General features: G+C 46.2%; 1 protein-coding gene across 2 annotated transcripts; it reads left to right on the top strand.

The window, feature by feature from the left end:
- Positions 1-27,343: 27,343 nt before the first annotated feature.
- LOC147881309 (RNA-binding (RRM/RBD/RNP motifs) family protein) lies at positions 27,344-60,559 on the top strand. 2 transcript variants are annotated; one of them, XM_087369855.1, is made up of 7 exons: positions 27,344-27,849; positions 27,958-28,021; positions 32,903-32,970; positions 59,720-59,809; positions 59,885-60,015; positions 60,212-60,370; positions 60,467-60,559. In XM_087369855.1, the coding sequence occupies exons 1-7, from the start codon at positions 27,555-27,557 to the stop codon at positions 60,488-60,490; spliced, it is 831 nt and encodes a 276-aa protein (XP_087225981.1). In that variant the 5' UTR covers positions 27,344-27,554; the 3' UTR covers positions 60,491-60,559. The 2 variants fall into 2 exon arrangements, with proteins under 2 accessions (XP_087225981.1, XP_087225982.1); XM_087369856.1 differs by having other exon boundaries at positions 27,732-27,854.
- Positions 60,560-72,089: the final 11,530 nt, after the last annotated feature.

The following is a 72,089-nucleotide window of genomic DNA, read 5'->3' as shown; positions in this document are numbered from 1 at the left end:
TCTAATCAATGGATGCAACAGATTTTGGGCAGAGGTGGAGAAGGGGCAGTTGTATGTGAGAATGGGTGTAGACTACAAGTTGATAAGCTGAAAGAACAAGTTCAGCTACTATCCACTGAGGTGTCAATGTTCAAAGTTGGTCTAAATAGGCTAACTGCTTTGATGACTAGGATGAGCCGTAAACTAGAGCAGGTCGCAATCCGTGACAATTAAGAGACTCCTTAGACTTTTATGTCACTTTTTGTACTGGAACCCCAAATGCTTCTATGGGATTCATGTACTTGGATTGCCCTTATGTTATTTGGCAACACAAGTTTTTTGCAAATGATAATATTTATTTTCATTTGATGTATATATGGCAATGGAAGCTAATTTAATTCAATATTTCAATTGTCTATTGTTCCTTCCCATTTTCGTTTTATTTAAGATATACTCAAATATTTGTAATTTTTTGCATCATGTATTCACATAAATGCTGATGCAATGCTTATATTTTTTATTTGAAAATATTCATTCATATACACATCGTTTCTTGAGATGGTCAACTTTGAGTTTTTAGATATGTTAGCTTTGGTTTTTATGTTTCAAATTATGGTTGCACATATGGTATTGTATTTTGCCCATATGTTGAAAAAATATGAGCATTACTCTTACCAAAGATAGTGACACACTTAAACTTGGTCATGGGACACTATGAGTTCAATGCATAGATGGTCTGCTCTCAATTTTAGATAGATGGGAAAAGGTTGGCTTTGCTAATTAACCTTGCTTCTTACTTTTCTAAATTATTTTCTTCCTTAGGACACATTGGTTGAGATTCATCAATTTTGTCATGGTTAGGGATGATGCATACGTTATTTGATTAAGCTATTTTTCCCTTTGAGGAATAGATATTTATGTAGCTAGTTGAATGGACACAGAAGATGGCAAGACAAATAGAAGAGAGGCTACATTCAATACGTTCTCATAGGAGAAGATTGTTGGATTCAACGCGGGCGGCCCATCGCACTTATGCTATACAAAGAACAAGGTTTAAAGCACAAGGTGCTAGAAGCATGAGGGTGGCTGTGGAATCTATGGGTGTAGAAGTAGGACTTTGCAGTCAACATAATCAGATACATGGATGCAGTAATGTGGCGTGCATTGTGGCTGAAAATACAATGGACCTCAATACTTCAGTAACAGCAGGTAGAGTGCATCAACATGCTTCAGTGATAGGTACACCTACTCAAATGGATTCAACGCGGGCGGCCCATCGTAGTTATGCTATACAAAGAACAAGGTCGAAAACACAAGGAGTTAGAAGCGTGAGGGTGGCTGTGGAATCTATGGATGTAGAAGACGACCTTCGCAGACAATAGAATCAAATGCATGGGCACAGTAATGTAGCATGCATTGCTGAAAATACAATGGACATCAATACTTTACCAACTGTAGATAATGAGCATGAACATGCTCCAGTAATAGGTACAACTACTCAAATGGATTCAACGTGGGCGGCCCATTGCGTTTATGCTATACAAAGAACAAGGTCGAGAAGACAAGTTACTAGAAGCATGAGGGTGGCAGTGGAATCTATGGATGTAGAAGTTGGCCTATGCAGACAACATCAAATGCATGGGCACAGTAATGTAGCGTGCATTGCTGAAAATACAATGGACCTCCATACTTCACCAATAGTAGGTAATGAGCATGAACCTGCTCCAGTAGTACGTACAACTACTCAAATGGATGCAACCAGGGATGCTACTCATTTAAGAGCCCGAAGGCGTGTTGTTCACAACAAGGCTATCATTTTGGGTGCAGGGGGGAGCCTCTCTATCTTGCATACTTTTCCGTTAAGGGAAAATGTAGAGCATCCATCTTTGTATCCACTGGTCTTCAATGCTCCTTCTCTTCATGCACTCGGATCCATGGATCATACATGCAGTTTTTGCCAAGCTCAACTATGGAAACAAGAGACACGAATACATATGCATCAAGTTGTGGGCTCGTTGTGGGCAAGCACTGTTGCAAAGTTGGTCGTGTGTCATTGTTGCCATTAGAAGAACTACCAAAGATTTTGAGAGTTCTACTGCACTAACATGATACTAGAAGCAGACTGTTTAAGAAAAATATTAGGGCTTATAATAGTGCCATGGCATTTGTTTCATTGGGAGCCCATGTTGATCAAATGTTCCGTGGGAATGGGGGTATACAAAACTTTCGGGTCCATGGTAGTGTGTATCATCGGGTTGGAAATTTGTTGCCCGATGAGGCTAGGCAAGAGATGCCACGTTTTGCATAGTTGTACATGTATGACACTAATCATGAACTAGAACACCGTTTGCATGGGATGCCTTATTTGGATCCAGGAATTTTGGAGTTGTTGCAGAGGATGATGCACGAGTGCAATCCATATGCCAGTTCATTGATGGCTATCGAGCAAGTGCTAAGAACAAATCCACATACAAACCTGAGGATGGTTATTTGTGAGAGCCGCTCCACCTCAAGGAAGTACTTGGCTCCTATGGCTAGCGAGGTTGTTGCAATCATGCCAGGACAAGGGGATGACTTTGATATTGGAAATCGAGACATTTAGATTTTTAGCCGCAATGGGTTTGTGCATAGAATATCTCATTTGCACCGATCATGCATGCCTCTCATGTATGTTCTTTTGTTCCCTCGAGGGGAAGATGGTTGGCATCCATATATCCCATATAGTGATGTTCCTAATCACACACCATTGCACGAGATACGTGGACAGAGTTGTGTCACCCAGAGACAATACTACGCATATCGTTTGCAAGTGAGATGTGATACAAATGCATGTCTTTTGCATGGGGGTAGATTGCTGCAGTAATACATGGTTGATGCATATAGTAGCATGGAAGAGTCCAGGTTGGTGTGGATACGAAACAACCAAGCTTCCCTACGCGCTGAAGTCTATCAAGGGTTGATGGACATGGTGAATACAGCTGATGGGACACGTACTATGCTTGGCAATGCTGCAGGGCGTAGGGTGGTGTTGCCTTCTTCTTTTACGGGAGGGCCTCGGTATATGTGCCAGCTATACCAAGATGCTATGGCAACTGTCAAGAAAAGGGGCAAACCTGATTTATTCATAACATTCACCTGTAATCCCAAATGGCCTAAAATATCTATAGCATTGTTGCCGAGGCAAACTACGCAAGACCGTCCAGATTTGACAGCCCGTGTGTTTTTCCAAAAGCATATGGACATGATGTAGTCAATTACAAAACATAATTTGTTTGGGAAGGTGGCTAGATATGTGAGTGTGATAGAGTTTCAAAAGAGAGGTCTGCCACACTCACACATATTGTTGATATTAGAAGGTGGTTTCAAACCTGTGGAGATCGATCACTATGATCGATTAGTGTGTGCAGAGTTGCCAGATAAGGTAATGTTCCTAGAGTTGCATGATATTATTGGGCAATGTAATGTCCATGGTCCGTGTAGTGCACTAAATCCATCTGCACCTTGCATGGTTGATGGAAAATGCATTCGTCATCATCCACGTGGATTCTCGCAAACTACTATTGTTGGCAACGATGGCTATCTAGTTTACATGCATCGTGATGATGGTAGAAAGATACAAGTGAAAGGGGGTGTGATTGATAATCGTTGGATTGTGCCATTTAATCCTTTCCTCTCCGTGAAGTACAAGGCACACATAAATGTTGAAATATGCTCCACAATCATTGCAGTTAAGTATTTGTATAAATATGTGTACAAAGGTCATGATAGAGCCATTATCAGGATGCAGCTAAATAATGCAGGAGAGCAAGGGCATTTGCACAACACAGTTGATGGTGGCATTGATGAGATTAGTAGTTACTTAGATGCACGTTACGTGTCAGCATCAGAAGCATGTTGGCGGATTTACGAGTATGCCATGCATGATGAAAAACCCGATGTGCAAAGATTGCAGGTTCATCTTCCGATGCACAATAACGTCATCTTTCGAGATGATGATGATTTGCAAAATGTTGTAGGCAGGGAACAAAATCAAAAGACCACCCTCATAGAATGGTTCACTTACAATCAGTTGCAATATGATGCAAGCAACTTGCTGTATGGTGACTTGCCAGCAGAAAAGTTCGTTTGGAACAAAACCAGTAAGCGATGGACTAGAAGACAAAAGGGGAATACCATCGGTCAGATGTACAATATTTCCCCCTCAGTTGGTGAGCTCTACTTCATGCGTATGCTTCTTAATGTGTGCACGGGATGTAAGTCCTTTGATGACCTACGTACTTTTGACAATCAAGTGTACCCTACTTTCAAGGCAACATGCATAGCACGGGGATTGTTGGAGAGTGATGATGAATGGTTTGTGTGTATGCAAGAGGCTGTGTTTTATCAAAATAGTGCACAACTAAGACACCTATTTGTCACAATATTGGTTTTCTGTGAGCCAACGTCTCCTCGACTTTTGTGGGAAAAATTTTCCACTGAGCTTTTGGATGATTTTTTATATACATTGGAATCAAGTATGGGGAATTTAATTGGTCATCATGAACTAGCGATAAAGAAGGCTGTATTGCACTTGGAGCACATTCTTCAACAACATGGGCGAAGGTTGGCTGAGTTTGATGGAATGCCTATTGTAGATAGAACATCTTTGTCAGAAGCTGGAAATGGCTTATTGCAAGAAGAAAGAATGTTTGATTGAGTGAAAGAAGCACAGACTGCCCAACAAATGGAAATGTCCTTGAATCACTGTCAACGTGCTGCATTTGATCGGATTTCGACAAGGGTCTATGGAGATGGTGGTGAGGTCTTTTTTCTCGATGGTATAGGAGGGTCTAGAAAGACCTTTCTCTATAATTGCTTGCTCTCTCAATTGCATGGGGAGGGGCTCATCCCTTTGGCATGTGCATCTTCTAGGATTGCTGCATTGCTACTAGCCAATGGACGCACGGCACACTCACAATTCAAGATACCATTGGAGCTAGATGGTACTAGCAGTTGCAATATTAAGGTTAATAGCCAACTCGCAAATGTTTTGAAGATGGCTAGGTTGATAATATGGGATGAGGCACCCATGACTCACCGGTTTGCTTTCGAGGCACTAGACAGAACATTGCGAGATATCATGTCCAATGAGGAACTTTTTGGTGGGAAGGTGGTATTGTTGGGGTGGTATTGTTGGGAGGGGATTTTAGACAAGTCTTGCCAGTTCTTCCAAACGTAGGACGAGAGGACATTATCAATGCTACCTTATGCCACTCAAGGATTTGGGGTCGCACTATAGTATTGAAGTTGACGGAGGATGTGCAGGTCCTTCGGAATGGTGATAATTGTGCTGAGCAAGAGTTCATGCAATGGGTTCTGGACATTGGCAATGGGATAAATAGATGTACAAAAGAAGATGCTATTGTGATTCCATCGCAGATGCTTCTAGAGACAAAGTCCATGGAAGGCCTCATTGGATGGGTGTATCAAGGGCTTGCAACTGTTTTGGACTATGCACCATACTTTCAAGAGCGCGCTATTCTTGCACCTCGAAACATTGAGGTTGATGCAATTAATGCTACGGCATTGAAGGCAATGCCCAGTGAGGAAAGGGAGTACCTAAGTGCAGACTCAGTGGACAACTTAGGGGGAGATTCCTTTTTGTTTACAGTCGAGTATTTGAATAGTCTTAATCTTGGTGGTGGATATCCCCCACATCGGTTGGTTTTGAAAAGGAATGCTCCTATAATTTTATTGCGCAATTTGAATCCTCGCCAGGGTTTGTGCAATGGGACACAGTTGATATGCAAAGAGATTCACACGAAAGTGTTAGAAGCTGAAATCATTACTGGTACCAATGCTGGTGATAGAACATTTATTCCAAGGATAACATTCATTCCAACCAACCTTAAACTTCCATTCGACATGAGGAGATGGCAATTTCCTATCCGATTGGCATTTGGCATGACAATCAATAAGTCACAGGGCCAAACATTGTCTATTTTGGGGCTGTACTTGGTGACACCGGTATTCAGTCATGGCGAACTATACGTGGCATTTTCACATATCCGAGCATCAAATGTTGTTAAGGTTTTCATTTCACAGAGTGCGTCTGATGCTAGGGGCGAGGAGATGGATAACACTTCTACCACAAATGTTGTGTACAAGGAAGTTTTGCAATTGGCAACAACAAGAGCCTAGGAGTATGACATTGCTCTTTCAAGCCCTCCTTAGACTTTCTTGGGTGGCAAATCTTCATTTCGGTAATCTTTGTATAGCTTTTTTTAAGTTCTTTCAATATTCCAACTCTCATAGGTCTTCGGGAATGTTGGCTATTTATACAAATATGAAGTGAGATGTGTCCTTGATAATGTTTGGATTTCATTTTTCATTTGAGTCATGGGTTTGCAATACACTACAGGCTATTTTCTCTTCAAAGCCTATTGTTTTTTCTAGTATATGTAGATTGACACGTGCATTCTTTTTTGCAAAATGCGATAGGATGTCTAGGCAGTTCACGTTTGTCACCGAAACAGGAGCACAGGTGCAAGGTACATAGTTGCTTGACAACCACATTTTATGTTGACATGTGCAATAGTATAGTCACTCACTTTTAGAAAATTGCAGATCCTGCGGGCTGGGGATCTCTGGAGAGCACGCAACTGCTTTTGGATTTGCTTGAACTAGAGAGCTACCTTGGGTAAGAACCGTGTACATTGTTTGTTGCTTTATTTTTGTTAAAACAAAAAGTTTTTTTGGATTATATGTGAGTGGGAAAACATGCTATTGTTTGTCTTTTAGGACTGTTCCTGATTCAAGGTTTCTAATGAATCTCCACGTCCATAATCCTTTGGATGGATGAGTCCATTTGGGATATTATGCTGTCCTGGCTTGCCGGCTTCATAGGGATGATGGACCACAAACCACCATCACTGTTCAAAGGCTGGGATACTATGAATGTGTGCGGACATGAATTTTCTATCGAGGACAAAATGGGGACTACACGTACACCTTTGTGAGCATTGTTGACAGCCCTTTGCATCTGAGTAAGTACTCTAAAGAATGAGTTGGGTTTTACCAACATACATGTATAAAAGTTTTATGGCTCAATAATTATAGTTCCTAAATTATCTTTCTATGTGATGCTGGTCTAGATGCGATTGTTGGTACTCTATTGTATGTTTGTAGCCGCGGTAGACACGGCGGACGTGGTGGACATGGTGTAAATGGCCGTCGCAGGCTTTTCCCTATAGTACATGGCCGCAGACTTTTCCCTTAGGGATGTTTGTGTGTCTATTGTAGATTTTGTATGTTCAGTTATGACTTTATTTGCAGCTATGTATTTGGATATATTAATCAGTTCTTTAATGTAGCTATTGCATGTTCAGACATGTGACTGCACTTTTGGATGTGATATTTTGAAGTACTCTGTCATGGAGAAATTTTTTTGGACGTGGCAGATGTGGAGTACATGGTCGACGCAGGCTTTTCCCTATAGTACATGGCCGCAGACTTTTCCCTTTAGGGATGTTTGTGTGTCTATTGTAGATTTTGTATGTTCAGTTATGACTGTTTGTGGATGTGTATTTGCAAAGAGTTTCACACAAAAGTGTTAAAAGCTAAAATCATTACTGGTACCAATGCTAGTGATAGAACGTTTATTCCAAGGATAACATTCATTCCGACCAACCTTAAACTTCCATTCGACATGAGGAGACAGCAATTTCCTATCCAATTGGCATTTGGTATGACAATCAATAAGTCACAGGCCAAACATTGTCTATTTTGGGGCTGTACTTGGCGACACCGATATTCAGTCATGGCCAACTATACGTGGCATTTTCATGTATCCAAGCATCAAACGCTGTTAAGGTTTTCATTTCACAGAGTGCGTCTGATGCCAGGGGCGAGGAGATGGATAACACTACTACCACAAATGTTGTGTACAAGGAAGTTTTGCAATTGGCAACAGCAAGAGCCTAGGAGTATGACATTGCTCTTTCAAGCCCTCCTCAGACTTTCTTGGGTGGCAAATCTTCATTTCGGCAATCTTTGTATAGCCCTTTTTAAGTTCTTTCAATATTCCAACTCTCATAGGTCTTCAGGAATGTTGGCTATCTATACAAATATGAAGTGAGACATAATATGGATGTGATATTTTAAAGTACTCCATCATAGAGAAATTTTTTTGGACGTGGCGAATGTGGAGTACATGGCCGGCGCAGGCTTTTCCCTATAGTACATGGCCGCAGACTTTTCCCTTTAGGGATGTTTGTGTGTCTATTGTAGATTTTGTACGTTCAGTTATGACTGTTTGCAGATGTGTATTCGGAAAGAGTTTCACACGAAAGTGTTAAGCTGAAATCATTACTGGTACCAATGCTGGTGATAGAACGTTTATTCGAATTTTCTATCGAGGGCAAAATGGGGACTACACGTACACCTTTGTGAGCATTGTTGACAGCCCTTTGCATCTAAGTAAGTACTCTAAAGAATGAGTTGGGTTTTACCAACATACATGTATAAAAGTTTTATGGCTCAATAATTATAGTTCCTAAATTATCTTTCTATGTGATGTTGGTCCAGATACGATTATTGGTACTCCGTTGTATGTTTGTAGCCACGATGGATGCGGCGGACGTGGTGGACGTGGAGTGAATGGCCGTCGTAAGCTTTTCCCTGTAGTACATGGCTACAGACTTTTCCCTTTGGGATGTTTGTGTGTCTATTGTAGATTTTGTATGTTCACTTATGACTTTATTTGCGGCTGTGTATTTGGATATATCAATCAGTTCTTTGATGTAGCTATTGCATGTTTAGACATGTGACTGCACTTTTGGATGTGATATTTTGAAGTACTCTATCATAGAGAATTTTTTTTGGACATGGCGGATGTGGAATACATGGCTGGCGCAGGCTTTTCCCTATAGTACATGGCCGCAGACTTTTCCCTTTAGGGATGTTTGTGTGTCTATTGCATTTTGTATGTATTTGGACATATCAATGAGTTCTCTGGCTTCACTTTCGGATGTAATATTTTGAAGTACTATGTCATAGAGAACTTTTTTGGTTAGAGTATGTTGCTTGCATTTAAATGTTTCTTTTGTTATATTGTTGATTTCAAACTTTTTAGCATCTTGAGACCCGGCGGAGCGGGTCGCTAGCCCATCGTAGACGGGTCAGGTTACTCGTGATTCTTAAGCAAGCACCCTGAAAATGAAACAGCCATCGTGCATTGAAGCTTGTATTTCCAGTACATGAAAGTGCATTCAAACATATTTGTATTTGTCCAGTAGACACGATTCTTTACTTCGTCGGCTCTGTAAATAGACATACAGTTCCCTCCCAGCCTGAAGATCCTCAGCGCTCACATTCTTGCACACAAATTGAAAGTGAGGTAGCCTGAAACCTTTTAGGCAATATCCTAACATTCCATGAAACATGTGGAGATTCTTCTGCTTCAACGCTTTGCACATTATGACACTGCCGACCGGTCTTCTCTTGTCCCAGCCAATATATTTCTGAATCGTTTTGTTCAACACTGTACTTTCGTTGCTAGAATCCGGCACACCATTTGAAGGTGCAAATGATATAGCGCCCCTCCTCTCAATAGAGCATAACCCTGACACACAGGCTTCCTGGAGAAATTGATGTACTTTTGATCGTACTAACTTTGTATCCCCACTCCGATCATAACACTCACCTCCAAGATACACATTGAACACTACTTCTCCTTTCGTGGTTGGCCTTTGCCTCACTTCACCACCTTGGACTTGGAACATTACACAAACAACAATGTTAGAATTCCAAATAGAAAACATCTATCCTCTTCGCTTCACCTATCTAGCTTATGCAAACTTTCTTCATGCCTCTGCCCCACGACCTCCACATGCGTATCCAACCCCTCCACATGCGTATCCAGCCTCTCCACCTGCATTGGCAAGTTGTGTTCCCCATCCGCAACCTTGCATCACCTCCTCTCCCATTGCAAGCCACCATCAGCAAAAGGCAACCACCTCCATGCCCATCGTGATCTGTATCATCATGTCCACCCTATCTTCCCTCAACTCCAACATCACGGCTACCTTCATGAGCTTCGTCACCCTCGCACGCCTCACACCAACATGTCTCAAAACTCTCCACTTCCTCGCTAATTCCTTGCCTTTCATCCTTGCTACTACATGGCGGTGATCGCATGCCGCATGTTGGTTGGAGACTAACTATGGCCTTAAGCCACCATCAAACGTCTCATTTACACTTCTCATTTACCCCCCCCTCCCCCGGGCAAACTTCTCACCTCAAAATTTTTCACTTTTCCTTTGCTCCCCGGGTTGGTCCCCTATTGGGATCCAAAGATCAGCTTGACTTAGTTTTGCAACTGCCTTGCTGAGGGGATAGTTCACCTCACTGAATGTCCTTCACCTTCACAAAGGTTCCTTGATCATCTGATGCTCAGAAGAATGGTCAAGAACTCCTTCCACGAGCTACTTGTTAAGAAGAAGCTCTCCTTCACATAAGGCTTGTCGGAGTGCCGTGTACCAAAAGGAATGCCTTCCTGCCTTCTCAAGAGACTCAAGACATGCAGCGAAACACGCTCATGAAATCAGAATCTGAAACCCCCAAATCTAGCTAGTTATGACTAAGATGGCTAATCGTCGGGGTCAAACTGGCAGAATGGCCAAAAAAAGAGATGGTGGTGCCTCCAAAGATAGCAGTCTATGCCAAAAGAAAACGCCCATCACGATGAGGATTGGTTCAAACATGAACGACCAAACTCTGGGCTAGCCAAGGGCTCTAGTCTTGATTAATGTAACCAAGATGAGCCACTTTGTTATATGGTGTTCCCACCCGAGCGCAGGCACTCTAAAAGACCCTCTGCGCACTACTGCACCGGATTGAGCTCAGCACCTCTTCGTTCGCACGCTTGCCAACCGCTGGGCTAGTCTTGATTAGTATAACAAAGACGCACCACTAAGTTATAACTTGTATTAGTTGGAGAAGCAAAAGGGAGTCGGCCCCCTCGTTGACTCGCGCCCTATCTCCTCTCCTGGTGATCGAACCCCTGACCTCTGCATAGGTAGATGAAATACCTCACGGCTCAGCTAACCACCAGGGCCATGGCCTTGCTTGAGACTCCATGTGCACCACAAGCTTATATGCCAGTTATGGGACTTAGAGCTTCTACGACCTCCCCGTCTCCATGCACACATCGATGAGGGGCTCCCGTGCATCGCAACGCTCCTGTGGGTGGAAGGAAACTCGTAGAAGAAGTTTGGCATGCAATGGTACACTCAAACGTCCAGTATGAAGCCCCTCGACTTTTTCGTCGATTTTTGTCTACGGGTTCCGTCAACTTCCACGAACTCCGTCGATGCCGTGTGCTTGATCTACTACAAAGCTATGATCACAGGCTCGACCGGTGATCGTGATAGTGAGGCAACCCTCTAATCCAAAGGACTTGAAGGTTAGAGCTTAAGAGCTCCTTTACCAAGGCTTGCAAGCTATGGCGTGACGGAACTGCAGGTTCCGTCCGTTTTTGTCCATCGACAACGCGGTCTCAAGTGGGTTGTTCTTCTTCGTCTGCGCGAAGTGTGCTCTGTGCCTTTGTAGAGGGGCTTCTCATAGGGGCCTTTAGACATCCACCAAGTCTTGGGATGAACGGTTCAGTGACCGGGGCTCACTACTCTCTGGATTGATGAACGAGCTTTCTGAGCCAGTGCTTCAATGCTCGAAGCTTCTCCCACCTTGGACCAAGCGAGCTGCCAATCGAGGGGCTCTTTCCTCAGACCTAGAGGGTCCTCTGGCTCCAAGGGAAACTCCCTGAAGTACCTGCACAGCCAGAACATGATGAAGGGGAGGGGAGCATTGCTCTAAGGCCTAGCTACCTTAACACTCAGAAAGTCCACAGGCCAAAGAGAGAGAGACAGCATGACTGAAGCCGCTTGTATATTAATCAAAAGGAAAGGGACCCTATGGGCAAAATGCCACAAGGTGAAGATTACAAGAGAAGCATCTCTCCGATGCTGTGAAAAATTGTCACCAACACTCAGGGCTCTTTTCTAGGGAGCTCTCAGCTCTCTCTCGACCTCCTTTCCCAAGCTACCCTCAGGCAGTAGTCGATTGGATCTGAATCCCTGTGTGTGTGAAGTGTTGATGATTTTGGAGGGACTTAGTCCCCTTGCTTCAAACGATCAGCCACCTTCTTTAAAGTAGCCTTTCCTCCTTTGGTCCTTTGCCTCCAACAGCCACTTGTAAGGGCCAATAGATTCAAACTTGCCCGTTTGAATTGAGCCCCTCAAGAGCCATGGTTGGGGATCCATACATACCATGGGATGCTCCCCTTGGATGGATCACATGGTCATGTCAAAGGGCTGCTCCCCCTTGACCAAAATGGACGGCAAGGATTTCTCCTTGCGGTCGGTGTCAAAGCCGGTCCTCATAGAGCTGCTCCCCTAGAGCTCTAAGAGCCTCAGCCCTTAGTCGATGCCGAGGATGGTGAATGAGGAGGGGTTGATTGAGACCTTCAGTCCCTTGTCAACGGGCCACCCGTTACATTCCCCCCCTTTTACTCTTACTCCCTCGCTTCTTTGGAAAGGGGTGTGAATCATTGTAGCCGCGCAGGATGTCCACGAACTGCCATAGAGAAGGTTCCGCCATCCTCCATGAGTCTTCACTTGACGACTGCTCCCTCCAGTGACAATGGTACAGCTTGTTAGGCCCAAATTGATTCAGTCTATCACGGTGTGCCATGATACACTCAAGGTCTTCACCTTCTCCACGATCCATTACGACAGCTGGACGTCTATTCCACTACTCACAGGCTAGATTAGCATCTTCATGAGCACCCTTCAACATTGAAACATGAAAGGTGGGATGAACGTTTAGATGGGGAGGAAGTTGCAGACGATAGGCCAGCTTGCCTACTCTCTCAAGGATCTCATAAGGCCCGTTGTACCTACGTGCAAGACGCTTCCTTAAACTGCCATAAATATCGAGAACAGACCTCGTGTTAGCAAAGCCAACACGAGTACGATCCGTGAGCTCCTTGGGCATGCTGAACTGCTCAGGGTTGAGTTTGAGATAGACCTTCTCACCAACCTCATACTCCACATGCCTCCTCTTCCTATCTACAAATTTCTTCATCCTGTCTTGAGCTCTACCCAGTTGCTCCCTGACAGATTTGAGCCTTGTCACCCACTCTTCGTGGAAGGCACCACCTGCTAGAGCTACTCCCCCTGCAGTAGGTAACACTGATGCTTCCCTCGGAGCCAAAGGTTGGTATCCATAGGCCAACTCGAAGGGGGAAAACCCAGTGGATGAATGCTGCCAACTGTTGTAGCAGAATTTTGCTGCATCTAGATGAACATACCAATCAGTTTGATCTCCTTGGACATAGTGCCTAAGAAAGTCCTCTACGAACTGATTTGTCTTCTCAGTTTGTCCGTCAGACTGAGGGTGATATGAGCTGCTAAATGCAAGTTTAGTCCCGCATATTGCAAACAGAGTGCTCCAGAAAGTGCCAATAAATCTCCCATCTCTATAAGACACAATCTCCTTCAGTAGCCCATGGTGTTTAACCACAAACTTGAAGAAGAGCCTTACTGTTGCTTGGGCATCCAAAGTACCCTTGTATGGAATGAAGTGTGCATACTTTGTGAATCTACAAACCACCACAAATATGCCTGTGTATCCCTCACTGTTCAGTAGACAGGTTATGAAGTCCATGGAGACACTTTCCCATGGTTTGGATGGAATGTCTAGGGGTTGAAGTAGCCCTACTGGTTTCATCCTTTCTGCCTTGTCTTGCCCACAAATGTGACAAGTCCTTACATAGGCATCCACATTCCTCTCCATTAGAGGCCACCAAAAGTTTCTTAAGAGCAACCCATGAGTCTTTTCCTGTCTTGGATGACCTGCCCACTATGGATCATGGTGTTCCTTGATCATTCTCTTTCTCAAGCCTCCCACACATGGTACATAAACTCTACATTTCTTGAAATAGATGACCCCATCATGTACCTCAATGTGTGCCCGCTTTGCTTCAGTCCCAAGTATCTTCTTGGCAAATTCATCCTCCCCATACCCTGTTTTGATCTCTTCCAAAACTATTGACCCATGCAGAATTTGGACTGTAGCCAAGTAGGGGATTCGAGAGAGGGCATCTGCCACTACATTCTCCTTTCTGGGTTTGTACTTGATCTCAAAGTCAAAGTTGGCTAGAAAATCCTACCACCTTGCTTGCTTGGGAGACAACTTGGGATGTGTCACAAAGTAGGAAGTAGTGACATTATCTGTAAAAACAGAGAAGGCCCAAGAGGTAATGCTTCCATGTCCTCAAGCAATGCACCACCGCGGTCATCTCCTTGTCATGAGTAGGGTAATGGGTCTCCCTCTCAATCAGCTTCCGACTCTCGAAGGCTATAGGATGCCCCTCTTGTAAGAGAACACCTCCTATGGCAAAATCTGATGCATCTGTCTGCACTTCAAAGGGCTTCTCAAAATTTGGGAGTGCTAGGACTGGCTGGCTGCTCATAGCCTCCTTCAACTTGTGAAAAGCACCCTCATGCTTAGGGCCCCACTTCCACGGTGTATCTTTTTGTGTAAGATTGGTGAGAGGAGCTATGATTTCACTATACATGTCAATGAAGGCTAACCCGTTGAATGCTCACACATCATGAACACTCCTTGGGGTAGGCCACTCCATATAGCTTTCACGTTACTCTCATCCATCATGAACTTTCCTTGGCTCACCTTGAAACCTAGAAAATGGAATGTTTCCTTTGCAAAATCACACTTGCTTTCCTTCAAGAACAGTCGATTTGTTCTCAGCCTGTCAAACACCTACCTCAAGTGCTTGATATGCTCCTTTATAGTCTTTGAATAGATGAGGATATCATCTAAATAAATGACTACACACTCATCTAGTAGGTCACGAAAAATGCCATTCATGAGTGTTGAAAAGGTTGCCAGGGCATTGGTTAACCCAAAAGTCAATAGCTTCCAATCATATGAGCCATACTTGGTCCTCATAGTTGTCTTTTCCACATCAGCCTTGGAAATTTTGATTTGATGATACCCGGACCTTAGATCTATCTTCATGAAGTACCGAGCATGCACTAGAGAATCAAACAACTCTCTCATGTTGGGAAGGGGATACCGATTCTTAAGAGTAACCTTGTTGAGTGCCCGGTAGTCCACACAAAGACGCAAGTCTCCTTCCTTCTTTTTGATAAAGAGAACGGGAGCTTCGTGTGGAGACTTTGAGGGTTAAATAAATCATGGCTCAAGCAACTCTTGCAACTGAACCTTCAGCTCCTTGTTCTCTTCTTGAGATAAACAGTAGGGTGCCTTGGCTAGAGGATCTGAACCGAGGTATACCTCTATCTTATGATCGATCTCCTGCTTTGGAGGAAGCTCCCTTGGAAGCTTCTCGGGTAGGATATCAGCATACTCTGTCAGCAAGGCCTGAACCTCATGTGGTACATGTCTTTTGACTGCAACTGAGTCATCCTCATGCTCCTTGATTACCACTAGGTAGGCTTGATTTCCCTTCCTTACTGCTTTCTTTAATTGCATGGCTGAGAGAAGTTGGGGTAAAGGGCCTCCCTTTTTGCCCCACTATTCACCATAGCCCGTACTAGGTGTCCATTTACTGTTGCAGTAACAAATAGCAAATCTGAGGCTACCTTGTCCTCACTCATTGCTCCTAGAAGTTGGAGGGGTGTCATAGTTTGTCTGGGTTGCTCATTCTCTGTTTCCTGAATGGTCTGCAGTGATTGTCTCATAGGGCAATCCCTAGCAAAGTGTGCCCCCATGCAAATATAGCATCCGCTTCCTTTTGGGGATGATTGACTTGATGAAGCCTTCACCGATCCCACACTGCTCTTGGGTTGAGTAGTGTTCACTTTGCCTTTGCCTTTCTGAGCTGTAGTAAACTTGGGTTTGGCCTGCTCAACTGAAACCTCCCCCACCGGTCAGTATTTCTTCTTGTTCTTGGAGCCAAACCTCTTGAATTTCTTCTTCTTGTATGGAGGGATCCCTTGTCCACTTGGCTTGGTCTTGGCTTGAGCTTGTCTCTCACCACCGTGATTCTTCTCTTGCCAATCGGGAAGGCGGTCAACCACCTCGTAGGCTTCAGCCACTATTTTGACATGCTCCCTCATGAGCTCATCATGTGCCCAAGACCTCAGCCTTTTGATGAAATAGTATAACCGATCAGCCTCACTCATCTCCTTGATCTGTAGCATAAGGGAGGAGTGAGCCTTGATGAACTCCCTCAAGGTTTCGGTGTGTTTGAGACTATTCAAGGCATCCCGAGCCTTCCATTCAATGTCAGAGGGCAGAAACTACAGCCTCAACCTTTGGGAGAGCTCCTTCCATGTCGAAATGGTGTAGGTGTTATGGTTGGTCCTCTCATCCTCCTTGTAATTCTGCCACCAGAGCTTTGCATTGTCCACCAAGTAAGTTGAGGCATGAAGTACTTACTCTTGGGGCTCGACTATCTTGGCAAGGGCAAGGTATTGTTGCATGTTGTAGATGAAGTTCTCCAATACCTTTACCTCTCGTGCGCCCTTGTAGGGTTCAGGCTCCTTAAACTTGACCCGATGCCTTCCCGATGGTCCGGTCCCATCATCTTTGATTAGCTTGCTCATCACATGAGCAAGCTTGATCTTTGCTTCTGAAAGTTGCTGCTATAACAGCCCCTAGCTGGCCTATAACTCACTGAGAGCAAGTTCGATGGCCTCAAGCCTTGCATCATGTTCTCGGAACTTGATCTTGGTCCGACTCCTGGTATTGCTTGGCTCAGCACCATTGACCTCATTTGAGTCACCCATGACTGAGAAGATGGTCTCCAAACTGGCTGGATTATCTGTCTGAGGAAACACAAATTGTGGGAAAAAACTGTCAACTTACTTGACTCCCCAAAAACTGATCAAGCTAAAACTTTGGGTGAACTAACTCTGCCCAGTTCTTTTAGCTCTGATACCACTGTCACAAGGGCAAAGTTCTTACCTCAAAATTTTTCACTTTTCCTTCGCTCCTTGGGTTGGTCCCCTACAAGGATCCAAAGATCGGCTTGACTTAGTTTTGCAACTGCCTTGTTGAGGGGATAGTTCACCTCACTGAATGTCCTTCACCTTCACAAAGGTTCCCTGATCATCTGATGCTCAGAAGAATTGTCAAGAACTCCTTTCACGAGCTACTTGTTATGAAGAAGCTCTCCATCACATAAGGTTTGCCGGAGTGCCGTGTACCAAAAGGAATGCCTTCCTGCCTTCTCAAGAGACTCAAGACATGCGTGGAAACATGCTCATGAAATCAGAATCTGAAACCCCCAAATCTAGCTAGTTATGACTAAGATGGCTAACCGGGGTCAAACTGGCAGAATGGCAAAAAAAATAGATGGCAATGCCTCCAAAGATAGCGGTCTGTGCCAAAAGAAAGCGCCCATTGCGACGAAGAACTCAGAACCTCCTGGTTCAAACACGAACGACTAAACTCTGGGCTAGCCAAGGGCTCTAGTCTTGATTAATGTAACCAAGACAAGCCACTTTGTTATATGGTGTTCCCACCCAAACGCAAGCGCTCTAAAAGACCCTCTGGACATCGCTGCACTGGATCGAACTTAGGACCTCTTTGTTCGCATGCGAGGCGCCAACCGTTGGGCTAGTCTTGGTTAGTATAACAAAGATGCACCACTAAGTTATAACTTGTATTAGTTGGAGAAGCAAAAGGGGGTCGGCCCCCTCGTTGACTCGTGCCCTGTCTCCTCTCTTGGTGATCGGACCCCTGACCTCTGCGCAGGTAGATGAAATACCTCACGGCTCGACTAACCACCGGGGCCATGGCCTTGCTTGAGACTCCATGTGCACCACAAGCTTATATGCCAACTATGGGACTTATAGCTTCTACGACCTCCCCGCCCCCATGCACACATCGACGAGGGGCTCCCGCGCATCGCAACGCTCCTGTGGGTGGAAGGGAACTCGTAGGAGAAGTTTGGTAGGCAATGGTACACTCAAACGTCCGATATGAAGCCCCTTGACTTTTTTGTCGATTTTCATTTGCAGGTTTCGTCAACTTCCACAAACATCGTCGATCCCGTGTGCTTGATCTACTGCAAAGCTATGATCACGGGCTTGGCCCAATGATCGTGATGGCGGGGCGACCCTTTGATCCAAAGGACTTGAAGGTTAGAGCTTAAGAGCTCCTTTTCCAAGGCTTGCAAGCTATGGCATGACGGAATTGCAGGTTCCATTCGTTTTCATCTGTCGATGATGCGGTCTCAGGCAGGTTGTTCTTCCGTCCACGCGAAGTGTGCTCTGCGCCTTTGTAGAGGGGCTTGTCAGAGGGGCCTTTAGACACCCACCAAGTCCTGGGACGAACGGTTCAGTGACCGGAGCTCACTGCTCTCTGGATCAACGAACGGGCTTTCTGAGCCAGCGCTTCAATGCTCAAAGCTTCTCCCACCTTGGACGAAGCGAGCTGCCAATCAAGGGGCTCTTTCCTTAGACCTCGAGGGTCCTCTGGCTCCAAGGGAAACTCCCTGAAGTACCTGCACAGCCAGAACGTGATGAAGGGGAGGGGAGCGTTGCTCTAAGGCCTAACTACCTGAACACTCAGAAAGTCCACAAGCTAAAGAGAGAGATAGCATGACTGAAGCCGCTTGTATATTAATCAAAAGGAAAGGGACCCTATGGGCAAAATGCCACAAGGTGAAGATTACAAGAGAAGCATCTGTCCGATGCTGTGAAAAATCGTCACCAACACTCAGGGCTCTTTTCTAGGGAGCTCTCAGCTCTCTCTCGACCTCCTTTCCCAAGCTACCCTCAGGCAGTAGTCGATTGGATCTGAATCCCTGTGTGTGTGAAGTGTTGATGATTTTGGAGGGACTTAGTCCCCTTGCTTCAAACGATCAGCCGCCTTCTTTAAAGCAGCCTTTCCTCCTTTGGTCCTTTGCCTCCAACAGCCACTTGTAAGGGCCAATAGATTCAAACTTGCCCGTTTGAATTGAGCCCCTCAAGAGCCATGGTTGGGGATCCATACATACCATGGGTTGCTCCCCCTGGATGGATCACATGGTCATGTCAAAGGGTTGCTCCCCCTTGACCGAAATGGAGGGCAAGGATTTCTCCTTGCAGTCGGTGTCAAAGCCGGTCCTCATAGAGCTGCTCCCCTAGAGGTCTAAGAGCCTCAACCCTTAGTCGATGCCGAGGATGGTGAATGAGGAGGGGTGGACTGAGACCTTCAGTACCTTGTCAATGGGCCACCCGTTACACCCCCCTTCCCCCAGAACCACCCCTCCCCTCCCCCATGCAAATTTAACCCCATGCTGATTTTTCATCTCATAGGGGACCTATAAGCATTAGGGCATGGAAGGGAAATACGTAAGAAATAGCTATTTTGTTATGCTGTGCAAATGTACCATGGGAAAATAGAAGGGAAATAGGTGGGAAATGGGGTAGGACCATGGGAAATAGCACTCCATGCTCTAGACCTCAAGGTGCTATTTCCCACACTCTTGAGAACCATTGATGTGACATTTCCTTTATAGCATCTCATTTTCCCTTGGATCATTATGTCATGCATCATAGGAAAAACATCCGAATTAGGCTCTTCCAAGGGAAAAGCATCCAAAATAGCCATCATTATTTCCCCCCTTTTTCCCCTCCATGACATAAGCTTGTTAGAAAGTGGTTTGCACACAAATCCTGTGAGACATATTTTTGGCTACTCGGCCACTTTGTTTTGAGTGTTGGTATTTTTGTAGTGGCACTCCACCCACTAGATTAATCGTGGAGAACTCTTTCCTCCCACCTTATTTATTCGGCGCCACCTCAAGTGTGAACTTTCCAGTTAAGCAAGGGGGAAAAAAAGCATGACATTCAACGAAGGGGAGGGATCAACATGAATCTCTCAATGACTACTCAATTCTAGGCTTGCGAACTCAAACCTCTAGATTCCCCTTCTAACAACACATCAACTCGCAATTCAATTAATCCTTCCCAAGTAGGATCACCAAATGTTGATGCTTTGGTTTGCTAACTCCCAACAAGTTCACTCAAAGACACTCAGTGCTCATAACAACCCAACATTGTGCAGTGCTGGGATGAAGATGCTCCCTCTTGCAATCAGATAAGTAGTATGTGCATGCTTAGGGTGACAAAACGATTGTCAATAAGAAAAACTCAGATGTAGGGGTTGCTATTGAAAGAGAAACTATATTGCTATTGTAGGGGTTGCTATTGGAAGAACAGAGTTAGTAATAGTTAGAAAATCAACACCACACCGAGTATACACACCATGAAAAATTAGAGAAAAGGAAACCACACTTGTATATATTGAATGAATTTATACAAACAAGCCACCTTGGCTTGCAATGCACACTCAGTGATGATGAGCTTCCTAACCTAGCAAGCTAGGTGGGAGGGAGAGTGTGAACTCACAATGTCACTCTCTCTTCCATTCTCCCTATTACAATGCTTTTCTAAACTACTACAAAAATTCCTTCTAAAGGTGGTGTGCTCAGCTCGCTACATCGTTGCTCGCCTTTGGTCGACCCCTCTTAGTCATCTGCTTCACCGCTTTCTGCTTTTGAGTAGTTTTGGCCGCCTGGTCAACTTTAATGGATTTGCAAGTCTATTTTTGTTATTACTTATGCTTCATTAAAAATTGGAAAAATTCAATGATAGCAATGGTCACTAGAGATGCATCATTATCCTTTGAGATTATGTCAAATATGCTTATGTAAGAACAAATAAGAAGAGCTTCAAGCACTAATTTCATAGAGGAAAAGGCAAAAATTATAGCACATTCAATAATCAAGATAGAGAAATGTTTCACACCACCCTAAAGACATTCCCATAGCTATCAACCTTCATAATCTTTATTAAGTTATCATAATTAGCATCAAAAAGCGAGATATGGAATTCCAAAGGTAGAGGAAACCCTAGAACAGGAAATAATCAAGGCAATACTCTTAAGAACACAAGAGCTGTCATTACTAGTAGAAAAACCTAGATATGTTCCTTGAAATGAAAATAGAATTCATTTAACTCCATAGGAAAATGGAGTAGTTAAAAGGAAAAAAATGTCATTATAGAATCAACATGGTGCATGCACGATGATAAGAAAATTCAAAGGCTATATTAGGCAGAAGCCTGTGAAATAGTAGTCTACTTGATGAATAGAAGTACCACTTCTTATTGCAATACTTGACACTAAAAGAGACATTCACATGAATTAAGACCTCAAATAATCATTTGAGAGTATTTAGGTCCCTAGCATATGTATAAAAAACAAACTTCATGCTATGCAAACAAAATGTGTCTTCATAGGATATTCAAAAGAAATCCAAGGCATACAAATTATATGATCCCATCAAAAGAAGATCAAACATGGTCTCAATCCGTCCTCACCAAGGAGCTTCTGCAAAGGGAGGTCCTTGAGGACCTCAAAAAGTTGCTCATCAATGAATGGGGCCTCCACCTGCCTACTCATGCTTAGAAAGCCACTTATGGAGTGTGTCTAGACTAACCCCTGAGCTGCAAGAACCTAGAGGAATGACTCCTTAGAGAAACAACTATCAATATAATGCATTGCTCATCTCTAGAAGCTCTATTATGACTTATGTATATCTCCAACTAGCTTTTGGGACAAGAGGTAGATATTTGGAATCAATGTCTTAGAGAGAGAAAACATTTTGTGAGAGAGAGAGAGAGAGAGAAAGAGAGAGAGAGGGAGAGAGAGCAAAGCACTCCAACTCTTTGGGTAGTGTGTTCATTCCACTCTTTTGTTCTACGACTACTCAAGTGCATCATGCCTTGTTTGCCAATATTGCAAAAGTTAGAGATATGACTTTATGCTCTCTATAGCAATAACACAAGGGCATGCATAAACAATCTCTTTAGCTTTTAGATTTGCTTCCATTTGAGACATTTTACTTATTGGCTACATTTTTTCCTCTTAGTCAAGCTCATGGGTGGAATCTCCTTCCTTCTCATTTGTCGTTGTTGACCTTCACCTTGCAACTTAGTTTTTATGACATGTCCTAGCTACAAAGAGAAATAGTGAGATTCACAAAAATGTTTCAATGACACTTCACTACTTCCGGTGTTTTGAATCATCCTTATCACATATTTGAAGTGTCCATACAAGAAGCATTCTTTAACCATGGGTTGTGTTGCACATGATTACTAGGGACACACGTTGTTGTCCAGCAAGGCTCTTGAATGTGGATGTTCTTCATCAACTATTATAATGTGTCATGTGACTTAGGCATCCCCATTACCAAAATTTCTTATAGCTAGGTTGTGTCATCCCACTAACATCCTAGCAAGGGTTCATCATGGCACATGCTTGAGCGCATTCCAAATCCTGAAGATCTTGACAATACACCACTCGTATTGAAGAGTAAGAAAGTGTCAGTCATTCAATTTGAATCCCTTTGAGCGCTTCGGTAATTTTGAGGTAGTGAATTTTGTGTGGGTCTAAGATGAGCTTGAATATGATTGGATTAACTAGATGAAACACTAGATGACTTCATTAGGCTTCAAGAAATTTTTATTGTACATAAATTAATATGGCACCCCACATGTTGACAACACTTACTAAGCTCGATAATTAATGAAAGATGTTTCCCCCATGTGTGCCATTTCTCTCAAATCAACATTTTCAACCTTGGCTACGTCTGCATAGTATAATCATTCTACGATTGAAATTTTAATTTCAATAGAGAATTGTTAGCATATTGGCAATTGAACTTTGGCAAAACCTCACCTTTTCATCTTTCTTATTATTGTATGTATCTAGGTATTATTCAACACATCACACATACTCTCAATAGTGAGGTAGTTAATTCATTTGCAAAGGATGTAAACAAAAGGGGTCCAAGAATTGACTTCCATATGAAGAAGAATCGCAATGATACTCATGGTCTATTATAGAGCCTATGATGACTAGGAATATGTGTGTCTTACATACTTGCAATGCTAGCATCACCTACGTCAAATAATTAGTTATGATGAGTACAGGTAGAGACGAGTACCATACAAAATGCCTCAAAAAAGAAATGATTTAAAAAAAATATATCAACTATACATTAACATTAAGAAATTTCATTCAAATAATATAAATATGTCACTTATACTCTATTAATTAGAACACATCTCCACACTTTCCACATCAAGTTTACGTTAACAAAATTTAGCACCTTTTCTTATATATTTTTACAAGGCTCACTATGTTGTCTCTTTTCCTTATGTTCTCTCAAACCTCACTATGTTGTCTCTTTTCCATATGTTCTCTCTTTTACAAACCTCACTATGTTCTCTCTTTGCCCTATGTATCTCTTACCACAGGAACTTCACAACAAAACTCAGGCATACAACTTGATAACTTAGCCATACATGTAGTTCATATGCCAAGATTGATTGCACCAACTTAATTTATATTTTTATTACATACTCTCATAAATGAAATTACATATTTTCATTTTACAAGTACATAGCTATCAAATCTCTTTTCTCTTTTACCTATTGGGCCACGAGGACAAGAGCTTAGGAAATGTCACCACTGTTGGAAAGCTGAAAGGAAAGCAAAGAGTGGACACAAACTCAGAATACTTGCATTACTTGGTTGTAGAATGAAGAGTGAGGTCCTTAAGTAGGCTCCTCATACATGCTCATTGACATCACTGATGACCTCAGAGCTCCACAATCATCTCCTCAATCTGCTCCTAGATTCTCTCAATCATCCTATGTGGCTCTCCACCACCTAACTGTGCTTGTGGGCACCTAACTGTGCCTCTAGCACTCACACATAGTAACATAAGGTGTGCCTGAGGCATACACCTTGAGATATCCCAACAAACCCCCCCTCAAGGGAATGCCTCAGGCTATGTCAAGGATACATCTAGTCTCATAGTTTCTCATGCCATCTCATGGTGGTCAAGGATTAATCTATGGCTAGGTTCTCATGCTAGCAAGGGTTCCCTTGGGTGTAAGGTAAACAAAAGGGATACAAAAAGACCTTCCAATGGTTATCTCCCCTGCATGTACATGCACACAATGTCTGCAGGAGGTACCATGGAACAAAACATACACATGGCCTACATCATAAGGTGACCAGAGGTGTTTACAAAACACACAAAACACAATAGTTTATTTCATTCATTTTGGAGGACTATCCAGGCTGAGTACCTTGACATAAAAAGAGAGATCTAGAGCATACATAGAGATGATTTAAAATGCATAATCTTCAAAGGATGCCTCATCTTGTGGAGGCTCATTAACTGTAAGTAGATTTGCATTTTCTGTCTTTGCTTTGGCTCTGCAAAACTTCTCATTATGGTTGTTCTTGCCACAGTGCTTGCATGGATTAACTTTGAAGTAGTCCTTTGAAAGGTGATTTGTCTTTCCACAGTGATTGCAAGGAGTATACTTGCCCTTCTGGAATTTCATAACATAAGCAGTGTCATTGCCTTTCCTTAGCTCCATATGCCTTTCTTCTTCTTGGAGAGCAGAGATAATGCCTTCAAGGTTAGGATTGGGAAGATTCTTCAAAGTGCTAACAATGTGATCAAATCCTTCAGGCATACTCTTAAGTAACACTGCCATAGCATCATCAGGAGTGATAGGAGAGTTGATAGAAGCTAATTGAGTCATAAGACTCCGCATATAGTTGACATGAGCTGCTAAAGTAGTACCACTTGCCATCTTTAATTCAAAGAAAGAGATTTTAAGTGATAGTTTAGAGATGTGAGAGCTTGCACCAAAAATCATGTCTAGCTTCTGCCAAGCTTCCGAAGGAGACTCTAAGTCAGAGATATGGTGTATATAATCATCACCCAAAGCAAGAGCAATGATACCATATGCCTTTTCTTCTCTTGCTGGATCCCTTGCCGGTCGTGTCGGTGTTGAGGATTCTCCAGCATTGGAGGCTGTAGAAGAAGCGGTAGGAGTAGGTTTGACAAGTCCCCATAAGTTCTCCCTCATTAATGCAAATTTCACCTTCATTTGCCATGTATGGAAGCCCTTTCCATTGAACTTCTCAAGATTAAATATGGTAGCCATGAGAGGGTCTAACCCAGATATTGGGCAGTGTCTATCTCTCTTACAAGGCAAAAATAACTGAAAGACTTCCAAAATATGAGCACTTGATGTAGCAAAGAGTAGTGACTAGATTTCAAACAATGATGCTTCTTCTTACAAGGCAAAAATAACTGAAAGACTTCCAAAATATGAGCACTTGATGTAGCAAAGAGTAGTGACTAGATTTCAAACAATGATGCTTCTTCTTACATGCTTCATAGAAGTGGGTGAAATAAACACTTTCCAATCAAAACTAGGTCTAGCAAGTCAAAACAAAACTGAAGCAACACTTGTACTGAAGTTATTGAAAACTTCAAAAGACCAGAAATGCTAGAGTAGCATTTTATGTAGCATCATCTTCAAAAGCTTGTCAAAACTGTCAAAACTAGAGAGCTGAACTTGGAGGGCTCATAGCTCACTCTTCAAAGCAAAAGAAAGGGGGCTTTCTGAGGCAAAAGAAAGCTGGTATACCATAGTAGATCCTCTGGGAAGAAGAGGCGAAAAAACGCGTCAGGTCGCCTTCTCTTCCTTCAACAAAGTCGACTGGTTTTTCTCTGTTTTCTCCTTCAATATGCAGCCATTGCTGCTCAAATTTCAGCACAAGGTAGCCCAAGCTATGGAGAAGCTTGCCCTGAAAGGAATTAGAGAAAGAAGGAGCAGGCGCAGAGAAAACGTAGCAAGAAAAATCGGCGAAAATCGTACAATGGCGACCAGCAGAGGTGGAAATACGTCAATTCCTTGCAGCCAGAAATTCGCCCCAACAAGATGGATCTCCAGCTGGAAGGGCGTGGGAAATGGGTGAGAACCGGAGGAGAACAGCAGGCTCAAGCAAATTTTGGGAAGAAGAGGGAGAGATGGTGAAGAAGAAGAAGAGGAAGAAGATGATGATGTGGCAGAAATGGGCTCAAGGAGGATCAAATGGCTCTGATACCATGTTGGAAAGCTGAAAGGAAAGCAAAGAGTGGACACAAACTCAGAATACTTGCATTACTTGGTTGTAGAATGAAGAAGAGTGAGGTCCTTAAGTAGGCTTCTCATACATGCTCATTGACATCACTGATGACCTCAGAGCTCCACAATCATCTCCTCAATCTGCTCCTAGATTCTCTCAATCATCCTATGTGGCTCTCCACCACCTAACTGTGCTTGTGGGCACCTAACTGTGCCTCTAGCACTCACACATAGAAACATAAGGTGTGCCTGAGGCATACACCTTGAGATATCCCAACAACCACTGCCACCCTTGGATTATCACTCCCTCTTATATTACCATTCTTGGACTCTTGGACTTTTATCGATTCATGAACTACTACTCACTATCCCTTGGATTACCATTTTGGACTCTTGGACTCTCACAGACTCTTGAACACCACAATCTCTTGTAGACTACCAGGAGCTCTTGGACTACACCCTTGGACTCTTAGACTATGTTGCATGCCACCCTTGGACTCTTGGACTATCACTACCTCTTGGATTAGGGTAAAGGGGCTAGTACTATGCACCCTAGTGTAAGGGGTTGTGCCTATTGATTTTGTCAACTTTTTTTAAATGTAAACGCATCGTATGGATAACCATAGAGGGGCATTATATTTTTTTCAAGAAAAACGGGAAAAAAATTAACTTGGTGAAAAAAATATCCAATACCAAAGGCATTGGTGGGCGAGTACTATGCCACATGTTGACCTTTTATAAGAGCTTGACAAGTAAGAATTTCTCCCTTTTTCATGCCTCTTTACTGGGTCTTCCCATGGACAAAAAAGGAGAATTTGTAAGGCACCCACCACTTTACTAGCCCCTTTACCCTACCACCCTTGGACTCATGAACTACCCACAAGCTCTTGGACTACACACACATACGCATATGCATAAGTGTACTTAACACACATACACCATGTATACATGTACACAATAACACACTTTTTTGGTCTTGCAAGGGTCCTAAGGGATGAACTTGAATAGTTTATGCTAATCAGGTCCATCCCAAAGTTTGCAATGTATTTGGTCAAGTTGTCTAGTAAATTTAGTGCTTAATGTTAGGATTAGTGATACTTTAGGCCATTGTAATGAGTTTTAGGTTCAATTTTTGTCTCCTTCTGGAGATCCTAAATGACTTTGTCACTTTGTGTGGATCAAGTTTTTGGCCTTACACGAGGGGTAGTGAATTATTTCATCATTAAACTTGTATGACACCATCTTTATTAAAACCATGTGGTAGTTTTACCAAAATGGCCAAGTCCCCACTCTTCATCCCCTCTTTTATCTATTTTCTCTCCTCTCTTTTCACTCATCTACCTTTCCCCATATTGGAGGGGCAAGATTGCCCGTCCATTGCGCGCCCACTGTGCAGATACATTCAATGAAAGTTGGGGGGCTTGGGTGCCCATAGTGTGTAAACACCCTAAGTTCTAACCACAATTTGCATGTCTTCTTAAGAGCTTGTACCACAACTTAACTTTGTACGTTGCTTTCCCATGTCTTAGTTCAACACAGACTTCCTGCTCAAGGATGCAGAGGTCTCCCATAAACAACAAATCAGAGCTTGAGGAGGTGGATGAGGAGGGGGAAGAAGACGAAGGAGAAGAAGGGCTCGAACAGGAGCTTGAAAAGGACGATGAAGAGCACCTGCGAACTGAGAGGAAACGGAAAAAGCGACGTCAGAAGCTCCTTCAGGAAATCGCCACGGCACAGAAGCGAGGTGTTTGTTACCTTAGTCGAATACCTCCTCATTTAAAGCCGTTGAAACTTCGCCACCTTCTCTCCCAGCACGGAGATGTGCTTCGCATTTATCTTGCCCCAGAAGGTCAGGTTTGTATTTTTCACCTTCCGTGTCCATCCCTTCTCATCTGCGATTTATTGTATACTTCCCATTGTTACCCTAAAGTCGAGCACCCCCTTTCCCTTGCCACAGATCCTGCTGTAAGGCTTCGTAGGAAGATGGCGGGAAAGAGCAAAGGGAAAAATTTCACAGAAGGGTAAGTTGCGTCAGCCGAGTCTTTTTGCATGATTGAATCACATTCATTGTTTTCATTTAGCCCCTTTGATTCCCGACCGTGGATGACTATGGGCTTTTTGGCTCTGCTAAGAGACTTTGAAAAGGAGGAGGTTTTTTTGGGTGGTCAAGGACTACAATGAAAGTTGAATCTGTGAAGCGTTTTGTTGAAGTGGTAATGGAGGGGCTAGCCAGTGATTACTTAATGGTTTTAGGCTAGATTTAGGGTTTTGAAGTCTCCGCCATTTCCTCCTGCTCCTCTTGTCCCTCCCTTGAGTTAACTTTTCGTCTCTTGTCATCCTCCTCCAGTAATTAATGGAGTTTTTACTTGGGGGATTATAACTCCTTAGGTCTAGCAATGCTTATAGGACCCTGGTAATGGCTGAAAAGTAATTTTATGTGCCATCTGGCCATAATTGTTGATTTAAAAAAAGAAGAAGATAGAAAGGTGTAATTCAACAAACCAGATCCGCCTTGGGATCCTTGAGCAGCAGGTGGTCAAGACCTTGACCCAGCTCGAGGATCGGGTGAATGCACTTGTGCTCCTCAAGTTATCAATCAAGCACACAACGCTGGCCAACGGGATATGAGAGCACCTGGCGACTCACTACAGCCGAGTCTCTCTGAAGCCTTTAACAACTGCAACAAACTCAAGCTACGTGCAGGAAACTCAAGATTTTAGAGACCTTGCAAAGTGATAGCCCACGTAGCTTTCAAGAATTGGTCGATTCCAGGAACAATTCATCAGGTGAACCAATTTCCTGGTTTTTTGATTTCTTTTGTTAATTCATCCGAGCTTATGCCAAGATTGCAACCCTCTTTAAATAATCTTCAAAACAGGGTGAAAAGAAAGAGAAGGGCAGGTCAAGTCCTCCAATCCCGTAGAACAAGGAGTTATGAAAATTTACCTACCACTGCACCTATGTTAGTATTTATTGATATGAATAAACCATTTCTGGTACAAGTGAATGCTAGTGACTACATTATGGGCATGTAATTCTAGGATCATAGTTGAAAGCAAGAAGCTTTTCGATACCTTGGCGATTATGTTGTTGTTCATATTGAAAGTTTGAAGGTTCTATTTATATGGTATATTTGCATCCCTTCGGTTGGTTGATGGGTTGAATTCATCAAGAGTTTGACTTTAGAATTTGTTATTGGAAGTGACCTAGGGTTATAGATGCTCTTAGCAGGATTTTGGGAATAAATGCAATTGTGTAGATATCCTCTCTCTCTCTCTCTCTCTAAAAAGGGCTCAGCCAAATGATCATTATTTCAGAAAGATTTTGTAGAAGGTGTATGCTGGTCATCCACTTGAAACTTTGGGAGGCCAACCTGCTTAGGGCTTTAGACCACCTTGGGGAAAGGCCCAAGGTTCCTTCGATTACAATGCCAAGTCGAAATGGGAATTGTGTGAAGGGAACCAAATGGATTTTGTTTTCGTCAATGTTTCAAACTTACTAGGGCCTGGTAAACAGCCCCCAAACTAAGCTAGTAAACTACTCCTTTCCAGGTTGGGCACACCCACATAGAAGCCCTCACTCTCCACACATGAGATGCAAGTTTCTCACCACCCTGACCTAACAAAGCCATGGAAGAGGAGCTCAAGAAACTGTGGCTTTCGCTAGACCAAACAATTCTTTGTACGTAGCACCCATCCTCTTGTCAAGAAAAGCACAACCTGGTCATGTGGCTCAACAAGCTTATCAATTCTACATGCCCTGAATTGTTTCCAACATAGGTCTGAAAAGTGGATAGCATCATATCTCCATACACGTGGTTGATATTCACAAAGCCAGATTTTTGCGCAAGAAAGCTTAGTTTGAGTTTGTTGTCATGTTTTGGATGAACATAATAGCGTAACACTCTTGTGTCGAAGAGCTGTTGGAGATATCATAGCCAAAGAGTGTGTTAGTGTGAAGTGTTGGTGTGTAGTACTAGGTGATCTAGTACTAGTCTGTGCGGGAGTCATGTGTTAGTGCCACGTGTCATCATGGGACTTATCCCATATGCACTAGGTGCTAGTGTGTGAGTGAGTAGCCTATGTAAGGCTTGTACTTCACTTATCTTGATATACTTGATGAATGAATGAAAGCCTTCTTCATGTCTTCATTTGAGCGTCATTTCCTCACACCCTAACCTTCTCTCTCTCTCTCTCTCTCTCTCCACCATGTTTCTAACATGGTATCAGAGCCACCTTCCATAGCTGCCACATCACCCTTGCCCTAACCCTAATTCGTCACCCTTGCCCCAACCCTAATTCTCAGCTCTTCTTTCTGCAGCATGCAGCCGCCTCTCAGCTAGCTCATTCCATCTTCATTCTGCCTCCCCTTTGCAGCTATTTGCTTCAGTTTCTGCCTCCATAGCCAGCCGCCTTGATTCGAGACCTTTTGAAGTTCTAGGCACCCTTGCTGGTCAGATCCTTGCACCTGCACGTGTGGGCCTTCAAGTCTGTTTCAGAGTTTTTTGTCGCCACAATCTGCATCCCGTGTGCCAGATAATCTCCCAGCAGCTCTAGTGCCATAGCCGCCACCCCTGAGCATTTTCCACGCTTCCAAGTGCTGCCTACAGGTCTGTGTGCATTTCGGAGCACACCAGGCCTCTGAATTTCTGCTGCAGACATCTACAGCACATCTATTACAGAAGTTCGAGGTCATTGAGGCATCCCTGAGCTGTTTTGAGACCGCTGCATCTTAACCGCCTACACCAGAGTCAATTTCGAGCTGTTTTGAGGCCTCTAGGACATCTATATCAGCCGTTTTCTGCATCAGAGACCTGCTACAGCATTCGGAGCTGTTCTGGGGAGCCGACTTCCACTTCAGAGATCTACTGTTGTGTTTTGGTACAACCACACATCTGCTGAAACACGTCGGTGTGCTTTTTTGCTATTCAGCTGAGCTGCTTTACAAATTTCGAGGCATATCTTTGCTCCTCTGAGATTCGGGTTCATATTTGGAGCATCTCTAGGCATTTATATCTGTTCTTTTGCACACAAGGAGATTGCTGGTCCTTCATCTTAGCTTGCTGCCCGCCTTCACGAAGTCCTCTTCAATCATGACTTCCTTGTCTTCAAGTTCTATCCTTGTGGAGAAGTTTAAGAGGGAAGGTTTTCCGACGTGGCAAACCAAGATGCAATTGCTGCTTATGCGTGAAGGAGTTTGGGAGGATGTTGAGGATGACCAGGTTGAGTTACTTGATCAACAACACCAAAAGATTTGGAAGCAGTAGAATGCTAAGGCCATTGCCCTCATTGGTCTTTGCTTAGTTGACTCTCTCATACATCATGTGGATTTCAAGTCAACAGCTAAGCAGATTTGGAGTCGCCTTGAGACCTTCGTTGCTAATAAAATCACCAACTCTAAAGTATTTTTGAAGCTCAAATTTTATGATCTGAAAATGGAAGAGAGTGATGAGTTGAGTGATCATCTAGCCCGGTTTCAATCTCTTGTTCAACAACTCTCAAGTTTGAAGAGTGTCCCTGATGATGAAGATAAGATGGCCATCCTTATGAAGAGTATGCATGGCATTTCTCGCTTTGAGCACACTCTTGAGATCCTTCATCTTGCCACTACCATGTTTGATGATATGGGGGCCCTCATTGAGAAGAATTGTCGCAATAAGGAAGCTGCTCTTGCCTCTCCTATTGATCATTCATTTTCTTCCACAAGCAAATGGCAGACCAACAAGAACATTATTTGCAGGTTTTGCAAGAGGAAAGGACACATTGAAGCCCATTGCTTCAAGAAGAAAGCATAGGAACATGAGAAGCATCATGCCAATCTTTTGGCTGAAGACAAAGTTGAACCTGATGAGCCCCTGGAGGAGATACATGCAGCTACAGTAGAGGTTCATGGCCTCTCTGTTGACGACGAGGATCCATTTGACCAGGGTTGGGCTGTCTAGGCCCCTATGCTATGTGTGTTTGTGTTGAGTCAAATAAAGGTTCTTAGCCTTGAGTTGTCCCTCTAAACTGAATGTATTTGGAGTCAATAAGAGGTACTCTGCCCTAGGTTGTCCCCCAAAAATGAATGTATTGGCTTTTACTTTGGTTGATGGTATTGACCACCTAGTTCAGAGTAAGGGGGGATGACGAGTGATGGTTTGCCCTTGCCGATCGCAAGTTGACTGAGAAGTCACTATCACACGGGAGGCGTTGGATAGTTGGACTTGCTCTTTGCAGTATTGCGGTGGAGGGGGGATCGGTCTACTCTTTCAGTGTTGGGTCTCACATTCTTTGCTCTGAAGGGGGTGTTGGAGATATCATAGCCAAAGAGTGTGTTAGTGTGAAGTGTTGGTGTGTAGTACTAGGTGATCTAGTACTAGTCTATGTGTGTGTCATGTGTTAGTGCCACGTGTCATCATGGGACTTATCCCATATGCACTAGGTGCTAGTGTGTGAGTGAGTAGCCTATATACGGCTTGTACTTCACTTATCTTGATATACTTGATGAATGAATGAAAGCCTTCTTCATGTCTTCATTTGAGCATCATTTCCTCATACCCTAACCTTCTCTCTCTCTCTCTCTCTCTCTCTCTCTCTACCATGTTTCTAACAGGAGCCCTTGATTAATTTTTTGCACGATGAAAATAAAACCTTTTTTCAAGCGGTAAAGGTTAAAATTTAGGAGGAAAGTTGTGTTTGCTCATTGTATTTGAATCTCTTTGTCTATTCATTGTGCCTTATCAGCCTTTACATGGACAAACTTTCTAGTCCCTTTTAATAGAGATTCAATGGACAACATATAATTTTAGCAAGGTTTTACTAGAGATCCCTTATATCGTCCTAGTTGCTTAATTCATCATTAGGATAAGTCAATGATTTACATTTCATTGTCACTTTTTTCATGTGGCTTACAAAATACAGGTGGGTTGAATTTGCTGATAAGAGAGTTGCGAAGAGGGTTGCCAAAATGCTGAATGGAGAACCTATGGGTAAGTTATCAAGTCTTTGTGCTTGAGCCGGTAATTTCAATACTCACAGCTTGATTGTGTTTTTAATAGAATGCCATCAAACTCTCTCTCTCTCTCTCTCTCTCTCTCTCTCATTGTCTCCCTTCCCCCTCTTTATTCTTTGCTTTCGTACCTGTAGCGGGAGATAGACTATCCTCACTCTCTCTCCTGTGCAATACTAACTGCAACGGCAAGATGATGCACTCAATGCACAAAGTGAGCTGCGGATGTGAGTGAGAGAATCAAAGGAGAGAATGTAGAAGAGGAAATAGATACAACTGAATAATGAATGCCCAAAGGGTTGAATACAATTGTATGAAGGGGCTGAAACCCTCACTGCAAAACTGGAAGACTAGACTACCTAAGGAGGTGAATCCTCACTAGATCCTTGAAGAGGTTGAGGCTACCTTGCTGGTCTGCTGCGGGGAGGCCCGACTCTATTGCTTTGAAGGCTCGAAGGCCTGAGGAGTGGATGAAGAACGAGGGCCAAAGGCTGCCCTTTTATAGGCTGATAGGTGAGCCTGGCCGACTTGGTCAACGCTGACCATTGACCTTGGTCGGCTGGTCAACGCCGATCGTTGACTAGACCGATCAATGCCAACAAAAAGTCAACGCTTGACTTTTGACTAAAAAGTTTACTCTGCATTTTTTGAATGCGATGACGTGGCATTGACTGTGTGCTGATTGCACAAGGCTGCCTGAGTGGCTGTACGGACGCTTGCATGGCTGTTGACCTGGCTGCCTGCGCAAGCACAAGCTAGCATGGCCATGGGCGTGTGGATGCCCGTGATAGTACCTTTGTTTTTGGAAAACTCTTAATGAATCCCTTTACTAATACACAAGAGGTATAATCCAAAAAAAATAATGAAAAAGTAAAAAATAATGAAAAAGTATGCACAACCTTAGATATGAAGTCTTTTATTTATGGTGTATCGGCTGTAGGCATGTTTAGAATGATTGAACATAAACTGAAAACAAAAAGCGGGGAGCTGAATAGCCCGTTTTCTTTTAGTTTCAAAAGAGTGTGTGATTGAGTATGCATGTGCTTTCTAAGTTATGAATGTAGTTTTGCATCTTTGTAGGAAGCGGTATATAAGTGTAAGGGGTTCTTTTAGTTTTTAATGTTTTAAAAGAGAGAGACAGAGAGAGAGAGAGTTTTTATTCCTGTTTTTTGGAAGATTTTGTTTGTTGATTTGCTTAGTCACCTTCTTCCTTTCTTCTTTATTTCTTGTTTTCTTTCTCTTTTGTTTATTTGACTTATTTTAGTAAGCACTGGGTTTGCCCAAGAGACTCCGCGGGTCTTTGGAAACCCAATATAGCTGCTTATGCTTGGACACTGATGATGACATAAGTGTTGCTTTGCTTGCTAAGTATGTCTTTGTTTTGTTTTTCAAAAAGTTTTTGTTTCCTCTTTTTTCTTTTCTTTCATTTTCTCTTTTTATTTTCTGTGTAGATTTTTGGTCTTTAGAATAACAAAAATCTAAATTTGTATGATTGGATATGTTCTAGTCTTACAAAGGTATATATAGATATCCCTTTTGAATAGCGGATGGGGTTGCACGTATATTGTAGAATAGAAGTTGAGATACCATGCTTTAGATATGGTGAAGGAACCTACCTTCAAGATGGAGTCTTGACACATAAATGACAGTCTTTGTAGAGTAAGATTGGATATGTTCTAGTCTTACAAAGGTATATATAGATATCCCTTTTGAATAGCGGATGGGGTTGCACGTATATTGTACAATAGAAGTTGAGATACCATGCTTTATATGGTGAAGGAACCTACCTTCAAGATGGGGTCTTGACACATAAATGACAGTCTTTGTAGAGTAAGATTCTTCTTATGGCTTGGACGTGCAAATTGGCAGATGGGAGGGCATAAGCTGGCAAGCAAGGACTTGCAAGCTTGGCATAGGACAATTGTTGAAATCTTGAAAGGGGGATGAGCATCTTGGAATAAAGTTCAAAGTTTACTATTGTTGACATGCAACCTTTTACTCTATTTCCTTTTAAGAAACCTCAAAATGGTTGTCAACTACGCAATGGACATGTTGAAGCAAAGGGGAAAGTTGTTAGTCCTTTTCTGTGGAGATGGACCAGCAGCTGCAAGGAGTAGTCCACCACAGACTGGTCGGCTGGTGGGACCATCTGGTTGGCTGGTTGCTGGGTTGGTTGGCTTACTGACCTAGTTGGCCAGTATGTAGGGCTTCCACCCCTGTATAAAAAGCCCCATTGGCTGGGGCACTGTATTCATTTCATTGAGTCCTTGATTTGAGCAGTGCAGCCTGCTTCCTGCCTTCACAGCAGCAAAGGAAGACGGGTTCAAGGAGGAGACTTGTGCCCCAGTTTGGGCTGCCTTCACTGTAGCAGGGAGTTCAAGGACTACAGCAAGCACTACCTTAGGATTGGCTGTCGAGTGGCAGCAGGTAGGCGTGATTGTGGGGCACATGTTACGAGGCCCACATAAGCTCTAGGTGAGCACCACAGGCCAAGTGTTTTAGAAGTGCCAAGGAGGTAGGAGAATAGTCTTTTGAGTGTGCAGGGGTCCACATCTAGTCAGCACTCAGCTAGCAGAGGGTGGTGCAATGAACACCTCTTTTGTATATGCTTTGGTCCACATTGGAGAGATACATATTTTGCTTGTTCTACATCTGTCTCTCTTGTACATTGTTTATTTTTCTCTGCACATGTACATAGTACACACTAAGAAAAGGACGTTGGATTTGAAGTTACCACTGTGTGAGTTCCTGGGCTCTCTCTGTGTGTGTTTCAGATTTTGTTGCGCGGGGAGCATCGTGACCTCCCTCTTTGTCTTTCCTAATAAGATGCAGATGTGGGCTGTTTCTTTTATGGAGCAGATGTACCCACAGCAAAAGTTGGCAGTCCTTACTTCCCCACGTTCTTGGTTGACTGGTTGTTGGATGGGCTCAATTACAGCGTATGGCGGGTGATGATGGAGTCTGTGCCACGAGGAGTTGTTTCTACTGACTCAGGTGGCAGTATGTTACCAGTTTGTATTTTTGTTTGGATGTTATGACTTGGTAGATCTAGAGGGGGTCTCACTTATTCAGCTACATCTATTGTCTAATGTCGTTGGAGATCCGGATGGGTCAGTAGATTGCCAATGTGGGAACACAGACACAGTTGATTGATCCTTGTGAGCTGTTATACGCCTGTTGCTATTGGAGCACTGAAGCTCATCGATCTGGCGAATAGTGTACCAATTTGGACTTGAGAGGGGGCTTCAGAGGGGGGTATCAAGCTTTGCGATACAGGTGCCTATGCAGGGAAGTAGACCTTGCACTGATGGCAGTATTAGTCGGATTATTGTTCCAGGATCTTCTGTTGGAGTCATGTACCAGGACCAGCAGTTGGATTGCGATACCAGATGACCCAGCGTACCAATACCAGACCAGAGGAGTGTACCTAGCACCTGTGGCGTGGGGGCAACAATTCTAGGTTTCGAGTGATCGTGTTGAGTTGGTTCGCACCAAGGGGGGGCTTCTTCGACAGTACCTGTGGCGGTCTTCAACGGTGGAGTATCACACGATGGATACCTCCAGTTGTTCCAGCGGCACACCCAGCTCCCTGGGGTCTCTGTTCCATCCAAGAGTTGAGAGGGGGTGTTAGAGGTCAACATCCTCTGATGTCACCTAGAGAGAGGGCCTTGCTTGTGGGTGTGGCTGCCTAGTGAGTGAGGGTAGCGTAGAGAGTGAGGGCGTGTGTTGTGGGTGTGGCCACCCCCCTGTGAGAGTAGGCTAGAGTGGCTGTCCAGGGCCTCTTTCCACAGAGGTCATGAAGTTCCCCAGGTGGGGTACGGAGGGGTGTGGGCAGGTGTGCCTTGTGGGGCTGTCCTTTAGGTGCCTCTTAGAGCCCCATTTATGGGCTGGAGCAGAGGGTGCAGGTCGGCCACCTTGCTGGCTTCAGCCCTCCATGGGCTGATAGGCTTGAGCCCTATACATAGGGCAATGTGCAGCCCTTTAGGCCGGTCGGCCCACCTAGGCCAGGTCAGCCTGTTTGGAGCAAGGGCTCAAGAGTCAGCCCTGATATAGGGCCTTGTGGAGCCCTACAGAGGTGGCTGTTTGAGTTGGCTCCCTAGGGCTGTGGGTCGGCCATATTAGCAGGCTGGTCAGCCTTGCCCTATGCTACCTGACTAGGAGGATGGGGGGCTCTATTTAGGCCCCCCCTACATGAGCATTTATCACTTCAGTCTGGAGCCTGGCGGAGGTTCAATGCCAGCCCACAGTAACACTCGAGGAGCAGGGTAGTGGAGCAGTTCATCCACTCCCTCGTGCTCCCGTTCTCTTGGTTGTTGAGTTGTTTTCTGAGCTCTCGAGCAGCCTATTGGTTCCGATGTTTTCCCTTAGTTGTAGCAAGGTTTTCTCTAGAGACCACTTGCAGTTCTCCTGTGCCCTTCTCTCTCCTTTTTCTCCTTTTGAGTGTGGTGTGTGTGTGAGGCGTGCTATCTCTCTCTCTCCCATTCATTTCCGCTTCACTTCTCACATGGGCATCCGCCCTAGACTCAACCCACAAGGGTTGGCATTAGCAACTCACCTCCCGGAGCCATCCCCGAGCTAGAGGTCTAAACCACTTGGAGAGAACCAGCGAGCCTCAGAGTCCAGACTTGCGTCGTATTTGGCTTTGCCCTAGCTTGGGGAACACTCCACCCAAGTTTAGCCACACTTGAAGCTAGGCCAGCTCTTCTAGACCTCTTTTGCTAGTTAGGTCTTAGTCCTATGTTAGTCCTAACCCTTAGGTAGACCCCACGTTGACTCCCCAGGTCTAGTCCAAGACCATGTCAGTCTAACCCATAGCATCCTCATAGGGATGTAACATTCTCCTTCTCTTAAAATGGAGACTTACACTAGTACAAGTTAGGATAGGAAAACGAACTCGAGCAGTAACCAATTTACAACCCACAACTTGCCATCTGAAAGTCCACAGTGACCCATTCGCTCATCAGCAAGTTTGGGGTCATCTGTCACCTAGTTCCCTTAAGGTAACCCAATGGGTAGGTTGGAACTCACCAATGGCTGAATGCCTGATACACCAAGGTGTCTAGCAACTAGGAGTTACAATCCTGAACTCCTTAGGTGATCCTCATCACCAAAGAATAACCTTCACCTACCAAGTGTGGGTCCAATGGTAGAGGTTTTGAATTTCTTGACACTAAGGAATACTGATGCACCCACAATAGCATCTATAGCATCCCATACTGCTGTAGACCGCCCATCCGGATGTTAGTATTTGGGTCATGTACGATGTAGACCTTGGTAGGATCCAAGTTCAACCTAAGGTGTACTGAGATCTAATTCTAGATCTCTAGAAAATCATCTTTCAGATTTTCTCTTCTCTCCCTCTCTCTTGAAAAGGGATCCCTGACGTGTCTTTTATAACCTTGGTCTTGAGGGAGAGGTGTGGGTGGAAATTCAGCCAAGTATCCACTGGGCTGATTGATGTTGTCTGACATCCCAAAACCTTGTCCGGAAGGATAACTCTAACCAGAGTTTACCCAAAAGCTACCAGAAGGATTCCTTATTCCAAGGATTGTACTTCGTGCATTGCTTCTCTAATAATCATGAATGCTCACTTTGAGAACCCAAAATTTCTCTGTGTACATAGGAACATAGAGTCTTAGATTGTGTTCCCTTCTTGTGCTCAATCCAAGCACAAGATGAACTTATTGAGTTCCTTTACCAGCTTGTCACCAATAACCAAAAGAGTCAATTCCTCCACTATATAGTATCCCTTCAGATGTCCAGGATCTGAAGGTCTCCCTCCCCGCTCCTGCGAGCTTCCCCTCCCCCCTCTCGCCGTTAGCTCTACCTCCCCCTAGCTCCTCCCCTCGCCGCGACCATCCCCGCCCCCTCCCCCTCCGCCCTCGCCCCCCGCCCCCCCTCCCCCTCACCCGCCGCCCACCTCGCTGCGCCCTCGCCTCGCTCCCGCTCCCCCTCGCTGCTCTCTCGCCATCCGCTCTCCTCCAACCCGCCCCCTCGCTGCTCTCTCGCCCCGCCCCTCCGCTCCATCTCACCTCCACATCGCCGCCCCCCCCTCGCCTCCACTCCCCCCCTCTCTCCCTCGTCTCAGCCGCCCTCACCCCCCCCTCCGCTCTCTTCCACCCCGCCCCTCCGCCTCACCTCGCTTCACCCAACCCCCCCCCTCGCTTCACCTCACCCCCCCCCCCTCTTGCCGCTCCGCCTCACCCGCCGACCCCCCCTCGCTTCACCCGCCCCCCCGCCTCCATTCCACTCTCCCCGCCCCCCGCTTCACCTCTCCGCCCCCTCCACTCCAACCCCGCCCCCCCCGCCCTTCCGCGCCCCCCCGTATTCCCCGCACCCCGCACCCTTCACCCCGCCCTCCGTTCCGACCCCCCCGCCCCCTCACTTCGCCTCATCCGCCTCACTCCCAGGCTCCACCTCCCGCTTCGTCCCCCCTTCTTGGGTGGCAGCCTGTTCCTCATCGGAAGCTTGCAGTTAGTCTTGGCGGTATGGCAGCCCCCTGCCCGGATCCGGAGGCCCAGTCGGACCCTCCCTCTCCAGATGCCTACCGCGTTATCCTGACAGAGCAACAATCATCTCGTGTTCAGGAGGTTGCCATTGACTTTGCTCGTACCTCTGTTTACGGTAGGGTCATTGGACACTCCCCCTCCAGGTCTGCCATCAGGGACTGGCTCCAGTCCACTCTCCTGCTAGAGGATGGCCATATTGAGGAGGTGGCCCTTATGGGAAGGGGCATCTTCTGGCTCAAACTCTCCAGTGAGAAAGCTGCGAGCAACCTGATTGCCGGTTCCCCCACATCGGTGGACGGGAAGATTATCATGATAGTCCCGTGGTACCGTGGATTCAGCGCAGCAGATTTCGATGTTCGGTTCCGTATACCTCGCCACCCAGTGACACTAGTTTTTCCAGGGCTTGCTGCTGAGTTGCGGCCGATTGTCAGGGACTTGGGCTCCCATTTTGGCTGGGTTATGCACGACACCTTTGCCGACGCGGTGACCACGGCAGGAGCTCCCCGAGTCCGTGTGGCTGTGGCGGATCCTGCGACTCTCCCTGCAGTGATCGAGATTGTGACAGGTGCCGGCAGCATCACCCAGAGCATGATAGTCACCGGACATCCAGGTCAGTGCCTGCGGTGCCACGGCTTTGGGCACTTGGCGGCTGCTTATCCACGCTTCGCCAGCTCGTCTCGACCCCCCCCGCCCCCGCCCCCTCCGCCCCCGCCCCCCCCGGACAACCACGTCAGGAGGAGCCGAGGCAGCCGGAGTCTGGTCCAGAGGTAGTGGGCGGTTGGACCGAGGTTAGAAGGAAAAGAGGAAAGAACAAGAAGATTTCGGATAAAGGCAAGGAGGCAGAGGTTACCCTTCCTGCAGCAGCACCCCAGAGACCTGACAGGCAGCCGCCCCAGGGACCTGGGAGAGCTTCTTCTTCGACGGCAGCCCGCCCTCCACAGCCTCAGATCCCCCTCTCTCCCGCTCCCCCGCCTTCTCCCCAGTTTCCCCCCCCTTCGTCCGACCCGCAGCTTCAGCCCCCGCCTCCTCCTCCTCAGTCTCCTCCTCCTCCCCCTCAGCCCCAGTTCCAGATGCATCCCCATCCCCCCCCCCCGTCCCCCTCGCCTCTCCTACAGAGTTAGCTGCACCGTCGGCTTTCCAGCCGAGTGCAGCCCCCGCTCCACCTCCTCCACCTTCTCCGCCAGTCGCCTCCGTGGAGTCCGAGTCGCCTATCCCTCAGCCTCCTCCCCCTCCCCCCCCGCTGGCAGGACACCCGGAGTCTACACCACCACTGGAGCAGGCTTCCCTTCCCGCTAGCCCCTCAGTGGCAGACTCAGCTGGGTCTCAGCTCCAGGAGAGAGAGCTTCCTCGAGACTTTTACAGATCTGGCCCCTGGGACTACCTGGATGTGGCCGACCTTGGGACGTTCCCGGCTTGTCTCGACATTAGTATCTTCCTGCTCCGCAAAGGGGCGGATGGGAAGATTGTTGCCTTGGCTCCCAGGGATGGCCCTAGCTTCGCTTTCACGTTCCTCAGCGATGGCACTGAGACCTGGACAGACGACTCGGTTTGGGAGGCTCTCAGAGAGCAGACACACGCCCAGGTTTGCTCCTGGATAGGCCCGTCCGGTGGGCAGCTTCTCGAGACTCAGTGGTCCGAGGGCGATGTGCGCCTGCGGTGGCGTTGCGCCGCCAAACGCTTCCGACTGATTGTGATCCTCAGACCCCCCTTGTCATGGCCTCTCCCCCAGGATGTCAGAGCTTGGTCCCATCAGAAACTCCGAACCTTCTACGGGATGACCACTTCAGAGATCTCGAGCTGGCTCGAGAAAGCTTTTGCTCATGGCACCAAAGGCCTCTCGCCATTGCTGAAGGTGTTGAAGAACGGGCAGGACGACCCCGTCTCTCCCTCCAAACCTTCTCATAAGCGGCAGCGCCTCCATTCCGATATGTCTGATTCTTCTTCGACTTCGACCGCGAGCAGACAGTTGTTCGCAGCCCCACATCCCTCTCCATGAGCCTACACCTCGTATCCTGGAATGTGAACGGGTTTCACTCTTCTGGCACCCGTGGTCCTAGGAAGCTCATTTTGCGACAGGAACTTCAGCCTGCAGTGATTGGTCGATTGGATGTACTCTTGCTCCAGGAGCACAAGCTTTCTGCGGCTCATTCCCGTAGCTGCGGGAAGGTTCTCCCTGGACGTTCCTACACTTATTGGGAGCCCTCGATCGGCGCACAGGGGAGGAGTGGGGGTGTCTGTACCTCCGTGTGCGAGCAGTTAGCCCAGGGAGTTTTTGGTCACGGCACGTTGATCCCAGGCCGAGCCCTTTGGGTAGGCCTGGATTTGGAGGGATCCAAAATAGGAATCCTCAACATTTATGCTGCCACAGACCTCCGATGCAGAGCCACCTTCTGGAGGACACTTACAGGGATTCTTCCAGACATGGATTCCTGGATTGTTGGAGGAGACTTCAACAACCTGGAGACCATGGAGGACCAGCAGGGCAGAGGTCCGGAGTTCACAGGTATGGCTCAGGCAGAGCAGTCAGCTTGGGACTCTTTCATCTTCGCGACAGGAGGGAGGGACAGTTGGAGAGACCCGTCCTTCCGGCGTTGGCACGGGAGCCTGGACTTCTCTTGGGGCTTCCGCAGGGAAGGAGGCAGACTCCTGGAGAGTTTATGTCAGTGATTGGGCCATCAGCAGAGGCGGCCAGGCGGGTATAGTTCCAGGGACGACACTCTCCGACCATGCGCTTGTGCTCCTATCATTAGATTCGGCAGCCCAGACCCTCCCCCCCCGATCATGCAGGATTCCCGACTCCATCTTCTCGAGGGTGGACGTGCGCAGCAGCATTTGCAGTCTTTGGGGCAGAGACTGGGGGGAGGGCGTGGATCTGGTAGACTCGGTCGCGCAGGCTCTGCAGGAGTCCAGCCAGATCTGCCAGCTCGCAGCCCTACAGGTTCGACAGGATTGGTGGGGCAGAGAGAGAGCTCTTCGGAGGGACCTCGCCTCCATTCAGCGACTCCAGCAGGCTTCCCCGGGCTCGGAGGAGCTTCGGATCCAGGCCCTTCGAGCCAGAGCCCTCTTGGAGGAGACACTCCAGCGTCGCTCCGAGTTTTCCTATCACGCCTCTCTCTCCTTCTGGGCCCGGAAGGGTGACCGGATGTGCAGGGAGTTCTTCAGGACGCATGGCCAAAGAGCTGCAGGTGATCAGCTTCGGAGTCTCAGGACAGCGGATGGTCACATCGTTACGGATCCGGGGGAGGTCCTGGGGTTGGCCACTGACTTCTACAGGACCCTCTTCCAGCAGGAGCCGCTTGCCCCTCGTGCTAGTCGTGCCCGTGAGGAGGTGTGGAGGCACATTCCATCCCTGGTCCAGCCTAGCATGCAGGCGACGTTGGCGCCGTTCACCTCAGATGAGATGTTGGAGGCCTTGATGGCTATAGACGGACAGAAATGCCCAGGTGAGGATGGGCTATCCCGAGCATTCTTCACCTCCTTCTGGGACCAGATCCATCAGCCCCTCCTTGCAGCTCTGCAGGGGATTTTCAGCAGCGGTCAGATGCCAGAGAGCCTTTCCTCAGGACTGATTTGCCTCATCCCGAAGGGAGGAGATAGACAGGAGATCCGCCAGTGGCGTCCGATCACTCTCCTTACCACTGCCTACAAAATCCTCGCCAAGATGATCAGTGCCAGAGTTCGGCCTCTACTCCCAGACCTCGTCCATGACACTCAGACAGGCTTTGTCCAGGATCGCAGTATCCTGGATAATGTCTTCACCTTTTCAGAGGCGGCGGAGTGGGCTCAGCACAGCGGATCACACCTTGCCATTCTACTTCTCGACTTCGAGAAGGCCTACGATCGCGTGGACTGGTCCTTTTTGGAGGGGACTCTGGAGCGGCTAGGTTTCCCGGCAGGTTGGATCCAGGGTATCTCAGCTTTGTACAGGACAGCGTCTAGTAGAGTCATCATTGGAGACAGGATGGGGGAGCGCTTTAGCTTGGAGAGATCAGTACGTCAGGGCTGCCCCTTGGCTCCTTACCTGTTTCTCTTCTTCGCCGAGGCCATGACTTACTACCTTCGGGCGAGGTCCACAGGGCTCAGGGGTGTTCGCCTTCCACTCCGGGAGGACACGGAGCTTTTGGACTCGGAGTACGCAGATGACACAGCCCTTTATGTCCAGGACGATGAGAGGATGCTAGAGAGGGTGCGGATGGCCCTGGAGGTTTTCTGCTCGGTCGCTGGTGCGAAAATCAACTGGAACAAATCAGTTGGTTTTCTCACAGACCCGGGGGCGTGTTCTCAGTGGGGGCGATTTCTGGGTTTCAGATGGATTCCACGTGGACAGACAGCTAGATACCTTGGCTTCCAGGTTGGCCTAGACATCACGCCAGCTCAGCAGTTTCTCCCGGTGCTAGACTCCATCCGACGGAAGCTGGCTTTTTGGAGCACTGCTAAGCTCTTCCTTGCAGGTCGTGCCTTGGTAGTTAACCAGGTCCTTCTAGCCACGGCTTGGTATGTGGCTTCCTACTGGTGCTTCTCGAGATCCAGCGTGGCACAGCTCAGGAGATTGGTTCGGAACTTCCTTTGGTCTGGGGAGGATGGTCATAGAGATACTAGAGCCAGGGTTGCTTGGCAGACAGTCATTCTTCCGCAGGCTGAGGGTGGCCTGGGGGTCATTGATCCAGAGATTCAGAGTCAGGCCTTGTTAGGCAAGCTGGTCATTCGCGGTTTGACCCCAGGGGGGCAGAAGTGGAAGTTGTTACTTCAGCAGGGAGTCGGCTCTTGTGTCCCGCGCCGAGGTGGAGAGTGGCTACCGTCCCTCAGGTGGATCTTCACCTCCGCCCCGCTCACTCAGCCCCGCTCCCCACTCATTCGTAGCCTCCTCATGGTTTGGAGGCGGCTCCGCCTCAGTCTCATTCAGTCCCCTCCCAGCTGTCAGGAGGAGATCGATCGTCAGCCGCTTATCTGGAACGGTCAGGTCAGAGATGCCGAGGGCCTTCAGTTGGGGGAGAGATCACATATCAGGTGGGACGGCTGGATGAGGGGGCCAGCCCGATCCCTTTGTGTGTGGAGGGATACGTACAGACATCTGGAGATGACTGATCTTGCAGACGCAGTTGGAGGTGCACGTGGAGCCCAGGCGAGACGCACGGAGATCGACGGTGCGATTCCAGCTGCTTGGTTGGTTCCACCTGAGCCTCAGATCCTCATGCCTGGTGACACCCGCTGGCTGGGACAGTTCACCCCCCGTGGCATTCCACTGGTGATCGCAGGACGTATGGATGACTCCTCTATCTCCTTCTTCGCGGTCTCTGGGGATGGACGACTCAGGAGAGAGGGTGCGCTCATCGACCCCCTACTCCCGTGGCAGAGGGTTCGGGTCGTAGGCCTCTTGGGGAAGGTCTGGAGTACCGACCCTAGCATCGAGCAGGACCAGGTACAGCTTTGGCGTCTTTGGCTCTGGGAGGGGCGGGCCTTGTCAGAGCTTGATTGGGACCCAGGAGAGTGGTGGTGGCCAGAGATTGTGACAGGACAGGGGCCGACCTCCTTCTTCGCCTACAGTACGACTCTGGGTAGGCGAGTTCTCGGGAGGATGCAGAGCCGCCCCCCCACCCAGCGACCCAGCTGGTACGCACAGGGTATTTCCAGGTTCTTTTTGCAGGCATTCTGGAAGGCCTTGTGGGAGAGCTGGCGGCCGCGGAAGATCTCATACTTCCTGTGGCTTCTTGCCCACAAAGGTCTTCCAGTGGGGAGCTGGTTGAGGCAGATAGGCCAGGACGGATGTTGCCAGATTTGCCATGCGGATGAGGAGAAACCAAAGCACTGCCTGTGGAGCTGCACTCGCGCCCATGAAGTGTGGAGGTGGACTTTTGGGATCCTTACTCGCGCAGCACCAGAGCTAGGATTGATCACTTGGGGCGCGTTCTGTTGGTGCAGCACCTGGGATTGATCACTTGGGGCGCGTTCTGTTGGTGCAGCACCGCACCTGGTCTTCATCACTTATTCGAGGCGTGCCAGCATGACCTTACTTTCCTTATTACACAGGGGACGTGGGGACCGCTCGAGGGTATCCCACAGAACCTAGCAGAGGCTGATACAGGAGTTCGGGAGAGGCAGCCAGTCTGGGAGATCATTTGCAGCATCACAGGGTGGCACATCTGGACCTCGCGCTGCGCGCAGATCCTAGGTGGCACCTCCTTATCGACTGCCCAGATCATGGCGGAGATTTGGAGTGAGATTATTCATACCCTCAGAGGCCAGTGGGACCAGATTCAGGGAGACTCCCGGGCCGGTCAGGAGAAGCGGAGACGCTTCCTCCGGGCTTGGGACACACAGGGCCTCTTCTTCGAGCAGACTACGCAGGGCCTTCGGTGGCATTACTCACCACCCCGATGGCTGTTCATTCATACTCGTCTTATCCCTCCGTGAGAGGATGGTTTATTTTGCTACCTTTTAGGGCTGTGTCCGATTTGTGAACGCGGCCGTCAGCTATAAGCTGACCTCTTGTATCTTGTTCTCGAAGTAATATAATTAGCACTGTTTTTTCTGGGGAAAAAAAAAAAAGTATCCCTTCAGAACAGCATGTTGTCCAACCGATTACTATTTAAGACATCTTTGCCAAATCCATGGCTAAACAAATCAATCATTGTGCCCTTTTTTTTACCCATTGACCTTAGTCAATCCAAGTAATCCTGCGCATGCCATGCTACACAGCCCCAGCCAATCCAGCTGTCGTTAGGGAGACAGAGGTTTGTATGGGTCCAAGGACCAAAGAAGCATTTATGTCTGGGATACCAGTCGATAAGATGAGAACATTAACTTGGAACATACATAATATTCAAAAGCAATGGAAATAGCATAAAGTTCCCATTCAAAAGAGAAACACTTAAGAAACTCGATGCAAGTAGCACCAAACATGGACAGCAAAAGTAATCGTCAATATATTTGTGGCATACAAAATAGACAATTACAAAATTAGAGCAAATAATTCTTGCTTAGATCCACCCTTGAGGACAAAATCGGTGGTTTACAATCCAGAAAAGATCCCATCCACAAGAGGTACCAAACAAAATAGTGGATGCTTACATAGGACCTCAAATTACTTCCTCCGAGTGTCCTATCAGCTAGATTTAGATTTAGATGCTCATTTGGGAGAAACTAAAATGAAATTGTTTAGACTTCACAAGCAGTTGTAGCTTGAATGAAGAGATTTGGACTACTTTTTGATTAGCCTTCTCCTTTAGTGCTAGCCTTCGTCATGGCTGAGTTTGCCCTTCACCTCCGGAGTGCCGATATAAACTCAATACGAAGACTTTGTATAAATGGATGCTCAAGCATGTGTGGGTGTGTGGATTTGTATGTGTGTGAGCATACTTCTATACTATGGTCTACACCCACTATTGGGCGCTGATGACGTCAGTGGGGATGTCATAGTAGCTAGTCCCTTCTATGCATGATGGAGTTTATGGTTTTCAATATTATGGGTGACTCTCGTGAGATTGAAACTGCACTATGTTGTGTTTTTAGAGAATGAGTTTGGGAACGTTCCTGGATTCATCTAGGTATATCCTCCTAGTGTCCTCTTTACGAGACAATTTTTTGTTTCTCACCGCATCCAGAACGTGTGCATAACAGTCACATCCAAATGTACAAAAATGAGAAATTGAAGGTTTCATACCCGAGTAGGCCTCATCCCTTTGAGAGCATTTGCATAGCACCGATTGAGAATATAGACTGCTATATTTATTGCCTCAGCCAGGGGGCTTGCTCTTATTTGTTCCAGACATCAAATAAAGCTAGCTACTCTGGAGCTTTCCTTACTGTTGGTCCATCCGACCTGGGGAATGGCTCTTATTTGGAACTTAAGAGCAGTCAATTATCTCCATCAATTCCAGATGACGACAAGCTGATTCTCATCCCAAGACCTCAAAATCACGAGACCTTGGCTTAGATTGGGCCTCAACACATATTGACTCCTCCTCCTACCATAGATTCTATAAGATGTAGCCGTCCTCAGAAGGCTACAAAGAATCTAAATGGTAGTTAAACTGAGTACCTTCAACATCAACAACAGGGAGTATATTAGCAGTCCGGCTGCTATCACTTTTAACCTCCGCTCCCACTGTTACCTATGCAAGTATCATCAGCCAATAGTCTACTGCTGCAGCCAGAGATAACCCAAAGAATATTGGCAAAAGCATATTAGAAGAGGGCATTCACAGTCCGGGACTGTCAAGCGACCACCCTCAAAAGACTATTTACAAAATATCTAGCTGTGATTCCCTGCCATAGCGAAAAGCCATTTCGAGGGGCAGCATGACAAAGACTACTTTGCTGCCCCCCCTCAAGGATGGAGAGGAAAAAGCCATAAGCAGTCCCAAATATAGGAGCTTTTATTTTACCTGAAAACTTCCAAAGTTTGCTCAAAGCTCCCTCTCCTATGTTTAGGTGTGTTGAAGTTTACATCATATATTGAAAGCTAACACTGAATGTGTCAAGGATCTAAAGGATTTGCATGCTCACCGCTTGTCTCCTAGTAACTTTCCTTTTTTAGGAATGTATGCTTCAAAACCTGGTTAGATTACTGATGGCATCCAAACAATCAGTAAATTTATTCATATTATCAACTAGTCCATCAAGTCCTTCAACAGGTCTCATTTGACACACTGTGTCAATGCTCTACTATGAATGCACCTCAAAGAGAAAGCAGAATGATAGCTAAGATGCAATGTAAGAGGACATGAAGAACCACGTCCCAAAGGATGACTCATTATGTACTACACTTTAATCTTCAAGCTGTTATATGTGATGCCAAAATCTATAGGACCAATTTGAGAACCGCAAGGCATTGTGTCACATGCACCCCTGCACTTGGGTGCAAAGTGACACACTAGCTACATCGACAAGTGCGTAATAGTTCCCTAATAGGAGATTTTGTCGTATGTTGTGACCCCTTTGTGAGCCCTTGTCCAGGGACAGTCAGGCACAAGCTACGTAAGTCAATCTCTCAGCCTTAGGTGAAGTCGGAAGATCACTTCTTGTTCACTAGTACCCATTGGAGAACCGTAGGGTAGTGTTTCCGTCTTAGGTTTAGGGATAGGTTTAGGTTCAGCCTAGGATAGGAGCCCTTATGGGCAGCCTCCTCAGGGCTGGAACAAGTGAAGAGAATGGCAGGGGAAGGCTGCCTTTATAGGCTACCCTGCACCCCTTCCTAGGCTGGCATTTATGGGACCTAGGGCTGGCATTTATGGGGCCTAGGGCTGCCTTTATGGGGCCAAGGGACCAGCCAACCAGCCCCAAAAGACCTATAAATAGGGGGCCTCCAGGCCCTCTTTCCTCATTCAGTTCCCCCTCTCCTTCAGCCCCCTACAGCTCCTTCTCAGCCCCCTCTGAACAGCCCGACACACACCCCCAGTGGCCCTCTGACCAGCCTCAGCCTTTGGCATCAGTTCAGCCCTCTGGGAAGGTGTTCACGCAGCGCATCAGACGGGGAGTCGGGATAGCGAAGGGAGTAAGGTTTGGGGCCTGTTTCAGCAGCTCTTTTCAGTTATCTTTTACAGCTTTAAACAGCTCACTCTCAGCTCTATATTTCAGTCATCTCTCAGCTCTCTTATATTTTTTTTTCCGAAAAAACAGTGCTAATTATATTACTTTGAGAACAAGATACAAGGGGTCAGCTTATAGCTGACGGCTGCGGTCACAAATCGGACACAGCCCTAAAAGGTAGCAAAATAGAAAACCATCCTCTCACGGAGGGAGAAAACGAGTATGAACGAACAGCCATCGGGGTGGTGAGTAGTGCCACCGAAGGCCCTGCGTAGTCTGCTCGAAGAAGAGGCCCTGTGTGTCCCAAGTCCGGAGGAAGCGTCTCCGCTTCTCCTGACCGGCCCGGGAGTCTCCCTGAATCTGGTCCCACTGGCCTCTGAGGGTATGGATAATCTCACTCCAAATCTCCGCCATGATCTGGGCAGTCGATAAGGAGGTGCCACCGAGGATCTGCGCGCAGCGCGAGGTCCAGATGTGCCACCCTGTAATGCTGCTAATAATCTCCCAAACTGGCTGCCTCTCCCGGACTCCTGTGTCAGCCTCTGCTAGGTGCTGTGGGATACCCTCGAGCGGTCCCCACGTGCCCTGTGTGACAAGGAAAGTGGGGTCCTGCTGACATGCCTCAAAAAAGTGATGAAGACCAGGTGCGGTGCTGCACCAACAGAACGCGCCCCAAGTGATCAATCCTAGCTCTGGTGCTGCGCGAGTAAGAATCCCAAAAGTCCACCTCCACACTTCCTGGGCGCGAGTGCAGCTCCACAGGCAGTGCTTTGGTGTCTCCTCATCCGCATGGCAAATCTGGCAACATCCGTCCTGGCCTATCTGCCTCAGCCAGCTCCCCACTGGAAGACCTTTGTGGGCAAGAAGCCACAGGAAGTATGAGATCTTCCGTGGCCGCCAACTCTCCCACAAGGCCTTCCAGAATGCCTGTAAAAAGAACCTGGAAAGACCCTGTGCGTACCAGCTGGGTCGCTGGGTGGGGGGGCGGCTCTGCATCCTCCCGAGAACTCGCCTGCCCAAAGTCGTACTGTAGGCGAAGAAAGAGGTCGGCCCCTGACCTATCACAATCTCTGGCCACCACCACTCTCCTGGATCCCAATCAAGCTCTGCCAAGGCCCGCCCCTCCCAAAGCCAAAGACGCCAGAGCTGCACCTGGTCCTGCTCGATGCTAGGGTCGGTATGCCAGACCTTCCCCAAGAGGCCTACGACCCGAACCCTCTGCCACGGGAGTAGGGGGTCGATGAGCGCACCCTCTGTCCTGAGTCGTCCCTCCCCAGAAACCGCGAAGAAGGAAATAGAAGAGTCATCCAAACGTCCTGCGATCACCAGTGGAATGCCACGGGGGGTGAACTGTCCCAGCCATCGGGTGTCACCAGGCATGATGATCTGGGGCTCAGGTGGGGCCAACCAAGCCGCTGGGATCGCTCCGTCGATCTCCATGCGTCTCGCCTGGGCTCCACGTGCACCTCCAGCTGCGTCTGCAAGATCTGTCAGCTCTAGATGTCTGTACGTATCCCTCCAAACACGCAGGGATCGGGCTGGGCCCCTCATCCAACCGTCCCACCTGATATGTGATCTCTCCCCCAACTGAAGGCCCTCGGCATCTCTGACCTGACTGTTCCAGATAAGCGGCTGGCGATCGATCTCCTCCTGACAGCTGGGAGGGGACTGAATGAGACTGAGACGGAGCCGCCTCCAGACCATGAGGAGGCTACGAACTAGAGGGGAACGGGGCTGAGTGAGCGGGGCGGAGGTGAAGATCCACCTGAAGGACGGTAGCCAATCTCCACCTCGGCGCGGGACACAAGAGCCGACTCCCTGCTGAAGTAGCATCTTCCACGTCTGCCCCCCTGGGGTCAAACCGCGAATGACAAGCTTGCCTAACAAGGCCTGACTCTGAAGCTCTGGATCAATGACCCCCAGGCCACCCTCAGCCTGCGGAAGAATGACTGTCTGCCACGCAACCCTGGCTCTGATATCTCTATGACCATCCTCCCCAGACCAAAGGAAGTTCCGAACCAACCTCCTGAGCTGTGCCACGCTGGATCTCGAGAAGCACCAGCAGGAAGCCACATACCAAGCCGTGGCTAGGAGGACCTGGTTGACTACCAAGGCACGACCTGCAAGAGAGAGCTTAGCAGTGCTCCAGAAAGCCAGCTTCCGTCGGATGGAATCTAGCACCGGGAGAAACTGCTGAGCTGGTGTGATGTCTAGGCCAACCTGGAAGCCAAGGTATCTAGCTGTCTGTCCACGTGGAATCCATCTGAAGCCCAAAAATCGCCCCCACTGAGAACACGCCCCAGGGTCTGTGAGAAAACCAACGGATTTGTTCCAATTGATTTTCGCCCCAGCGGCCGAGCAGAAAACCTCCAGGGCCATCCGCACCCTCTCTAGCATCCGCTCGTCGTCCTGGACATAAAGGGCTGTATCATCTGCGTACTCCGAGTCCAAGAGCTCCGTGTCCTCCCGGAGTGGAAGGCGAATACCCCTGAGCCCTGTGGACCTCGCCCGAAGGTAGTAAGTCATGGCCTCGGCGAAGAAGAGAAACAAGTAAGGAGCCAGGGGGCAGCCCTGACGTACTGATCTCTCCAAGCTAAAGCGCTCGCCCAACCTGCCTCCAATGATGACTCTGCTAGACGCTGTCCTGTACAAAGCTGAGATACCCTGAATCCAACCTGCCGGGAAACCTAGCCGCTCCAGAGTCCCCTCCAAAAAGGACCAATCCACGCGATCGTAGGCCTTCTCGAAATCGAGAAGTAGAATGGCAAGGTGTGATCCGCTGTGCTGAGCCCACTCCGCCGCCTCTGAAAAGGTGAAGACGTTATCCAGGATACTGCGATCCTGGACAAAGCCTGTCTGAGTGTCATGGACGAGGTCTGAAAGTAGAGGCCGAACTCTGGCACTGATCATCTTGGCGAGGATTTTGTAGGCAGAGGTAAGGAGAGTGATCGGACGCCACTGGCGAATCTCCTGTCTATCTCCTCCCTTCGGGATGAGGCAAATCAGTCCCGAGGAGAGGCTCTCTGGCATCCGACCGCTGCTGAAAATCCCCTGCAGAGCTGCAAGGAGGGGCTGATGGATCTGGTCCCAGAAGGAGGTGAAGAAAGCTCGGGATAGCCCATCCTCACCTGGGCACTTCTGACCATCAATAGCCATCAAGGCCTCCAACATCTCATCCGAGGTGAAAGGCGCCAACAACGTCGCCTGCATGCTAGGCTGGACCAGGGATGGAATGTGCCTCCACACCTCCTCACGGGCACGACTGGCACGAGGGGCAAGCGGCTCCTGCTGGAAGAGGGTCCTGTAAAAGTCCGTGGCCAACCCCAGGACCTCCCCTGGATCCGTAACGATGTGACCCTCCGCTGTCCTGAGACTCCGAAGCTGATCACCTGCAGCTCTCTGGCCATGCGTCCTAAAGAACTCCCTGCACATCCGGTCACCCTTTCGGGCCCAAAAGGAGCGAGAGGCGTGAAAGGAAAACTCGGAACGACGCTGGAATGTCTCCTCCAGGAGGGCTCTGGCTCGAAGGGCCTGGATCCGCAGCTCCTCCGAACCCGGGGAAGCCTGCTGGAGTCGTTGAATGGAGGCGAGGTCCCTCCGAAGAGCTCTCTCTCTGCCCCACCAATCCTGACGAACCTGTAAAGCTGTGAGCTGGCAGATCTGGCTAGACTCCTGCAGAGCCTGTGCGACTGAGTCTACCAGATCCACGCCCTCCCCCCAATCTCTGTCCCAAAGACTGCATATGCTGCTGCGCACGTCCACCCTCGAGAAGATGGAGTCGGGAATCCTGCATGATCGGGAGGGGAGGGTCTGGGCTGCCGAATCTAAGGAAAGGAGCACAGGCGCATGATCGGAGAGTGTCGTCCCTGGAACTATACCCGCCTGGCCGCCTCTGCTGATGGCCCAGTCACTGACATAAAATCTATCAAGCCTCTCCAGGAGTCTGCCTCCTTCCCTGCGGAAGCCCCAAGAGAAGTCCAGGCTCCCGTGCCAACGCCGGAAGGACGGGTCTCTCCAACTGTCCCTCCCTCCCGTCTCGAAGATGAAAGAGTCCCAAGCTGACTGCTCTGCCTGGGCCATACCTGTGAACTCCGGGCCTCTGCCCTGCTGGTCCTCCAGGGTCTCCAGGTTGTTGAAGTCTCCTCCAACAATCCAGGAATCCATGTCTGGAAGAATCCCTGTAAGTGTCCTCCAGAAGGTGGCTCTGCAACGGAGGTCTGTGGGGGCATAAATGTTGAGGATGCCTATTTTGGATCCCTCCAAGTCCAGGCCTACCCAAAGGGCTCGGCCAGGAATCAACGTGCCGTGACCAAAAACTCCCCGGGCTAACTGCTCGCACACGGAAGTACAGACACCCCCACTCCTCCCCTGAGCGCCGATCGAGGGCTCCCAATAAGTGTAGGACCGTCCAGGGAGAATCTTCCCGCAGCTACGGGAATGAGCCACAGAAAGCTTGTGCTCCTGGAGCAGAAGTACATCCAAACGACCAATCACTGCAGGCTGAAGTTCCTGCCGCAAAATGAGCTTCCTGGGACCACGGGTGCCAGAGGAGTGAAACCCGTTCACATTCCAGGATATGAGGTGTAAGCTCATGGAGAGGGAAGGGGGGCTGCGAACAACTGTCTGCTCGCGGTTGAAGTCGAAGAAGAACCAGACGTATCGGAATGGAGGCGCTGCCGCTTATGAGAAGGTTTGGAGGGGGAGACGGGGTCGTCCTGCCCGTTCTTCAACACCTTCAGCAAAGGCGAGAGGCCTTTGGTGCCATGAGCAAATGCTTTCTCGAGCCAGCTCGAGATCTCTGAAGAGGTCATCCCGTAGAAGGTTCGGAGTTTCTGCTGGGACCAAGCTCTGACATCCTGGGGGAGAGGCCATGACAGGGGAGGTCGGAGGATCACTATCAGTCGGAAGCGTTTGGCGGCGCAACGCCACCGCAAGCGCACGTCGCCCTCGGACCACTGAGTCTCGAGGAGCTGCCCACCGGACGGGCCTATCCAGGAACACACCTGGGCGTGCGTCTGCTCTCTGAGAGCCTCCCAAACCGAGTCGTCTGTCCAGGTCTCGGTGCCATCACTGAGGAACGTGAAAGCGAAGCTAGGGCCATCCCTGGGAGCCAAGGCACCAATCCTCCCATCCGCCCCTTTGCGGAGCAGGAAAATACTGATGTCGAGACAAGCCGGGAAGGTCCCAAGGTCGGCCACATCCAGGTAGTCCCAGGGGCCAGATCTGTAGAAGTCTCGCGAAAGCTCTCTCTCATGGAGCTGAGACCCAACTGAGTCTACCACTGAGGGGCTAGCGGGAAGGGAAGCCTGCTCCACTGGTGGTGTAGACTCCGGGTGTCCTGCCAGCGAGGGGGGAGGGGGAGGAGGCTGAGGGATAGGCAGCTCTGACTCCACGGAGGCGACTGGCGGAGGAGGTGGAGGAGGTGGAGCGGGGGCTGCACACGGCTGGGAAGCCGGTGGTGCAGCTAACTCTGAGGGAGAGGCGAGGGGGACCAGGGGGGGGGGGATGGGGGTGCAGCTGGAGCTGGGGCTGAGAGGGAGGAAGAGAAGACTGAGGAAGAGGAGGCGGGGGCTGAAACTGCGGGTCGGGCGACCGGGGGGGGGGGGGAGACTGGGGAGGGGGCTGGGGCGGGGAGGAAAGGGGCGGGGGAACGGGAGAGAGGGGGAACTGAGGCTGTGGAGGGCGGGCTGCCGTCGAAGAAGAAGCTCTCCCAGACCCCTGGGGCGGCTGCCTGACAGGTCTCTGGGGTGCTGCTGCAGGAAGGGTAACCTCTGCCTCCTTGCCTTTATCCGAAGTCTTCTTGTTCTTTCCCCTTTTCCTTTTAACCTCGGTCCAACCGCCCACTACCTCTGGACCCGACTCCTGCTGTCTCGGCTCCTCCTGACGTGGCTGTCCAGGGGGTGGGGGTGGGGGCGGGGGAGGTCGAGACGAGCTGGCGAAACGTGGACAAGCAGCCGTCAAGTGCCCAAAGCCGTGGCACCGCAGGCACTGACCTGGCTGTCCGGTGACTATCATGCTCTGGGTGATACTGCCGGCACCTGTCACAATCTCGATCACAGCAGGGAGAGTCGCAGGATCCGCCACCGCCACTCGGACTCGGGGGGCTCCTGCCGTGGTCACCGCGTCGGCAAAGGTGTCGTGCATAACCCAGCCAAAATGGGAGCCCAAGTCCCTGACAATCGGGCGCAACTCTGCAGCAAGCCCTGGAAAAACAAGTGTCACTGGGTGTCGAGGTATGCGGAACCGAGCATCGAACTCCGCTGCGCTGAATCCACGGTACCACGGGACTATCATGATAATCTTCCCATCCACCGAGGTGGGGGAACTGGCAATCAGGTTGCTCGCAGCTTTCTCAGTGGAGAGTTTGAGCCAGAAGATGCCCCTTCCCATAAGGGCCACCTCCTCAATATGGCCATCCTCTAGCAGGAGAGTGGACTGGAGCCAGTCCCTGATGGCTAACCTGGAGGGGGAGTGACCAATGACTCTACCGTAAACAGAGGTACGCGCAAAGTCAATGGCAACCTCCTGAACACGAGATGACTGTCGCTCTGTCAGGATAACGCGGTAGGCATCTGGAGAGGGAGGGTCCGACTGGGCCTCCGGATCCGGGCAGGGGGCCGCCATACCGCCAAGACTAACTGCAAGCTTCCGATGGGGAGTATGAACAGGCTGCCACCCCAAAAAGGGGGACGAAGCGGGAGGTGGAGCCTGGGGGTGAGGCGGGCGAGGCGGGGTGAGGGGGCGGGGGGGGTTGGAGCGGAGGGCGGGGTGAAGGGATCGGGGTGCGGGGAAAAACGGGGGGGCGCGGGAGGGCGGGGGGGGGGTGGCGGGGGCGGAGAGGTAAAGCGGGGGGCGGGGAGAGCGGAATGGAGGCGGCTCAGCTCTCTTATAGGATCTATCACTCCTAGCTTTCACTCTCTCACTCACGCAGTGTGCCTGCATTCCGGTGGACAGCACAAGCCTCTCCCTTGCCTTGCAAAAGCGTCCTACATCGTTAGTGTGGACATCATCAAGGTCTCGGTATTGGTTGACGCTGCCTCTCAGGTCTTTGGGTCTGCTATACGTGTGCATAGTGAGCTCTTCAGAAGCACGTTTTCCGTGTTCTCACGAATAGGGTTCTTTGTATTTCTCAGTTCTCCAAGTATAAAGCAAATTCTCCCCTGATTGGGGGAGGGGGCCCTCAATGGGTACAAGGACCCAATCGGTTGTTGACTCTACTCCTCTCTACCCTCATCTCCTTTCTCTCTCTATGGTGTACAACGCTAATTCCTCGCTAAAGGTTTAAATGTCTTTCTGTGAATTACACGATCAAATTACCGTTGCATGTTACACATTGACTCACAGGAAGAGATATCCTACGTTGCCTTCATTTGGCAGGTCATTCCTGTTGCCTTGTTTTATTTTTTTTCGGTCTCCCAGCTTCAATAGATCTGCTTTTTCCAATAAAGCAGTCCCAAAATTGCTGGGGGGATATTAAAAGCGATTTCTCACAATAGAGAATGCTTCAAACACAATCCTAGGCTTTTGGAATAGGACTGGCAAAATTAGGCCCTTGCTCCCCAACTTGCGATCGAATCTTGAACCCTCTGGAAATCAAAAAGCCTTATCATCAGGTGCAAGCTCAAAGTAGACCCATATGGATAACGATCTAGACCCTTGATTCACCTTGATTCGCATGGCTTATCCAAAGCGTATTCTTGGAGTTTCTCCAATCTTTGTGCTCATCATGAAGTCCCATCCCTATGCACAAGTTTAGGATTTCCTTGCACAAGCATCGGAAAGGCTTAAAGAGATTCACCTAATCTCTTGTCCTCCAAGCACAAGATTTCCAAAGCTTAGCGGAAACTTGAAAGACGAAGGCGCCAAGATCCTATCTATCTCTAGCGCACCATGGCCTAGAGACTTTCCTCAGGATTCTTCTTGATATGGAGTAGCTCAGAAGATATGGAGTAGCTTTGATACCAACTGTAACAACCCTCACCATGTTTGTTCAACCTTGGACCCTGGTGGTGTATCCACGTAGCTCCATAATTAGGGGCCCTATCAATGCCAAGCCTACAAGCAACCCATTTGGGTTTGGGCATCTGCCCTTAGACTCAACCCAGAAGGGTTGGCATCATCAGCTCACCTCCTAGCCGTAGGCTCATTTGAGCCTTTGGACCCTGGTGGCGTATCCACGTCAGCTCCATAATTAGGAGCCCTATCAATGCCAAGCCCACAAGCAACCCATTCAGGTTTGGGCATTTGCCCTTAGGCTCAACCCAGAAGGGTTGGCGTCAGCAGCTCACCTCCTAGCCGTAGGCTCATTTGAGCCACCCCCGAGCTAGAGGTCTAAACCACCTGGAGAGAACCAGCCAGCCTTAGAGTACATACTTGCGTCCCATACCACAAGCTCTTTCCCCTAGTTGCTGATCTCTGGGTAGCAGGTCCTGGTCACTGAGGATCGCATCGTCATCTGAGCCCCTAGCCTATACTTATAGGCTATGCATCATGCTTTATGTGGCTTTAGCCATCTATAGCTAGTTTAGGGCTACCTAGGCTATATTTGGCTCAGCCCTAGCTTGGGGAACACTCCACCCAAGTTTAGCCATACTTGAAGCTAGGCCAGCGCTTCTAGACCTCTTCTGCTAGTTAGGCCTTAGCCCTAGGCTAGTCCTAACCCTTAGCTAGATCCCACATTGACTCCCCAGGTCTAGTCCAAGACCATGTCAGTCTCAGTTTAGGGTTTACGAACCCATAGCTGGTTACATCCTAGTGGGGATGTAACAGCTATGCTCTCCCAAGGTGCACGCGGTACTTGAAGAGGCATCGTTAGACCAGGTATGCCATATTCACTTTGTTTCAACCTTGAGAGATCGAAATGGAATCCATTGCTATGCTCTCCCAAGGTGCCTGCGGTATTGGAAGAAGCAAGCATCATTAGACCAGGTATGTCATATTTTACTTTCTGCGCATACCTGGCGAAAAGAAATAGCTCTCCAAAGCCTTTGTAGTGGAGGCAATTCCCCTAGCCTGCATAAGGCGGGGCATGACACTCCATAATTTTCTGCCTTAAGTTTCTGGTAACACACAATAAAATCAGCCCTTAAAAGACAATATTTCCAGATGGTCATAGCATGAATAACAGCTAACAATTCTTTTTCATAAATGTGCAAATGCTTTTCAGCATCTCGCAACCTCCTAATTTCGTAGGCTATCACATGCCCCTCTTGATACTCATAGTTAGTTGAGTGCTTAGTGTGCGGATTGACTACCCACCTGTTGCTTTGTATCTCTATAAAGAGAATCAAGTTGTTATACTCGGGTCACTGAGATGACTGTCTCTGTTAGCTGGAGCACTTGGAAATTATCCTAAGAGTAGCTGCTAGCGCATCCCCAATTTTTTATTTCACCTAGACACCAAATTTTAAAGGTAAAGCCTTTTATAAGCAAACTTAATACGAGCGCGAGAAACAGCTTTTCACTTAGTGCTTTTACACTGGTAGTTATCATTTTGACCAATTCTGTAGTCGATTGGTATCAAGGATCAAGTGTTAAATTTTCCACTATGCGAAGGGGTCAATCTTGTGCTGAGATTGGCTGCATGTCATTCACAAGAGCAGAAGGCCGAATGTTGAGCTTTCCAAAGCATGGAAATGACACTTTGTCTGTCAAATCTGTCCAGATACTATGACGGCAGTTAAGTGCTCAAAAACTCTGCATTTGCTGTTGCTGTATCATTTCTAGTCTGCGTGCATTATGGGGCATCGCAGAAGTGAAAATCTTGGTGCATGTCTTTTGAAAATTCTTCACATTTTTGCACAAATTGCATGATAGTTGTCGATGTTTCGGCCTAGAATCCTACAATTGCAATTATACCTGTTTCAGCCTCCAAAATATGGAAATGTCAGTCCAAAATATGCCGAGAAATGTAAAATCTTCTCTAAAAATTCATGTAAGGGGTTCATTTATTTTTTAATGTTTTAAATAATTCATTCATTCTGTAAATTCTTTTTTTCATTCCTACATGAGAGAGAGAGAGAGAGAGATTTTATTCCTGTTTTTTGGTCGTTTTTGTTTCTTGTTTTGCTTGTTTATTTTTGCTTAGTCACCTCCTTCCTTTCTTCTTTATTTCTTGTTTTCTTTCTCTTTTGTTAATTTGACGTATTTTAGTAAGCACTCGGTTTGCCTAAGAGACTCCACAGGTCTTTAGAAACCCAGTATAGCTGCTTATGCTTGGGCACTGATGACGACTTAAGTGTTGCTTTGCTTGCTAAGTATGTCTTACTTTAGTTTTTCAAAACAATTCTATTACCTCTTTTTTCTTCTCTTTCGTTTTCTCTTTTTCTGTGTAGATTTTTGGACTTCAGAACAACAAAAATTTCTAAATTTGTACGATTGGATACATTCTAGTGGTACAAATGTATATAAAAAATTTCACTTCACATGTTCCTGGTCATATTTCACTCGCAGATGCATTCTAGATCACATGTGTGAAGTGTCACTCTTTCCAAGACTAAGATTTGCAAAAAATACCTTGATTTTGAAGATTCCTATTGTGTGCCTGCCGTGTGCGCACAAGAGGTTTTGTCGAAATATGTTGTCTTTTGTTTGTCTTTTATTGCATGTTTTATGCAGCAGGCAAGATACGATCAGCCTATTTTGTCAAAATATATTGTCTTATGGTTGTCTTTTATTGTATGCTTTATGCAGGAGGCAAGAGACGATCAGCCTATTATTATGATCTCTGGAATATTAAGTACCTGAAAAAGTTCAAATGGGATAATCTCACTGAGGAAATTGGTAGGCATACAACTCATTAGGTACATGAGTTATTTTTGGGGATTCCAATGCTAATATTTTGAATATGATTGGCAGCATATAGAAATGCTGTTCGAGAACAGAAACTAGCAGTGGATATATCTGCTGCCAAAAGAGAGCGTGATTTTTACCTGGCCAAAGTTGATCAATCAAAAGCTATAAGTGCCATGGAGGAGCGCAAAAAGAAGGTCCACAGATTTGCAAATCTTGTGTTCAATTCTTTTGTTTTGAATGTACCGTTACAGTTATGGCTGAGAGGGGCGCAGGGCCTGCAAGGCCCAGCTGGCTTTACAGTAGCAATGCCTAAAATCTTTAAAGTAACACAGATGAGGAGTAAATTTGACTGTTTTTAAGTCCAGCCTCTTTTGTCTCTGTTTTCTTCAGAGGCAAAAAGATGATGCACCTCGCTCCTCTGACTTGGATAATGATGAATCTACATTTGCTAAATCAAAAAAAGTTGTGCGGCATTTTCCACAAAAGAAGGCTGTCCCTGTCAGTGAGAGTGGAAGCGCTCCAAGACTTTCCAGGGACGTTTTAGCAGCGGTATATACTTGCATGAAAACCAAGTTTAGGGAAGTCTGTTAAGGTGTGTGTGGAGTCTCAGCAAATTCTAAAACATTTTTTTTGGCGAATCTGCAGATCCTTGGAAAAACCGAAACTTGATTGAAAGCGAGTTTTGGGGGCATGCTTGCCACATCGAGCTTGCAAAGGGGACTTCGGGGCTGCAATTTAACCCAACATCAGTACAGAAGAGTGTTGTGACTTGTCTTGAGGGGAGCCAAGCAGTCCATCCTTACATGAACGGCTTTACAAGCGGCTTGTATTGAAGCTGTTTATCTTGTCCTCAGTTGAAGATAATGCAATTGCATGTTGCTGTTTCTTCAACGCAGAGGCAAGGAGTATTATTTGTAGGGACTGGACTTGATCTCTTGGTGTAGTGTAGCATTTGGAATCGGTTATTATTTCTATTTGCATCTAGAGAACAAAGCATGTAAGGATAATTACTAAAGTTGGCATTCCTCTTCATCGTTTCATTTTCTTCTGATGCTGATGACATGACTTATCATCAATGGAAGCTGTAGTTCAGGCTTGAGACAGAATAATTCATGCTTGAAGTCGACATGCCTCTCAGTTTCATCTGCTAATGACCTTATGTGCTTATCAACACAAGCTTTTATAGGCTTGCCAATGGAATAAATTGTGTTTGAGAGGTAGGAAAGGGTTAGATGTTGAGCAATCAGCATCTTTTCCTACTTTTTTGTTCTGCTTAATCATTTCAAGGTGTCCCTCCATGGGTGATGTTGCAGCTTCTTTGGGTGTTTTCACCATCCTCATCCCCCTTCAACTGAGAGGTGGTATATTAGTTTGGAGTGGGTGTCCAGTGCAACTGCTGCTGCCACACTTCGTATGATCCTCAGTACGTTTAGAGTGTGAGCTGCCAGAGTCTTTCCCCTTGCTGACAGCTTACACTTTGTTCTGTTCTTTTTGTTTCTTGTTAGGCTTCGAGTATTCATCTGGTCCTAGCATGTTAGAGATTCTCCACAAATTTCCAAGGGAATGAAATGGTCAGTTGCCCTTCTAGTTACCCATACGATAGCCTCGTATTTGTTTTAAAGCTGGCTTTTCTTCTGAGCTGCGAAGGCCCTTGCGATTCAAGCAAGGCTGTGTCTGTCCCATCGTCAATTATTCGAAGACAAGAGGAAGGAATGGATGGGCATGGAACAAATGGCATCTTGCAGGTGGTTTGAAGACACTCAAGTGCTTGTATGATTGTGATACAAGTGCAAATGCAAAATACACATGCTTGTACTGCACCTGGATCCGTAGAGAACCAAAAGCTGCTCAATGAATTTAAGATTTTCTATGATGAACAAAGCGATTGTGTTTTGAGTCGGTCACTTGTGTGTGTGCGCATGCGTGTGCAGCAATTACTGAAAGAGGGGCTAAAAAGACTCTTAAATTTTCTATATGAAGCAATTCTAAAACTTAAACTCAAAATTCACTGACTTTTAAATCTATGGAAAGAATGAAGAACATTGCCAGACCATAGCCTTTGAGTGTAACCATTGCAACACTTATTAGGATACTGGCAGTAGCAACTTAGCCTTCTTCCCCTCATAGTATGGCATCTTCTGAGCTTACCCTCTCTTTCTTAGAGGATTCTTCTACTCCCTTCCACGTTTCTCCTCCAACTCTCCTCACTAATCCCCCAATAAGTCTCTTAGGCAAAACCCTATATTGACCCCTCTTCCATCCCCTTCACCTTCCACCTAGTGGATTCACTTAATACTCCTGTGTTTGAAAAAAGAAACACTCCTGTGCTTGAAACAAGTAACCGAGTAGTCCTTGGCATGATACATCCCCTGTCATAGATGTAGAAGGAATGATCTCTGTGGATCCCACTTTCGTGGGGTGGGCTAACATTGAGAATCTGCTTACAAAGTCCCTTCCCATCAAGTAAATTGGTCGCAAGTCCAGCATAGTAGCAATAGTTGATGGTACCTTGACAAAATCAAAATCCCAACAGAATTAGGATTGGAGAAAGTTAAGTGCACAGAACCAGTTCAAGCACAGGCACTTCAAAAACAGCCATTGAGGAATTGGATAAAGTAGACACCGAGCAACTCCACTGCAACAAGCACATGATTTGAGACGATAATGACACATAAGAGGAGAAGGAAGCATAAGTTAATTGAAGATGTTAGTTCAAATCAAACCACAGGCCATGGAACAATGTTTTTGTATGCTAACAAGATCCTAGGGTGAAGAAGAGGAGATGACAAGGCATGAATGCCCTCCAAGGGATTAGAAATTTCCAAACTTTCAATGTGGAGAACCTCATCCCTTGTGCCTTCTTCCACTATGTGATCCAAGAGTTCACACAAATGAATTCCACTTCGATATAGGTGCTTAGGGGGAAAATATAAGAGGCCTCAAAACAAATGTTGGTTGTGGTTATGGAGAACTCAAATTTGTGCACTATCCATGCAAAGACAATTATTATCATGGGTTGAAACATAGCACTAGCACCTCCAATCAAACCCCTCTCTTAGATTGTAGATTTTCCCCTATCTTTATTGTAGATTGTAAACTTTCATGGAATGCAATAGAACCTTCATGGTTTTTCTATTTATTGTTGGAAATTCGGTCTCAAGTGTTTATCTATATAGGTCTTTCCTAGTTCAAGTTGCACTTTCTTAATCAAAAAATCAAAATTTCATGGTTAAGATGAAGGAATTGCTTGCCACCACATTAATGTTCTTTTTCACAGTACCTTTATCCTCTTTAAAGTTGCTAGTTTTCTCGACTACATGCTATCTTGTACAAGAGGTTGAAGCTTCTTTGCTACATAGTACATTTGGTAGTGAGTCATAGGTAAAGGGGTCTTCATCCCGCAAAGTTGCTAGCATATATAAGGAAATCTGGCTTGCTCTCCTGATCCCAAAAGTCTGAGATCTTTGATGCTAGTGTCAACATCAAAACATGTTGAAACAACTAGCCCTTGTCCTCTCTTAAACCAAAAAGAGTCTCGATGTCATGGAGGAATAATAATGAGTGGAGCCAATGTACAAAGTTTCATTTTTGGATTGAAGGACATGTTTTCATAGCCCTTATGTTTGTTGAGGGCTATGTGCAAGATAGGATCGAGCATTAGGATCATTCCTGAGCAACTGCGAGGCTTCCATTGAGTACTTCTCTTGATTCGTGGTCAAGCATCTCTTCCAATTAGAGTTCAGAGTCATCTTAAGGGACTGGGATCTTGGAAGAAGAACTAGAGGGATTGTGTGAGGATGAGGGATATTCTTCTTGTTGTCCTCCTTAAGAAATCTAGTGCATGTGTTCCCTATGATCCCCAAGCCTATTAAGTACATTGATTTTAACTTCTATATAACAATCTCTACAAACAATTGAGGCACTTTATTAAACAAGGCTCCTCATTTACAAGAAGGTGTGATAATCCATAGGAACCCATCACTTCACACATTCACCAAGATGATATGCAAGGTGAGATAATCCATAGGAACCCATCACTTCACACATTCATCAATATGATATGCAAAATTTTTAATAAAATCTTGCATGTATTTGATGAGGTCATGCAATTCTTCTTTTGCCCCCTGGTATGTTCCTAGGACATCCAAGGTCTTGTTTCTTCCCCTTGTATGTTCCTAGGACATCTAGGCTTTTTGCAGTATAGAGGTAAAATCTCATCCTTCCTACAAAAAAATAAAGTTTGTGGGATGAACTCATGGAATGTTGCCTATGCTAAATGGATAATGTGGCTTGTACAGAATCCATGAATAATGTGGTGACAACAGCAATGGGGCTAAAGAAAAGCAGGGATATGCCACGATTAGGGAAATTCTAACTACAGCAGAGTGAAAGTGAATAACAAGTTACTCTTTCACCTCTATAAAGTAAAAGACCCCCCTTAAAAACCTTAAATAGTAATTTTTATATAAATTGTTACCTCAAGTCTTTTAAACAATTAATAAATGGACCTCATAATAAAGGCCTCATAGCAAAGAAGACATGGAAACAAAAAGTCAAGTCCTCATAGTCAAATACATCTCAATTTTTATCACATTTCAACCTCCTAAGCAAATACAAAAAACCTTCATGTCGTTAATTTAATGCTTGCACTGGTGAAACACATTGTTTACTATCCTTAATCTTGTAGGAGAGATGAAAGATTGAGGGAGAGATGAAATTGACATTGGGCATGACCTTTTTGGCCTTTTTGCACACCTTGTGGCCATTCAAGACTAACAAAATTTGACATACCATCCTACATGAGAGATAAGCGCTCTCGGACATCCTTTAGAGTCCATTGTGATGTGATAGTTACATTCTTGACATCTCCCCCATCAAGCTCAATAGATAAACATACCACTGTGCTATCATCATCATTCAAGTGAAGGGGAAGCCAATGGGAAGATATTTTTTTTTACATCTGTACTAGATATTAATATACAATATCTATCATGAAATGTGGTACCTAATAATTACATTGTCCTTACATGAATTATATTGAAATAAATCACCCTTTTGTTTATCTTGCTTGCTTTCCCAATTTCCCCAAGAAAATGTGCTTGCAGGACCACATACTCTTTGTTCTATCCATTTTGGAGGAAATAATAAGCAGCATGAACCAAACTACCTCTCCCAGTTGGAAACGAATGTAAACTTCATGGCCATGCCCATATCCTTTGCAATCTTCTCGTTCTATGATTGCATTGTTCTTGCATCTACCATGTTATATTCCATGTATCGAAGTTGTGGCTATGGAATTCTTTGAAGATGGCCATAATGTCCTCCCCGTTGTAATAATGTAGGTTGCATTATACCAATACACTTTCCTCTTTGTAAGAAGAAGACCTCTCCAACATGCATTTGCTTACCTACATATACATGAATGGAAGTGAACTTTCCTATGAAAGACTCCATTGGTTCTCCTCCTCAAAGTACAAAGGCAATACATCTACAATGAAGCACTCTAGCAAAGAAAACATAGAATTTTCGAATAGAGGCATTACAATTACATTGTAAGAGTGTTTATAGAGAGAAGATCTTACAATGTGATGGTATGAGAGCTTGGACTCCAAGATGCAACCCCTCACTCATGCAAAACGTCCCCTCTCGTGCTCTTGGGTAGCTTATGTGGCTACTTATAAGATCCTCTCCTCACTATCTAGTCCTTTAAGCTTGTAGGTACAAGGGATCCATTCACCCAATGAAGTTTTGGTGTTGTGGAGCATACACTTGGCCACAACATTACACAACCATGTCCCTGACCATGCTTGCACAATAATTAATTAGAAAATATGGGATGGATGAAGTTTTTTGCTATTAGAGAGAGGACAATGGAGTAGTATAGCTAGCGGGAGAGAAAGTGATCGAAATACAACACACGAGGAGAGAGTACGAAATAGCGTGAATGAAAATCTAGGACCAAAAGAGGGCATATAATGAGTGAGAGGGTGGGTGCTAAGGGTAAAACAAAGAAGGAGAGAGGGAGAGAGAAAGAGAATGGGGGAAAGATTTAGAGTGTGCTACTTGGAGGGAGAGGGGGTAGCACAACAAGTGTAGGAGGTGTTGCAGGACACTATAGGTTCAAACAAAAAAATGGAGGGAGGAGTTTTTAGATAAGAGAAGAAAAGAGGAAGAGGGGACATAAGAGTAGCAGTTCATAGCAAAAGTATCTAAGAGATAATCTCTCCCACAAGAGCCCACCATGGTATTGAGAAGAGGGCCGGACAAATTTGGGGCAAGTGCATGTTGTGGATTGGGAAGAGTCAAGCATAGGTTGACAATGGGTTGATGGGGGTTAGGTGGACCCCAATGTAAGAGGAGTGGCTAGAGGGAGATTTCCTCATGAATGCCAATGTGCCACATCAACATGGCATTGGGCCATAGAAAGGAGAACTCCCATTGGTCCATGTCATACCCCTCCTTGATCTCTAAAGGTTAGGAAACACTAAATTGGGGCCCTTTTGAGACCCCAAATGTGCCCTAATGGTAGCCATATAGAATGTCATGTTATTATATTAGAGATTTCCATGATGAAATCTAGAAGTTGGCCTTGTAAACTCTATCCAAATCTATTCAATAATGATTAATGTTCAATAACCAAGGGAATTTATATCTTGACCTATGATTCTTTTTCTTGATCAGCTCTTTGCTTAGGCATGGAAGTCAAATTTAGAGAGGTTTTTCCAACCTCCTCTCTTTGTTAGCCTTATATTAGGAGCCCAATGGTGACTTATAGTCAGGACATTCGAAGGGCCCTTGACTTGATAATAATTGAAGTTAGTGTAAGCTACTGCTCAGCCACATGATGCAACCTCATTAATAAAGAATACTTGTATAGGCTGCTATGTCAGCCATGGTAGCTAAGAGGGCTATAGCAACTAGGAAAGGAACAATAGCATGTAATTGTAGAAGCAACAATTGATGGAGCTACCATATGGAGGCCTTTCAACCATGTCACCCCACTAACATAGGATTGTTCTTCCTTACAAGAGAAAAGAATTGGATAAGATGTCAAATATTATCATGAGCATAGAAGATGGAATTCTAAGAACCATGAGATTCCATATTTGCACCCAAAAACTACACATTTGTATTTCAAGAGATGAGCATACCTCTTTTTTAAAAATAATTGAAGGGGGAATAATAAAATAGTATGAAACCAATGATGATTGCACCTTTTTTGAATTTGGTTTTGTAAATCTAGATCACTTTGTTGAAAAGAATGAACTTGATTTCTACACCTACATGTAGCCATAGATTTGTGCTTGATTCAAGTATAGTAGGATTGCTAGCTTGGTATATTACCTATTGGAGATACTATTGGAGATATGCTCTTCCTAGGGGTCTTTTTATGTGATAACTTATGAGGGAATTGCATGGAGATTGAAGACTAAGGTTGCAAACAGAGAGTGAACTCATGTGGTAGATCAAAAGCGACTGGCCCATGCAATTCAATGACAACTCGTTGTGTATGTTTGTAATTATATTACATTGTCTAATACATGGCATCCATGAGTTGGTCCATGGCATGACGATTTTGAGTGTTGGTTCTAGGTGACTATATACTTGCATAAAAGATGGCAGAGAACTTCCTTTTAGGCTTTGAGCTTGGATAGTGCAATACATGAGAGACACCTCATGAGAGTCATGTTGAATTTTGGATCCTTATCATGTCTATAGTGTCCAAAAGAAGCTATGTTATGAGTCACAAGAAGTCCTACAATAGCATGAGCTACATGAAGTTAAGTCTCACTGTTGTAATCCTACAACAAGTATGGATATGATGAGCATGAATTGTTGGTTGAGATGCTCAGTTATCAATAAAAATGTCATTTTAGTCATTCTCTACTCAATCTATTTGTCTCTTGGATTAAATTTCATTTTCATAGTGGGTTTTGTGAAGCTTTGAGTCATTATGTGTGTGCATTTTGGGACTTTGTGTGCATTGGATGTGTCATAATTTCAATTTCATTCTTGCATGTGGTATGAGAGCAATGTTTAGGTCCTAGAGAGAGTTTCATTTACAAAAAGGTTTGAGTGATTTTCTTGAAAATTGAGTTGTGAGGATGGATTCTTGGAAGAAATATAAGTCAAAAAGTTTAATTTTGAAATTCAATGGTCAAAATTTCCATACCTAGAAGTTACCAACATGGTTGCATCTTATGCAAAAGGGTTATGGAGCTCGTTTCTGGATCTGAGAAGAAACCAAGAGACAATGAGCCCTAGAAGGTAACTATTTGGAAGCAACACAATGAGAAGGCAGTTGGAATCTGATTATTTCCACCATACTGATGTCACAAAGTACGCAATAGGCAACTAGACTATTGTAGAGTCTCTGCTCAGTAGAAATATGAAGCATTGAAATCAATCTTCAATTAGGAGCTTTTGATCCTCCATATGGATTGTTTCTGGATCTAAGAAGAAATCGAAAGACAATCTAGAAGCAACACAATGAGAAGGCGGTTGGAATCTTGGGTAAGGCTCTAGGTCAATAATTACTTCCATCATATTGATGTCATAAAGAATGCAAGACAACTAGAATGTTGTGGAATCTCTTCTTGGTACCAAAATGGAGCATTTACTGAAGTAGTTAATAACTCGGCTCCAAGGTGGATGAGGAAGACTGTCAAACAATTCTATTGTCAGCTCTTTCTTATAGATATCTAGAGTTGGTATAGATTCTTCAGGTTGATTATGATGATCTTGAGTTTATTGATTTGGTTTCTCTATTGTTGAGCAAGGAGAGATGTACGAATACAAATTTTCTTGCAAGGGTATGTGGCTATTAGACATGAAAAAATGCTATAGGGAAGAAGGCCAACAATAAAGGAAAAGAGACATTGAAATGTTCTTATTGTGGAAAAGTGTTCTTATTATGGAAAAGAAGACCACGAGGAGAGATTCTATTACAAAAAAGTGATAAAGTGGGGAGTGAGAGAGAGAGAGAGGGAGGAGTGCACATGATATAGCTACATGTAAACTAAACTGATACAAAGTCTTGGATCCTACCACTAATTTGTATCAAATAAGGACAATATATGACACCCATAAGTGCATGCTAAAACCCTAAGGTTCCCTAGGTTGTACTATGGCTGAACTTGATGATATCCACTACATTGGGGCAGGATTGTACTGATGCATAAATGTCCTCATGCTGAGGAATGATCTAATGATCGAAAGAGATGGTGATCACCGGATCCAAGGGTGGTACAATGTGGCATTACTAAGTTGATGCTAGAGTATCATGAACACCAATCTGCTGATCTGTATTGCTGATGAAAACTATGTCTAAAGATATGATGTGCTCCATGTCAGAGGTGAAAGCATCGGTGATGGATGCTGGAATGGAATCACCTGAAGAGCTGAATGCGCTGTGGCATGTATCTCCGTATGTTGCTAGAGATGTGAGTGCCTCATACTGAGGGCTTACCTATTGAAAAACTGCATGATCATAACTACTGAACTCCTAATGCATATCTACATCTGGTGTGATATTAGGTGGAGTTGGATCCATGCATGAATGTGATGGCTGTACATCATTGGAGTCAAACTGTGTTGATGTAGATGGGAGTGCCTCGAGGTGAGGGCTTATTGTTAAATGTGCCTTATGCTGAGGGCTTACTATCAAATGTGCATGATCATAATGTGAAGGCTGATCCATGCTAACGTGATCATCTGTGTCCAATCTCTCAAGACAGATGATCACGTAAGATGAATAAGAATCCTAAATCCAAGAGAAAGATGTCTCCAAGTGTCACAGTGTAATGAACTGCCAAATGCCAAGAGTACTGAACTGGCATCATTTGTGTACACCAATGATGGATCCGAATGGACTAACGCCACTGGGAACTCATCGGGTAATATGGAAATGGCTTACTTGACTTGGTGGAGTTTAATATCCTTGAAGGCTATGCTTGTCTAAATCTATACTACACGTCAAAGTGTAAAATATAGAAAAATGAATTTTAATTCGTTCATTTTATGTGCTGGGTGGCTACAATGGATAATGAGGTGGTTTTGATGTTGAGGATTCAATGCTTCTGACCTATGGATAAGCCAAAGTGTAGATGTGAGGAGATCAACATGTAGAGCATGATATGCCAATCATTTTGGGTTTTTGGATCACTTCAAAATTCCTTTTGGATTAAAAGTTATGGGCATTTGAAATTTACACCACACTTTGTCCAACGAATGGTCAAAATTGAGAAGATGGCAGATGTGATGACGTGGCAATGTGTGTTCACATGCTGCTACAAAAATGTGCCTGTGTGGCACTATGTGAGGTGGAAACTGTGTGTTGATATGCAGTGTCCCAAGTGTGAAGGTGGAGAGGAAGCTATGCCTAGTAGGGCCACATGGCACTAACGAGGTGGCCAAATGATGTGGCATGGTACCAATTGATGGTGTGGCATGATAATGTACCTATTTATGTGGCAAGATACGTGCTAATGTGGCACATGTTAATAAGGTGCCACATGGCACAAGTTGGACCATTAAAAAAACCTAAGAAATGCGAGGATGGAGGTGGACAAGATGGTCGTATGGCTACGTGGCAATGTATAAGGTCTTGACTAGGTCGTTGGAGCCTCAAAGATGGCTAGATATGCTTCGATCACTAACAACAGAAAGAATTTGCGGTCTTCAACCATCGAGCAATCGCACTTGGGGTATGAGCTTGTTTGATTGCCATAGGCGATCTTTGCCCTTATCTCACTATGAACTTTAAATTGCTTAAAAAGCTTTCAAAAGGCTCTAGCTTTTGGACAGACCATCGAATGGAGTCAATTGTAGATTCTCCTTACAACAGCACCAGCTCTCATTACACCCACAAGTTTGCTTAGTCTTACCAATGTAGACCCACAATGGGAAGGTTGTCGAACAGGGGACACAATAACATTGGAAGATAACCAAGCAATTGATCAATTCAATTTGGATGGGAGCAAAGGCATTGCTACACCTTCCCATCAAGTTTGTGTACGTGGAATTTTTTGCTAAAAATGGATAGCAATAAAGATGCCACACAGAGGTGTGTGTACATCGGCAATAAAGCTTTGAAGGATCGAGGGATAAGGCTCACGCTTATAGATTTTTAGCTCACTGCCTTTCTTTTCTTGCATGCTCCTTATGTGCGTTGTTGGACCTTAATGCAGCATGCCAGGTGTGGTTGCTTCTGCCCATTAGTTGAGTGCTAGTCTACATTGTAGAGAGGTCATAGCTTGAGATGTCAAAGGCATTGGAGTAAATGCTTAGATGCTAGCCTTTGTTGCTTCCCTTTTGTTGCTTTTGAGCTTCAATCTTGCCTCGAGCTACTACTGTAGACTAGCATGTGTCTTTGTTGTTGACTCGTAGGCATCTTTGTTGTAGTAGTCAAAGCAATTGGTTAACTACTTTTCATCTTGTAGACTAGAGACAATATGTCCCTTACGGCCTTAGAAGCTTTCACTAAAATGAGCCTTACACACAGAAAAGGAACCATAATACTTTCAAATATCCTTACTCATTTATGGAATCCTCTCAAAGAACTTGAAGAAAGAAAGGTCACTAAAATGAAAATAAGTCTCTCTCATAGCTTGGAATGGCAAGCAATTTGAAGCAAATTAAAGAGAAGAAGGGGGTTTACAAGAAGAACTAGAGCATTAGCAAAGATGACACAAAGGGAGGGCTTGTTCTTTGATGAAACAAGGGCTTTTCCTCTCACGAAAAACTCTCTCAATCAAGATCTCACAAAGCTTGGAAATGGAGATGCCTCACAGACAGAGGGCTTAATGCCTTGACAAGATGCAAGGGCTTGGGAGCACCATATGCTCTCATACCATGATAAAATGGGGAGTGAGAGAGAGAGAGAGAGAGAGAGAGAGAGAGAGAGAGAGAGAGAGAGAGAGAGAGAGAGAAGTGCACATGATATAGCTACATGTACACTAAGTTGTATTGAACATAGTCATGAATATATATATACATGAGAACCCCTTAGGGTTAGGGCTAGGGTTTGTTGAGATATCGATCTCCACTCGTGATATGCCAGGGTGACCGTTGTGCATTTATGTCACCGACTTGTTAGCTGCAGATGCGATTGGTACACCGCCCATGAATAATAGCTGGATGATAGCTATCTTTATGTAGTCTAGTTAGTGGCTCAGTTAGTATGCCACCTAGGTTAGTTGAGTTTGGTTTGAGACCCACATATAGGGTTCATCTATTCCTTTTTGTAAGAGAGTTTTTTGGCTTTCAC

This window comes from Dipteris shenzhenensis, chromosome 31 (genome assembly GCF_047967505.1).
Source record: "Dipteris shenzhenensis isolate YYH24624 ecotype China chromosome 31, Dip_SZ_1.0, whole genome shotgun sequence".
NCBI lineage: Eukaryota > Viridiplantae > Streptophyta > Polypodiopsida > Gleicheniales > Dipteridaceae > Dipteris > Dipteris shenzhenensis.
This window is presented reverse-complemented; position numbering and strand designations above follow the sequence as displayed.

What these genes read in the sequence shown, in the direction of transcription:
- LOC147881309 (XM_087369855.1), top strand. Translation starts at nt 27,555, where the DNA reads ATGCAGAGGTCTCCCATAAACAACAAATCAGAGCTTGAGGAGGTGGAT. An exon ending in GCTGAATGGAGAACCTATGG is followed by an intron (nt 32,971 to 59,719) that starts GTAAGTTATCAA and finishes TGCTTTATGCAG; the next exon opens with GAGGCAAGAGACGATCAGCC. An exon ending in CCAGGGACGTTTTAGCAGCG is followed by an intron (nt 60,371 to 60,466) that starts GTATATACTTGC and finishes GCGAATCTGCAG; the next exon opens with ATCCTTGGAAAAACCGAAAC.